Source organism: Hemicordylus capensis, chromosome 1, assembly GCF_027244095.1.
Source record: "Hemicordylus capensis ecotype Gifberg chromosome 1, rHemCap1.1.pri, whole genome shotgun sequence".
Lineage (NCBI taxonomy): Eukaryota > Metazoa > Chordata > Lepidosauria > Squamata > Cordylidae > Hemicordylus > Hemicordylus capensis.
In genome coordinates this window covers 138,850,292-138,908,928 of record NC_069657.1, presented here as the reverse complement: position 1 = coordinate 138,908,928, position 58,637 = coordinate 138,850,292, and the positions used below count along the sequence as shown (strand labels likewise).

General features: G+C 44.5%; 1 protein-coding gene across 1 annotated transcript; it reads right to left on the bottom strand.

The window, feature by feature from the left end:
• Nucleotides 1-16,250: 16,250 nt before the first annotated feature.
• Nucleotides 16,251-58,175, bottom strand: LOC128324944 (acyl-CoA (8-3)-desaturase-like). Its single transcript, XM_053250210.1, has 12 exons — nt 57,954-58,175; nt 54,917-55,027; nt 53,066-53,263; nt 39,324-39,425; nt 36,054-36,182; nt 32,452-32,509; nt 28,513-28,589; nt 26,871-26,968; nt 25,238-25,334; nt 23,170-23,249; nt 22,535-22,660; nt 16,251-16,332 (listed from the first exon to the last, which is right to left on the bottom strand). Exons 1-12 carry the CDS (start codon nt 58,173-58,175, stop codon nt 16,251-16,253), a joined length of 1,380 nt encoding a protein of 459 aa, XP_053106185.1.
• Nucleotides 58,176-58,637: the final 462 nt, after the last annotated feature.

Below are 58,637 nucleotides of genomic sequence, written 5' to 3'. Positions count from 1 at the left end.
CACCATCTTGGATCAGTGTGGATGACGTAATCACATACTGCTCCGTTGAAGTGTCTCTATTTGTCCGTACAACTGTTCCTGATTTGGTTCATGTTGGTCCAGGCATTGTGACCTTGATGGTTGGGGGACACACACGGACACACACACACACACACACACACACACACACACACACACACAGAAAGCTGGGTGATCTCATAAGCCTACTGTAAAGTAGATTAAAAATAGGTTGGTTTTGCCCCTTTCCCACACAATTCTATAGCGGTGAGAAGACAGCAAGCCAGCCATGTTTCAATGCAGAACTTCTTAGGACTACAAGTGAATGAATCAGATTACATTCCTGCAAGGAAAAGGAGATTTGCAATGAAAAGCCTTGTGAGAGCCACGGTGTATGCCAGAGACGTAAGTTTTGGGTGGTATAAAAATATGTTAATAAATAAAATAAATAAATAAAATTTATAAACACACCCTTAGGGGTTAGACGCATGATTCCTGTGTATCGTTCAAGCCAGGGGACAAAACTCTCATGAATGTGTCAACTGGACTGAAAGAAATATTTCCAGATTTATTAGAATATTGTCTTCAAAGATGTGCATGAAATCAGTGCTACACATAATAACTATAACTGGTTATAGTCTGAAAAAGCTAATGCAGACTAGTGAAACAGTGGACCAGGCTCTAAATCTAATCACAGATGTTAAGGATGCATGCAAGCCACAAGAGGTGTTAGGAAAGAGCCCACATGAAAAAGTTTCAAGAATGCTTGTGTGTTGTCAACTGTGTGCTTGAAAAGAGAGAAGATAAAACATTACGGAAACAGGCACCAACAGTATAAATTCCCTCACAAAATTGATTGATTGATTGGTTGGTTGGTTGGTTGGTTGATTTAGTCATTCATTCATTTGATTTGATTTATATACCGCCCTTCCAAAAATGGCTCAGGGTGGTTTACATATAAATGTAGTATTTACATTGCTGCCATCTTGTGGTGTTTTTCATCATACATTGTATCTATGCAGAAGGATTCCTAAATTGCTTAGGAACCAGATGAAATAATATCATCAAGCATCCCTGCAAAGGAATAAACTCTCTTCACCATAAAAGTGAACCACACTGTTTTTAGCAAACTTTCCAGTAGGCTTATCATATCACCAGGCATTCTCTGTGTGTGTCCGTGTGTCACACACCCCATCAAATTTTAGGAGGGCAAGTTTCTCTTTACACGGTTAGACATGTTGACCTGCAGAGAGGCAAGCTTCAATATATCAGATTCCCTTAAAGACATCCCCCTTAGTAACTGACCTGTGATTTTTTTCATGATATACACCATGGGCCAATCTGGAGGGGAAAGACCACTTCAGAGCCTGTAGGTTTCAGTGGTTGTGGGGTTTAAATCTACAATCAAATAACCATATGCCTTGTGAGTGGCATCATTGTATGCCTCCATGAAATATCTGACATTTCTGGGAAAATCTGACAGGCCAAGGTGGCAATCTGTAATTTATCCCTAGGATTTTTAAAGAGTACATTTAGCATTAAGGCTTATGGTGCATGCAGATTTTCCTTTGCAGAATACATTCTGTGTAATCAAAAAAATATGCAAGTTCCTGTGATGAACATACTCTGTGAATATCTTCTCTGTTTCAGAGTTTTCACATGAAGCTTTCATGAGATCACCAAACGTACATATTCCTTTAAGGCCCTCTAGAGCACAGTTTCTCAACCACCGGTCCCTGGACCGCTGCCGGTCCCCGAAGGGTTGAGTGCTGGTCCCTGACTACTGGGAGTCAACCCCCGCAAACAACTGCAATCAAGGCACTCACTTCCTCAATTGTGCACATGGCACAGAAGAGGGAGAGGAGGAGTATCATGGAGGCACGGGACCCTGCTTCCGCCTTGCCTCCACATGCTGCTGAGATCTTCCTACAGCTATCTTTATCTTTATAACTTCAAACTGTATGTGGCGTGGGGGCATCGAGGAAAAGGTATGGCAGTGGGCGCCACTTGAAGGGCTGCTGGTTCTTGCATGCTCATTATTTGCAGCCAAAGGTTGATTGATTGAAACCCAGCTGTCTGTTGCGGCTGAGGCACCTTGAGAGGAAACCCTGTTTCCCTCTTGCATCGGTGGGGTGTTGTGGTCCCTCGGCCCCCTGTAACCACGTGGTCTGTGGTCCCCTTTGTGACCTCACCAGGGGGTGGAACCTCTGGCTGGGATCATGCCGTGGTGAGGGCTAAGCGATGGAGGGAGGGAGGAGGGCCGCCTTGGCTCGGGCTTTACAGAAAGGGAGTGCAAGAGGACCTTCCTCGGGGAGGGGGAGCAAGCACACGTACCAAGGAGGGCTAAGTGGTGGAGGGAGGCGGCGTGGTGTGGGGAAGAGGCAAGAGACCATTTTGTGCATTCATTCAAAAGGGTCATTGGATGAATGGCACTGGAATGAAGTTATCCTGGGGATTTGATGCCCAGCGCGGTTCGTGTCTGATCCCAACCGATTTAAAACCAGCTGCCTGTTGCAGCCAAGGCACCTTGAGAGGGAATGCCGTTTCCCTCTTGCATTGGTGGGGCATTGTGGTCCCTCGGCCCTGGTCTGCACTGCCAGTGGAAGACGGCAGTCCCCTTTATGACCTCGCCGGGCGGGGAGGGGGGACAACTTCTGGCCGGGATCACGCCGCGGTGAGGGCTAAGCAGTGGAGGAAGGGAGGAGGGCTGCCTTCGCTTGCCTCGCAGCGACGCACAGGCAGCATGTGGGGCCACTTGAGCTGCATGGCCCCAAAGGCAGGCTGGTGTGATTGGCGCATGCAGGGAAGTTGGGAGGGGGCACAGAAGCATGTGCTGTGAGAGAGAATGGGGGAACACCTGCTACACTCTTGTGCGCAAGCACAGCGGCAGCAGCTCTTGGACCCAGGCGACCTTCCGAGCACGGTCCAGTGCACTATTGCCTTGCCCACCCTGAACAGTGCCTCGTCTCCCCAGTGAGGAAGATGAGCCATCCACCACTACAACACCCCGTGCCCCCCGCCATCTCAGAATTGCCCCCTTCCCTTTAACACCAGGTCCCCACTGCTCTTCTTCATGTTTTCTTTCACCATTTAAAAAAAAAAAACATTTCCAGTGCCTGCCACGAACTGTTTTTAAGGAGTTTGGGAGGAGCTGCGCGGGTTTCATTAGGTCCGCCTCACAAAGTGGCACAATTAAGAGCAGGATCCAGATCAAGCCCGGTGATCATGACCAAGCAGTATTGACACAAATAAGAGATGACTAAATTAATTTCAGTGGGTGTTCCTGACTAACGTGGTCTGGATCTGGCCCTGCAACTACACAACTCTGGCTACAACTCCACCTCCATCAAGAGAGGGTTAAACTGTAGACTTCGGGCTCTACTGACAAGTTGCCCAGCTCTCCTCTCCTCACCTCCTTTTTGCTTTGCTTGACATCCAGCCAGATGAAGAGTTTTGGGGAATTCAAAAGCTTGCTTGTATGTTGGTTTCATAGTTTCTGAATTTTTCTAATGGCCCAACATCCCCTCTCCATTGAGTAATCACAAGCACCCCCACCCCGCACATACTGAAGACATACTGGAGACGTATTTGTTCACCCAGGCTTTTAGATTCAGGGGTTCTCAACCTTGGGTCTCCAGATGTTGGTGGACTTCAACTCCCATAATCCCCAGCCATAATGGCCAAATGCCATTGTGGTTGGGGGTTATGGGAGTTTAAGTCCACCAACATCTGGGGACCCAAGGTTGAGAACCCCTAATATTCCATGTTTGCAAAAGATTCCAAATTTAATTATTTTAATGCTTTTATTATTTTAATTGTAAACTGCCCAGAGATACAAGATTTGGGCAGTATAGAAGTCTGATAGATAGATAGATAGATAGATAGATAGATAGATAGATAGATAGATAGATAGATAGATTTAAACTTGAAACCCCTTTACTAACTGCTGGTCTGGGAAACTGCTCATGAAGAATGTAGCGGTCCTTGAAACTCTGCACAAGGAATTTAGCGTTCCTTGACTCCCAAAAGGTTGAGAAACACTGCCTAGAGGTGCTTTATTACTCTATAAAAATCATGACAAGATCAACACGCCTGTGTGTTTTGAAAACTATTTGGGTAATGTCTGGGATTGGGAATGCATTTTTTTAAACATACTTCTCAACCATTTGGTCATTTCTTTCTAAATCCTCAGAAAACAATTCTTGAACCTGCTTAAATGTTATTCCCCTACCCCTCTGCTGTAGAAAGAACACAACGCAGTAGCCACAGGTCACAGAGTCAGGAACTGGAGGGATTTAAAGAGTGTCTTTGCGGCATTTTTTTCTTTTAAAAGTCATTATAGTTTTTGGGAACCAGGGGTGGTTTGGAGGGTGTCCATAAGAATTAAAAAACTCTGCCTGGATATCTTCTGTCAAGTAGATGGCTAACTGGGGGGTGGGGGGGGCGTGTTAACTACAAGCCCCACAGGTCTTTGCAGCAACCTCTTTCTAGGCAGCCAGTCACTAGGAAAAACTCCAAAGAAAGTCTTTTGGCTGCAGGAGTTTGCTGACAGCACACGTGTTAGCTGTACACTATCCATGTCACATATAGTCAAACAGGGCATTACTCCTGTGGTTTATCTTGATGAGGTTGTCAAATACCGCATACACAATCATATTGATGGTTATTTGAAGGGGTCTGGCAAATGTATTTCAGTCCTCAGGTTCACTGTTTTAATCATGGAATAGTGACCCCCACATTCTTGGTCTGGAGTCAGATCAAATGCAAAGAGTATGTAGGCAAATAGTGCAAACAGTGTGTAGGCTTTCCCATATTCTTCCCTATTAATGAGCAGAGCCATGAGTATATGGGCCTGGTATATGGGCCATCTGTCTTCTAGGAGGAGGAGAGCAATTAAGCCAAGGACTCTAAATCAGCCAGCAGGCAATGAGCAAACTGCTGGAAGCAATGCATTGGTTGAGTTTGCTGCATCTCCAGCCTTCTGTTACCGGGAATCCCCCAGCTTTGTGATCAGACTCCTGAGTGTCTGTTAGGGCAGTCAGCAGTGGCACCTCAACATATATGCTTCTCTCAATACTGGTTTGTGTTGGGGCAATTTGGATTTCATGCACTCTTCAGAGCTGCAGTGTATAAAAGCCATTATGCCTTAAAAGATGTTACCAGCAACGCACTTCCTCTTCCCCTTAGGATGCCTTTTACGCTTCTAAGGCTTTTTCTGGCTCACATCTTTTCTTCTAAGAGGGCAAGGAGGTCCTGATAGAGGTATACATGATTTTGTTTTGTTTTGTTTTCTTTTGATATATATCAAGCCTGAACCACCTTATGAGGAAGAGGCAGGATCCATCTTATTCAGAAAAGCTTGGGAGGTGTGGCCCACCATGTCTTTAGCAGTGCATTGTGCTTCTGTTTTAATGTGTGGCTTAATGATTTACAACCCCCATCTCAAAAGAGGTACATCTTTCCAGAAAAGGCTCCAGAATATACCACTGATTCCAGCCCCGTACATGACAGGGGCATCAATGTAGCCAGGAAGGATACTTCCTGCCTGGACCCTGTAATAGTTCTTGTAAAGGGTGGGGTCACCATACTTTTTTCAGAATTGACATTTTTGTTGCTTTTTCTTAAAGTTGGTGACCTCTCCTGGGATGAAAGTGTAGTTTCACAATCACCTTGCCAAAACAGAATGGCACATTTTTATTCTGGTCCGTCTTTATCTTCACAGTGATGATGTCAGGGTGGTGCTTGCTCACAGGGATTTAGTGTGATTTGTCATAAACGATGTTAACACACTTAGTGTTCTGGCCCTTCACTGTAATATTTCACAAAAGGGGAACATGATTATATCCCACTATCTGATAATCTACAATATGTGTATAAACAAATAGAGTGTCGAACCCCCTGGTAATGAATGCAGGGAAAGGGAATCCTCTGCTGGGTGTATCAAGAACAGTGAGTGAGTTTTGAACCCACCACTATGTTTGAAGGGTAAGGCAATGCTTTGGGGTGTGTGGCAGGAAGGAGCCTTTATATGTAGGCTGGTTCAGCTCCTGCGGAAAAAGTGAAAGCATTGTTAGGACTCATGAACTGAATATTTCTAGCAACTGGGTCGTAAAGCAAGGATGTCTCTTCTAAACAGCTCAGGCTGCTTGTGATTTCATTAATATCATGCAGCAATTCTGTAAAGGTGGAGTAATAGCCCTTTTTAAAGTAAAAGGTCCATGTCTTTAAACCCTTGGCATATTGAAAGGGAGTATCCACTGTGGTGGTGTCCCAGGTGTGCAGGTACTATGTCTCAGCCAGCCCCACTTCCCGGGAAGATCCAGTGACCTGGCTAATTGGATGGTGAAGAACTAGTGTTCTGTGGGGAAGCTTTTTTGCTGGCATTATTGGGAAGGGTAATATAAAATCTTCTGTCACCCATTGCAGAGGTCTGAAGCCAGCACTCAGCTATTGAACTTATCAGACCAAACTAGCCACTTCACTAAAATTTGTTTTACTTTACTATGAACTTTCATAGCTAAATAATTTTCACCCCTGTACATCTTGTCCTCTTCTGCTTTAACTTTTTATAATTCTTCAGGATAGAAGCTGCCAAGAACTGGCTCACCCATGTAATCTTTTAGCAGTTAGACCAGCCTTTCAGCTCTTCTGATGACTTGGTCCACTATAAACAGCTCTGTGGTATAGTTCTGTTCATATCCTTTCTCAAAAACTCCTTTAATTTTAGAACTTCTAAAGTGATATCCTTTTCTTAACACAGGAGCCTTGACTTCTTTATGGGTAGTGCTACCATAGACTGTTTTCCAAACAGCCAGATCATTGCAGGAGCTAACATACACCAGACTGGCTTGTATGGTTCTGTGAAAGCTGTGGTTATAGCTCTTTAGGAGTTCAGGCATGGCATCATGAACATGGCATCATGAACATGGCATCATGAACATTGTGAGTGGTAAAATACCTCCACATCAGAGTTTTTCATGTCCAGTTCAACCAATCCACAAGGTCTGCTTTGAAATCATTGTTGGTGACAAAGTGGTGAATCCCATGCTCCTTCAACAGTGCACCTACAGGTTTATTTTAAAACTCATTCCATCAGTCTGGAGCTAATTATTTCCAAATTAGGGTGTTGCGATGGGGAGTTCTTTAGCCCCTAGTGTGGCAAATCTGTTCATGTCCTATTTTGAAGACCTATTCATTTGGAATGAGGTAGTTAATCCATTTTTCTCTGATATTCTCATCTATAAACGTTTTATTGATGATATCTTAGTAATATTTCCTGATGCTACACATTTCCAATCATTTGTGGTGTGGATTAATGAGCTTCATGCCAATATTAAATTTACCAGTAATTTCGGTCATCATAGAGTTCCATTTTTGGATACCAACATTTGGGTGAATAAAGAGAATAAGTTGAGTTTCTTTATATATAGAAAGTCCACAGATAGAAACACACTTCTCCATTATGATTCTTGGCACCCTGGGCATTTGAAAGACAATCTGCCTATTGGACAGTTCTTACAAGTCAAAAGGAATTCAGCTGAAAAAACGCATTATCACAGTGAAGCTGATTTTTTATCTTCACAGCTGATTCAGAGGGGATATCCGAAAGAAGTGATACATAGAGCTAAGACCAAAGCAGATATCACTAGATGGAGTGAGTTACTCCAGGATGCCCCTAGTAAACAACTGGACCGTTTGATCTGGTCCATGGACTACACTCCATTATCCTTTCAGATAAAAAAGGTTATCCTGAGACATTGGCATCTGGTTTTGGATATACCTGGTTGCAACAACCCCCCTGTAGTGGCTGGAGGCTCTCCATCTACAGTTTCCATGGCAGATGCAGGGTTGGTGTTACAGCACCCACAATCACATTCTAGTTTATCATCATCAGCCTGGATTGCTGTGAAGTAAGTTTCTGGAACTGGAACCTCACCAGCAATAAGGTTGGCCATCTGGTGGGTTTTCAAACCTGTAGGAGGGTGGGACAGACTCTTTGATGTCATAGGCCTAATGTCCAAAGGTGTCTGTCGAAAAGATAGTTCCACAGGACACAGTGGAGTCCTGCATCAGTCATGGTATCTGTACAACAGTACAATGGCAACCTCTAAACACACAACCACTTGCTCTGTACTTAGAGGGGTCACATAAGACTCCTCTCTGACCATTTCCTGTGATGTAAGCCCCTCCTTTGACCATTTCCTTCAACGTAAGGACCTTCTGACAGCTCCGCACCCACGTGGTCACCATGAAATCATTCCTCAGCCATAGTGCTTCAGCCATGTGCTTCTGTTCAGCTCGGGATAGCCCAGCAGGGGAAGGTTGGCCTTCAGGAAGAACATCTGCTCCACCAAGTCAGCATCCATGTGTGTGTGATGGTATGCCACCGTGTCACTGGCCGTGGAGAATATCCTCTCACTCTGGAAGCTGCTTAGTGGGACAAGAGGAACCGTCCGGCAACTGTTGCCAAGTCCAACCAGACTTGGTAATGTGTCGCTCAAAACTGGCTCAGTTTCATCTGCCGACCTGCCCCCATCTCCTGCGGGTACTGCAGAACACACTGCTCGGCACTGCTACAGGGCTCAATGGGCTCCTTGCATACCACTGGCAAGGCACCAAAGAACCCCTCCATGAACCACCAGGTGAAATGTGGAGACAGAACTGCTGGCTCACTTGGCCCTGCCAGGGACACCATGCTGCTGGACTGGCAAGCAGTGCTGATAGCAGTACTGCTGCTAGGGGTGGGCTGCACACTAGCAGTAGGTGCTCCAGCACCCTCCTCCTGGTTGCACCCCAGCCTCCTCTCCTCTGCTTGCCTAACCTCTTTAATGAGGAGGTTCCTCCACCGGGCAGTTGGTCAGGGGCAACCGCTTTGCCCTTCATCCTTAGGTCACATAGGCAGGACTAAACATGCTCTGCTGATGCACTCAAGGGTGTCCTGAGCTGATGCACCACTCCAGTCCTCAGCTGACCTGCCAAGACAACTCCTACCTCAGTGGTCAGTGTGGTCTGGAGCTCACCCATCATCTTCTCAAGGAAATCAGTGGGATGGAGTAAGGATGTGCATGAACTGGAGGTGTGTGTGGGGGTCTTTAAGGGGCAGGGAGGGTGCCCTTTCCTGCCCTGCTGCTTTGCCGGCACTCTCACCCAAAGTGAACATCACCATGCAAATGGCTGACGTGCGTGTGCATGGCACGCATGTTGGCCATTTGCATGGTGACTTTCACTGGAACTGCAAGGAGGTACACTGCAGCCTCGAACCACAGCTTTTGGGGGCAGCATCGGGGAGAAAGCAGCGGTAGAGAAAGCAGCGGGGCAGGTTAGGGCACCCTCCCTGCCCCTTCAAGGACCCCCCCCCCCCGCCATCTCTGAGCTGGTTCAAACAGCAGACTTCCAAACCAGTTTGGTGCTCAAATTCAAATACCTGACATGAAAGGCAAACTGGCACCTCTTCCCGGCTCTTTTGATTTGGTTTTTTAATGTCATGCAGAAATGGAAGTTAGAGAGAGTGAAATGTTGTGTGCCTCATCTCTCTGAAATGTGCCATCCACAACCACTGTTCTGCCTTAATTAATCCTCACTGGCTATCGCAGGGTATTTCTGTGTCCCTTGAGGCTCAACAAATTAATTAATAGTTGGTTCTTGATTCTAAAATTTTGTCTATTTAGGACATTGTCAGTGATACCCCAGGGAACAAAGGTCATTACCATAAATGGTTTTCCCTCCATGATTTTTTTAAAAAAGCCGCTGGGGTACAAGTGTGCCCCATTAGGGGTACAGTCATACCCCTGAGTTAGCTGACTTGCAAAGCACCCACTGGGGCTATTCCCACGATCAGGCAAAATCGGGCTGGGGGAGCCTAGCCTGATTTTGCCTGATCGTGGGAGCCACCAAGCTCACAGGAGAGCCCGGTGGCTCCCAGGTGGTTAACCCGCCTAAGTACCCCTCCCCTAAAACCAGGTTTGCGGAGTGAGCGCTCCGCAAACCCGTTTTTAAAAATCGTGAGTGGCCGCTCCATGCCACGGCTCCACACCGCGGCTACTCACACCCTGCGTGCTCACGCAGGGCATGCTGGAGTGTCCGGTGGCCGATCGGCCCCCACTCCTCCCAGCCCCTGCTGGCTCCATCACGGAGCCAGCAATTGTGTGGGTGGCCAATCCGGCTTAGCCCACTCTCCCCGCGCTCTCTCCAAAACCGGTTCTCGCTGATCGTGAGACCCGGCTCACTGTCTTCGTGAAATATAGAGGCTGTTCTCATGAGCAGACCAGAGCGGGCTAAGGCAGCCAAGCCTGCTCTTGGCTGCTCATGAGAAGCAGCAGGAGGCAAGCAGCTGCGGGTAACATGGTGGCAGCAAACCTGCCTGTGAAGCCTGCAGCTTAAATGTGGTTAATGAGGCAAGCACAGCCCTTAGCAGATCACAGTCTATTTTGTGCATGTGCGGCAGCCTCCAAAATGGCCACCGCAACTACACAGAGGTCCAGAATGGGCAATAAAACCACCTGAACTTGGCCGTTATGACACGGGTGGAGGTCAGTGGGGGCAGGGCGGGGGAACCTCCAGAGGTTCCTTTTCACAGCTGCAGCAGCACCCCCGGAGGTAGTGAGTTTGTTTTTTAAAAATGGCTCAAACTTAAACCAAACCAGGGGGTATTCAGGGGTGCACAAAACTGAACATGTCCAGTCTGGTTTGAGTCCAGTTTGAACTCAAACTGAACTGGGCAAAATGGGTTTTGTGCACTGGGTGACCCCTTTTAAGAGCAGTCCACCAAAGACACAGTTCTGTAAGCAACTCCTTCAGCAGAGAGAGAGAGAGAGAGAGAGAGAGAGAGAGAGAGAGAGAGAGTTGGGGGCACAGCTGACATCTCCATCTCTGCTCCAGTGTACAGCTGCCTCTCCAAGACATGCCAGCCACCTGCAAGTTTGCCCTCAAGCAACACTCACAAAACACCAGCCATGCACCTGACCTTACGCTGAGATCTGCCTTCAACTGCCTACCTGGCTTTCCTCATCTCCACCCAATCCTCCCCCCCCCCCATCTCCAGCTTGCACAAATCACTTCCCTTTCCCCCCTCTCTCCAAGCTATCCCACTCCTTCCTCTCCTCCCTCCCTTCCCTCCAGGAATGTTAAAATGTTTTAACTTGTTGACAGCTGTAGTATTGACTACAGCTAGTATGCATCCAACACATAGCTAGCTATGATTCAACGCACACTGAGACTGCTTGAAGTATGGTTTGCCTTATGTTACTATTTAGTTCAATAAAGCTTTAAAAACCTTTATAAAGTCACCATTCTGGAATTGTTATGCCTTTCTGCCAGTCTAATCTGTGATTCCTATACAAAGAACAAATGAGCCACTAGGTGGCAGTGCTGCTAAACACCTCTTCACTCTGATGTATACTTGATGAACATACACAGTGTGCAAAAGTGACTTTGGTGCACAACAAATTGGTGTTTCTGCCTGGTTTCGAACCAGGGACCTTTCGTGTGTCAGGAGAAAATTCTGCCACTGAATCACCTATGACCACCAACAGCACATTCACCATGTGGTCTGTGTCCAGTGGCTCCACATGCAGCACAGCCCACCTGCGCTTCACTGCATGGGATGTGCTGACCACAGCAGATGAGGTCCCCTCCCTCTCCTGCCCCCAACAAGTAAATTCTTTTTACTTGTTTTTGGAAAATTGTCTGCTAGCTGATTGATAAGTCATTTCTCCAAGTATTCATAAAAACATTGCTTTAAGAGAAACCTGGGCCAAACCATGATTCTCTGTTTTGTTTGCAGAGCTGATATGTTTTAGTATATTTGCTATGTATTGTGAGCAATTTGACAGAAAATGGATCAAGGTTTCCTGCCCTCAGTTACTGCAATAAGGTGTTGCATTAAATATAAGAGATATAAATACAGACTGATAATATATTCAACCTCTTTTCAGGACTGGGTGAATTGATCCCTACCTTGAATCAATTACAGACTTCAGTTTCATAGCTATTTCAAGAGACACAAGGAAGCAAGAGCAGTAGGGCTGGAATCCAAAAGAGTATGACCATGTTCAAGGACTATAAACAATAAATCAAAAATACACCCTACATTCTGCTTCATTCTGGAAACAATTTGGCTAGAACCATTTTTAGAGTCTGCCAATAACTTGAGAGTCATTGCCAGATTCTGAAGAGGAATTCAGAAGGAGCCCAGAATAGGAATGCTGGACTTCGTGTGGCATATATGTGGAGTCCTCTGGCATGTTGTCAAGTTGAGGACATAATTGACTCTATTGCACAAGAAGTTTCTGAGCATGAACAGCAAGATACTGTGCAAGTGGGTGGTATCTCCAGGCAGTGCTAAGCCTGGTTGGGGTTGCACAGGAGGCCTCTGCTCTGCTCCTATGTCACATAATGATGCCATTGCAGGGCCCTTGTTACAGGGTCCTGAAACTGGACTGGCTGTACACTCTCTTGGCACTTATACAACAGTGCCTATTCTGACTTGGCCTGTGTTTGAGAGAGAAAGTCCAGGGAAGGAGACAGTGTTGTAAACCGAAGCTAAGGGTAGCTTAGGGAGTCAAGGAAGGAAGGAGGCCTCATTCTATTCTCATAAGAGTCTGTAAAGGGCTTCCCCGACACCCTGAACCAGACTCTTCCAATAGCCCCAAAACATGTTCTCTCTGAGACTCCAAACCAGGCTGCATGACTCTTGTTTTTCTGCAAGTCTTCATTTTTGCATCTAGGTGGTAAAACCACACAGTTCTTTAGGGATCTGAACTGGACTGGCATTAAAAAAAAAAAGCCAATCCAATTTCGAACCAGACCAGGCCTGATCTGATACGGACTGGTTCACATGTGTGGAAGCCAGAATCGGGCTACTGCCAGTCTGCACTGCTAGCGGAGAGCTCTGCTGGGGTTTAGAGGAGCCACCACCTGTCAATGGCACCACCGTGCCACCTCTGTCACCGCAGCCGATAAAGTATCCTATCATCACCACCCCGACCACCTATAGAAGACTTTAAAAGGATTCCCCTACCCATTTGCTCAAAGAGGGGGAAACAAAGTGAGATTCCCCTTTACAAGCATAGCCCTTGAACTGGGTCAAACCAGTTTTGGAACGGTTTGGTAGAAATTCGAACTGAACCACCAAACCCGGGTCCATGCACAAACCTACAGTTCTTCTTTCTGGATCTGTCTATGCCTTAGAGCAAATAAGCCTTTCTGATCTGTTAATTCAACATTTGCCTCCCTAGGTAATCCCATTAGGCAGTCTGTATCCATTATTCCATTGTTTTCCATTGATGACCATTCCCATTAATGTTTAACCAGGAAAAGGACTGTTTCAATGTCTTTTTACCCAATAAAATACCTGGTTAGAGACCCCCAGTTTGGATAGTCTTTGGGACCCTTTCTAAAGAATGTTAGTTCCTCTGCTTGTCACCACTGCATCCAATTTTTCTCTGCTGAGACTCCAGCTTCTTTTTCTTCACATCAGACAGGTAAATATAGGGAGTACTCCTTCCCTTCCTCCCACTCCTGAGAATTTTCTATTTTTTGTTTCCAGTTATAGCTTCCCATCCTGTGTGTTTGAATGTGCAAAGTACCAACTAACAGTAGTAGAAGGTTTTAGATCTACTTTTTCACTAAGAAAGCTAGGAAAGTTGTACATCCCCTTCCCTGTAGGGAGGGTAGTCAATTTTTCCCCAGAATAAAAAGACAATCCCCAAACCCTCAGCCCAAAGGTTAGCCCACAAGACCTCAGTCTCATGGTCAGATTATAGGAAGGCATAGATTCCTTTGTCAAGAATGTCTTCTGCTTCCTCCTATGGACCACTCTCTCAGGAGTGTGTAGACTGCATTCAGAATAACTTCTTAGATTTAAATGCCTGGGTTGGAATGGATTTTAGTCTCTTTTCCCCCTGACAAAGGTATTGCTCTGGTATCCCTCATAATTCATGTGACTCTAGCCATACGGACCCCTACACAGTTGTTTAGTTCCAATACCTTCATTCCTTTCCCCATAGGTGGCCCCTGGCAACACAGAGAGTGTCATCTCCTTTAATCCCATCTCCCAGTATGCAACAGACCCCCTTCATTTCCATGTCTCTGCCCCGATATTTGCTCCATAGCCTTCCCATCCTAGCATGTTCCTGATTCTCACTGTTCTTTTTTTAACACCAGGTTCCTCTGTCTCTCCATTCTGCTTCCCTCTCCAGATCTCTGGATGGGCTCACCTTACTCTCTCTACCCAGACTTGTTTGTATTTGTTTACTCATTTTCTCACTCCCTTCTTTGGTTCCTCGGACCCAACTAAACTGCTCTTCCTCCTTGCTTTTCTCCATATCTATTTGACTCTGTCCTCCACTCGCCCTCCCCTCCAGTCCTTCAGACTGACCCTAATTGTTTTCTCTCCCTGAATTTGGTTGGCCTCTCTCTGCTTTCCCTCCACACTTCTAGTGATGTGCACGGTCCGGAGAAGTCCGGACCGGCACCGAAGGGGGGCCTTGTTTCTAGGGCGGGGAGGGCTTGCTTAGCCCTCCCACCTCCTTGCCCCCGCCAGCGCCCGTATTGAACAGTATAGGGGCGCTGGAAACCAGCCGCCCCCCCCCGCCGCCGCTGCTGCGGCGAAATAATCCCCAAGGTCAGCCAGCCCTCCCTCCCTCCCAGCTAGCTGCCCTTTCCGGCGGGAAAGGGCCGGGTAGACCGGGCCTCCGATCGCTGGGTAGACCGGGCCTCCGGCGATCGGAGGCCCGGTCTACTCAGCGATCGGAGGCCCGGTCTACCCGGCCCTTTCCCGGTGGGTAGACCGGGCCTCCGGAGAACGGCGTGCTTTGCGGTGCGCGCATGCGCGCGCGCGCAAGCCACCATTTTTCAGGAGGCCTTCCGAACGAGAGGAGCTCTGTGCCGGAGCTCCTCTCGTTTTTTATACAGTGTTCGAGCGGGTGGGTGGGAGGGCAGCTAGCTGGGAGGGAGGGAGGGCTGGCTGACCTTGGGGATTATTTCGCTGCGGTGGCGGCGGCGGGAGGGGGGGCGGCTGGTTTCCAGCGCCCCTATACTGTTCAATACGGGCGCTGGCGGGGGCAAGGAGGCGGGAGGGCTAAGCAAGCCCTCCCGCCCTTAAAGGCATACCCCCCACCCGGACCCGGACCAGGCAGGGCCGGACCGGTCCGGCAGTTCGGCCATTCTTTGGAATGGCCGCCGGACTGGTTCGGGCACACTGCTACACACTTCCTCTAGTCTGTCAGACCAACTCAAGTGGACTTTGCATCCCTGAATTTGTTCAGGTTTCTCTCAGCTTTTCTCGGTTTCTCTCCTGGGTCTCCTGATTGGTTCAATTAACTTAGGATCTACCTCAGTCCCTTTCTCTGCTATAACATCCTCCACCCTCTTCCCTTCCTTCCCTCACTTCTCAGTATAGTACACACAATTAAGTAGACATTATAACTTATAGTAGATGCTGCATCTTAGTGCCAAGACATGTGTCTATTTTGTGTGTTCTCTGTCTATAGGAATGCCCCGCATGTTCTATTTTACCAACACTTCACTCTGTATTCAATACAATATATTTTATTTGGATTGTGATTTTCTTGGAAAACAGCCTGCTTTATAACCATGCCTTGAGGGTCCCAGGAGAGACACAATAGCACCCCTTCGTAACAGCATTTTCCAACATGCAGAGTGAAGCCTGCAAGCTTCTAGTTGGAACCAAATCCAAAAATCCAGGAACCTTCCAATCTAACAACAATTATTTCCCACATTCTTGCCCATATCCCATACATAGAGATTGCTTTCCCCTAGGCCTTAGTATTCTTTTTCTCTGCCTGATTCATTCCTAAGACTTCAAATATCAGGCATCAGCAGATGATGCTCCACTGAAAGTGTGTGAAGCTGAAGGGGAAAATACTTCATATTGTAATTTGGGTTTCCCAATGCTCAACAAGGCCAACATACATTTTCGGGATTGGGGTTTGACGTTGAGACCAGTTTGTATAATTGTGGTAATTATGTTTGAATCATGATTACAACGTGGTATGGGGTTGATTTATTTCTGTTGATCTCCGATTTACTTTTTCTGCCTTACTTTGACTCTTGTTTCAAGTGTTGTAACTATGCTCTGTCTGCTTTTGATTTAATAAATAAAAATGGTTTAATTTTAAAAAAATGGGTTTCCCATACTCAAAGTCAGTGCCATCTTTTTCCCCAAATGAATCTTCTTCCTGTTGAACCTCTGTCACAGCAGCAGCAGCAGCAGCAGCAGCAGCATTAAAAACTTATCTGTCTTGAGCATCTGACTTTTTTTCTGATGTGTTTAGATAGGCTTCAAGCCAATGCTCCCCTGAATCCTTTAGAGAGCTGTAACAGGAAGAAGAGTCATATTAATCACAGGTGACAAACAATCTCTCTTGTCCTACTTCTGTTCACTCTCTACATACTTCCTCTTGGCCATTCTCTCTCTCTCTCTCTCTCTCTCTCTCTCTCACAATAACTCTGTATCTAAAGATATCCAGCTTTCTTTCTGTTCCTTACTTCTCTCTTCTGTTCTTACTAATATTTCCAATGGTCTCACAGCTGTGTCTAGGTGGATGTCAGTACATTATCTCAAATTTAATAAGCAAAAGAGAGAATTGTGTTTTTCCCTACGCCTGCACACTTCCCCTCTTTCAGTTGGCATGCAACATCCCCTTTCAGTCTTCTCAACAAGTTAAGAGACTGGCCACTCTTTGATGCTTCTTTGTTCTTCTTAGGTTTCTGTTCTATCAATTTACATCTCTCCCCAATATTTCCAAAATGCATCCTTTTTCTATTGACTCTAGGCAAACTCTTATTCAGATCCTCATTATGTCTCATGTTGACAACTATAATGTGATGCTGCTGTAGAGCAAGGTAGAGCCAATACAAAATCTGAAGTCTTGAAACTGGAGGGGATCTCATGTCACAAACTTGATGCATCCATTAGGTGACTATCTAAACCACCAAATCAAATTCCTGCCAAGTACTGGCCAACATCTAGACTATGACTGTGCTTGTGCAATGAACAAAGTTGAGCTAGTGCAAGAAAGTCACATATCTGTGCAAAGGTGCAGGGATGTGCATAGTTGCACTGTTGTGCAAAAGTTCTTTTCTTTTCTTTTAAATTTAATTTATTTAAGGCTATTTACATACCACTGCTCATCCAAAAGTGCTATAGCAGCAGTAGTTCACAAATCAAAACAAATTAAAAATATCCATAAAGTAATACAAAGCAATAAAATTAAAACCAAACAATGAAGCAGGGCAGCACAACAGGGCATAGTAGCCAGTCAAGACTTCGACTAACAATTTTCAAGACTTTCTGAAGATTTTAAGCATTTTCAAAAAGATAACAAGGAGGAGATGATATGGATCTCATTTGGAAAAGAGTTCCAGAACTCAGGCTGCTACCAAAAAGATCCTACTCCCAATGGAAGATAATCTAGCCTACACATGAGATGAAATTCAGAACCATAGGCGTAACTATGGGGGGGGGCACGTGCCCCGGGCGCCACTTGGCAGGGGGCGCCAAAAAGTCCCCCTGCCGATTTGCTGGGGATTTTTTTTTTTTTTTTTGCAGAGCAGTCCCCCTCCCCCGGTCCCAGCACCCCCCCCCCATTGGCATTGCTCATCCAGCACTGGGCGCCGCGGCATCTTCGTAGTCCATGTCTCTGACTTTCACTCCCCGGTGCGCCCCGCCGCCCCGCCACCAGTCGCGCATGCGTCGAGAGGAGGACACACACCAGAGCAAACTTCCTGAACAACTCCCTCTTCTGAACAACTTCCTGAACGCCCGAACCAGTTCCCCTTTTTGCTCATTCAAGTCCTTCCTCCCCTATAATCTAACCACCTTTTAACTGAAAAAGCTCAGGGAGGGGGAGATGGGGGGGGATGTGGAACCTTGGGTTCCACATCCCCCCATCTCTCCCTTCCTGGACTTTTTCACTATGTAATGCAAGCTAATTTAATTATAAGTCATCATCAAAATGGATTAGCTGTTTCAGCCCATCAGGAAAGTCTAAACCTCCACCGATTTAATTAACCAGACTGAAAATCAGATGAACAGAGAATGTTTTAATGAAAGGTGGTATATAAATTTAACAATAAGTAAGACTATCATTAGGAGCAATTAGCGATTACTTAAACATTGGTGCTGCCAAGCAATTTGTAAATAAAACTTGAAGCCCTTTGAAAATAAGCTGGAATTAATTGTAGGTTGGGCAGGGGGTGAAAGTATATACTTCTAAACATTTATTGTTAAATTTATATACCACCTTTCATTAAAAACAACCCCAAAGTGGTTTGGTTTTAGTCATGGATTTTATTTTTAATTGCTCTTTTTGTCAATGTGATGAAGATTAGTTAAATCTGAGTGGTCTTAGGCAACCAATGTTGCATCTGAAATGCCATTTCATTTTTTATTGTCATAAATACTCTCCAACCAATTTAAATAGCAAAGGTGTATATTATCGCTTTATTCAATTGCAGGGAATCTCAAAAAAGCAGGATTTGCAACTAAGGCAGTGCATATCTTCTCTAAAATGGCCCTTTTATAGTTTTTCTAACTTTGAAATCGTAACATAAAACAAAGCATAAATACATAAATGCTTCCCCCTCCATTTGAAACCTTTTCTGGTGAAAATAGCGCGCGGTTTTGGAAAAGGGGAGTCTTTCTTTAACAGCGGGAGAATAAGGAGTCTTTAGCACTATCACCCTAGTCCCTCGAATTACTTTGGAGTCCTTGGTTTTCGTTTTATTAAAATACAGTCACTCACAAGGGAAAGTCAGGAACAGAACCAGGGTGTGAGGGAGGGGCATCATAATCATAATAATCATCATTGCATCATAATTCTGATGTTTGAGATACAAGCCAACTTCACAGGGTTGTTGTGAGGAAAAACCTAAGTATGTAGTGCATTTTGAAATTTTTGGTAATTTTTGTAATTTTTTAAATTTTTAAAATAAAAGTTTTCTGAAACATGTGTGTCAGTCAGATGTATGTTGGGGGCGGCGGCGGGGGGGGACACGGTGGGGGGGACACGGCGGGGGGGCGCAATTTCAGTGCTTGCCCCAGGCGCCGTTTTCCCTAGTTACGCCTCTGTTCAGAACCGGTCCTGTTAGAAGATCTTAACAACCTGGGAGTACATATCTATGGTTGTTATTCTTGTTTGTTTGCTTGTTTGTTTGTTTGTTTAAAATATTTCTATACTGCCCAAAATTTGCATCTCTGGGCGGTGTACAATGAAAGTAATTAAAAACATCAAATCAATTAACAATTAAAATGTGTCTTCAGTGCCTTTTTAAAAATTGCCAAAGATCAGGAGGCTCTTCTTTCAACAGGGAGCGCGTTCCAAAGTCCAGGAGCAGCAGTGGAGAGGGCCCATTCCCGAGTAGCTGCCTGATGACTTGGCAGCACCCGCAGACAAACCTCTCCAGATGATCTTAACAGGTGGTGGGGTTCATGGCGAAGAAGACATTCTCTTAAATACCCAGGGCCTAAGCTGTTTAGGGCTTTATAGGTAATGACCAGCAGCTTGTATTTTGCCTGGAAACGTACTGGCAGCCAGTGTAGTTCTTTCAACACAGGAGTGATATGGTCTCTCCGAGATGCCCAGAGACCAACCTGGTCATCGCATTCTGGAACAACTGCAGTTTCCGGACTACATACAAAGGCAGCCCCACATAGAGTGTGTTGCAGTAATCCAGCCTAGGGGTTACCAGCATACGTATTACTGTCTTGAGGTCATTCATCTCAAGAAACAGACGCAGCTGACATATCAGCCAAAGCTGATAAAAAGCACCTCTGGCCACCACCTCAGCCTGAGACACCAGGGAGAGGTTCAGATCCAGAAGTACCCCCAGACTGCGTCCCTGTTCCTTTTGGGGGAGCATGACAACATCCAGAACCGGCTGATCAAAATAATCTCCTGAGTTCCGACCCTGCACAATAAGTACCTTCCTTGAATTATTCTAAGAATAATCCAAGCAAGTTGCCCCAAATTTCTGACCATTAATCTGGACTTTTGAGGGCCCATTTTTCATGTGCTACTAACTCAAGCAGGTTGTGCACTCATTCCTCAATCCTAGGAGGAGTGGGAGATTTCCATTGCTGCAGTATTAATCTCTTAGCTACCAGGAAGCCTCTCCATAGCCATTGTTTAGAACTTGATTTTAGACTCCAGTCAGCTGGGATATACCCCAGAACTGTGTTCAGGTCCTTCAGTGCAAGAGATGAATCCATCACTAAATTAATATGCATAATAACCTCGCTTTAGAAGCCATGCACTGTGGAACCATCCCAGAACATATGCATTAAGTTGGAGTAAGGATTATCGCATCTCCAGCAGTTATTATTTGAGGCCAATTTTAATCGTTTAAGATGTAGGCCAATAGGCCCTGAAATGAATTTTCTGTTGGATGAGGCATAATTTAAGATTCACTGAGATGCATTTAATTCTACCCAAAATATCTTGCCATTGTGCTGGTGAGAATTTATGTGTGAGTTCCAGGTTCCATTTGTCCCTAAGTATATCCAAGCCAAAGCCACCTAATGGTGCAGTGGGGAAATGACTTGATTAGCAAGCTAGAGGTTGCCGGTTCATATCCCCACTGGTATGTTTCCCAGACCATGGAAAACACCTATATCGGGCAGCAGCAATATAGGAAGAATATAGGCATCATCTCATACTGCACGGGAAATGGCAATGGAAAACCCCTCCTAAATTTTGCCAAAAACAACCGCAGGGCTCTGCGGTTGCCAGGAGTCGACACCGACTCAACGGCACACTTTACCTTTACTTTTATATCCAAGCCAGAGTCCATGTCTTAATGCACAAAGGCATATAGGTATTTATTTAGTTTTGGGAGAGAAGAAAATTTAATTCAGAGTTGCCGGAGGGTGTCTGGTCCGATTTGAACAGATATTGTATGTTTCAATTACATATTCTGCCAGGCACATGACACAGGTAAGTGGAACTCCTCTTGCAGGGTTGCAAAGGATTTGTAATTACCATCTTCATTTGTCAGCTGTGATAGCTGACTGATTCTTTTTTCTACCCACTGTTCCATAAAATTGGCTGTTTACCTATCAATATGTATGGATTTCCCCACAGTATCATGTCCATGTGGACATAGGAGTCAAAGTTCAGGTGTCTTGCCAGTTCCTTCCAGACATGTTGAGCTGCTTGTATTGTAGGGGATGGGTAATGGGGATGTTTAAGGTAACTGGAGCCCAGTGCTTCCCAGCCTTCTAAGAGTTTCAGTTCTGCTAGCTCCACTGGTGTCCGTTCTGGCCTTTCCCCTTCTGCGCTGGCTCGCCAATGTTTAGTTTGTGCAATTGAAAAACATTTATGATAAAATCTGAGGTTCACCAGATTGAAGTCCAGATGAAGCCCCCATGTATTTGCAGCTAGTGGGAGTTTAGTGTAAGCAATACAAGGCCTTCTCTTTCCCTAGAGAAACTTCCTCACAGCTCTCTTGATTTCTCTGAAGTATCTTTAAGGAATAAGCAGGGGAAGTCCTCTTAAAGTATAAATATATCTGGGCACAACATTCCTCTTTATAACATTTATCTTGCCCCACAAACTCAGGGGGAGATCAGCCCGATCTATCTTAATCTGTGTAAGTAAGTATCTTATCTAAATTAGTCTTGGCTCTCAGATTAGGTTCTTTAGACATCAGAATTCCTAGGTATTTGAGGGAGTATGTTTTTCATGTAATGGGCCAGGGCATTTCCCTGCTAGAGAGAGGTAATTTCCCTAAGGACATAGCCTCAGATTTGCACCAGTTAATGTTGTATCCAGATAGTCCCCAAATTGGTGTAGTAATTTCATTAGCAACAGATTCCTGTGGTTTTGTAAGAAACAGAGGGCTTTTCTTACAAAAAGGTGCAAATGCAATTGTAAGTTCTTGTCCATCCACTTCAATCCCCTTCATACCTCCATCTTGCCTCACTGCACAGGCCAAGGGCTTGAGGGCCATGTAAAAAAGCAATGGAGATAAGGGGCCGCTGCCCTGTCTTATCCCACACTTTAGAGAAATGGGTCCTTTACAAACATGAAAGGGAGAGATTTCATAGCAGAAGGTACACCAACTTATTGTACAAGCACAAACATATTTGCAAAATGGAACACAAGTTTCTAACTTAGTCATCTGTTAGGTCCTTGAGCTAGCACATCATGATTGTGTAAGCACAGCTTTGTCTAGATGTTGGCCACTGTCTTGTTACAACAGCCTTGAAAGAGTTTCAAGTTTATCCTTCAGTTCAGAGTATCTGTCACAAACTTGAAAGGCAGATATGATTATGTATCATCCCTGTCTGTCTAGGTGTTCAACACCAAAAGGACCAAAACTGTTATTTGGTATATTTCCACATCCCACTTTCCGTTATTCTCTCTCCCTGCTTTACACAAACACCACCACCACCACCTCTACAGCCCCCTCCTCCTCTCCATCCTCTTTCCCCCCCACCACCACCTCCTCCTCCACTTCCCACTAAAGACATTTGTTTCTTCCTTACCTCTGTTTCTTGTCAATGGATACTTACCATAAAATGTCTGCAAAGGCTGTGAGCAGAGGCTTGCACTGGTAATTAAGGCCATGCTTGGCACAGAGGGATTTCACCAGGGGGGCTACCTTCCAGTAGTTGTGTCGAGGCATCGTTGGGAAAAGGCTGTGGGAGGAGAAAGCAGAGGGCCCAAGAAATGTTTGCTGTTATGTCACTGCATTCCGCATTCTCTTGCCCCTGCTTCACTCACTGCTGCTCACAGGGAGTGAGCAAATATTAAGTGCGCTGAACAGATGAGGCTGTCTCATATTGATGAATGAGCCAGACCACCAGTCCACCTATTCTAGTAAGGCCTACTTTCAGTGGCAGAGTTCTCCAGGGTCTCAGCCAGAGATATCTCCCCTCACTGGCTACATGCTCCTTTAACTGGAGGAATGCCTAAAATTTAACCAGAGACTTTGTGCTCTTTCACTGTGCAATTTTCAAGTCTTTTTTTTTTTTAAACCAGGTATTCCCAAGGAGACACATGAGGGGAGGACAAGGGTTAGCAGCAGCCTAAGTTGTAGTGAGGTCCTTAGATTGCCTCCAGAGCAGGAGATTTATGTGCATGAAGACCTCTCCCACACTTCTACCCGTGCGGACCATCCCCACTTTCTTTCCTCTACTGTACTCACTGATGTTCAATCTGAAAATTCAGGTGTCCAGTAAACCAGTCATTGAACAGAGATGGTTCGACATTACATGTTGCTGTCATCTAAGGGAGAAAGAGAGAAATGCAGCTGGAACAACTGTTCAGCAGAGTGGTTCATTTCCAAGCTCCAACATTCCCTGCCTCTTTCCTTCTGTCCTTCCTCCCTTCTACCCTCCCACAGCATTGTAAGACTCCTTCACTGGGGAGAGCTCCAAGGGATCATCACTCTTTGAAAGGTACATAGTGCCCATCCCGGGAGCTTAACCATGTCCAGTTTCAATGTAAGGACTCCCTAATCCAGTGATCTTCACTGTTTTTCAAGTTGGGGCTACTTTGGCAATAAACCTTCAATGAGAGAGCCATTTCCCACTGTGCTGTTCTCTGCATAGTACTGCTTTTTCTCTCACTCAGTGCTGAGAGGCTCTATAAGAGAGATAAATAGTCCTCTCTTACAGGGGCATTGGTTGGTTGGTTGGATTGGATTGGATTGGATTGGATTGGATTGGATTGGATTGGATTGATTGCCATCAAGTTGACTCTTAGCGACCACATAGATAGATTCTTTCCAGGGTGATCTGTCTTCAACTTGGCCTTTAAGGTCTCTCAGTGGTGCATTCATTGCTGTCGTAATCGAGTCCATCCACCTTGCTGCTGGTCATCCTCTTCTCTTTCCTTCAACTTTTCCCAGCATTATGGACTTCTCAAGGGAACTAGGTCTTCACCAAATGTGTCCAAAGTACAATAGTTTGAGCCTGGTAATTTGTGCCTTGAGTGAAAATTCTGGATTGATTTGTTCTATGGTCCATCTATTTGTTTTCCTGGCTGTCCATGGAATCCTCAAAAGTATTCTCCAGCACCAAAGTTCAAAAGCATCAATACTTTTCTATCTTGCTTCTTCAAAGTCCAACTTTTGCATCCATAGAGTAGATGCAAAAGTTGGACTTTGAAGAAGCAAGGGGCATAGACTTCTCAATTTCCTGGGGGTCCTTAAGAGCTCTATAGGGAAAGCTGAGAAGCTGAGTGCTACACTTTCCAGCACTAGGTGCATACCTTCCAGGATGATGCAGGGGCTCAAGGGGGCTCAGTTTCTCTTAAAGGAGCACCCCACCAGAGCTGGGCCAAGCTCAGCACTGCACAATTTTATTTTTGTTTGCTTTTTAAATTTTTTATTGGTTTTTACAATATCTTAACAATCCTGTTACATCTAATTATGTAAATATTGACTTCCCACTCACCAATCTGCGTGATTCATTAACTATACAAGTCAATCATTGTTATAGTAATTAAAAACATATATCTTACACATTGCAAACTTGATTTTACTCTACCCAACATGCTATTATTACTAAATTTCAAACCCTGCTGAAAGGTCCATATTAGAAAAATAGTTCTTTAAGTATAGCAAGAATGGTTTCCAATCTTCTTTAAAACATTCCAAGTTTTCATCCCTTATCAGTACTGTAAGTTTTGCCATCTCAGCATATTCCAAAATTTTTATCAACCAATCTTCTTTATTACAATTAGTGCAGTGGCCATCTCATGATGCCAGAGGGACTGTGCAGAGTATTCAGCTTTGACCAAAGCTGAATCACACTGACCCAATAAAGATAAGTCAGGGGGAGGCACTCCAAGTTGATAGGGGTAACCACTGGCCCCTGGCCTTACTGTGAAGAACACTGCCCTAATCAGTGTTAGTACAAGATCGCAAACACTGTAATGAAGGAGAGATTCCCACAGATAGTCCTAGCCTTTTATGAACTGGGGTTCATGATACCTTTTTTACTCAGGTAAACATAACCATGTATACCCAGGTATAAAATACACATGACCCAGTCTGGTTAGAAGAGCTTGCACTTGGCACATACATCTCTTATTTAAAAAAATCTGAAGTGATGCACTGATCTTTCATACATGAGAGGGTGTGCATGTATTATACTCAGGTACAGATACTGAGTATGATTATACTCAGGTACACATACCTAAGTAAACACGAGACTCAGTCTTCTGACTGATGCATAGGCTGCCCCAGTTTGATGTTAAAGAGATGGTACCTGAGCAGAAACCCAGTCCAAATTCTTATCGTAGTCGATATTCATTGGGATGTGGTTCATTTGTGTGACCCACATGAACCAACAAGCTTGCAGGAACCTGTGGAGATAAAAAACTGGCTTGTACAGATGTAGTACACTGACGGTTGAGCTGTACCACTTCATAATGCAAATAGAGGCTTCACTTGATTGAATGCTCTGAATGCATACAAAGCAAAAATCCTATCAGCAAAGAAAACTAGCATGGCAGTGAGGAGGCTAAGCTAGAACACTTTCCCCTGACATCTAGTATTTTACATAGGTGGGATTTGTTATACAGAGAAGCAGACAGCCCGGTAGGGCTGTGCATTTGTTTCATAACAAATGCAAAGGTGAAAAGAATGTGGTGTATTTGTTTCATTCTTTACTAGTAGAGAAACAAATACCAGAGTTCTAAAAGAGTTCTGAATGTCACAGGGGCATAACTATAATTGAGCAGATGGGTTCAAAGAACCAGGGGGCCCCATCTCCTGAGGGCCCTCCAGCTCCACCCCTCACTATTTTTCTCATTATCCTGTTCACTCCAAGGGGCTGTCAGGGAGAGGGGCGAATAGAGGCCTCCTCTCCCCAAGCTACGCCTCCTGGAATGTCATATATTTAACCAATTGGTTTTCTGGAACTCATTCAGAGCTATTAAAGCTTTTTTTTTTTAAAAATCCACCGGTAGGGATATTCACGAACCACGGTTCGAACTGTAGTTCTAGCACTTTTAGGGAAATTAGACCTGGAACTTTAAGAAAAAAGGTAAGGGCAGCTCCTTACCTGCTCTCCGCATCCCATGCAGCTTCCTGCTGGGGTGGTGCATATCCCAATAACCCCCCATGCGGCATCAGGACACACATGGCATCTGCGGGTGCCATTTGCAAGGTCTGCATGGTGTTGCTGACCACGCAGATGCTGCCCACGCATGCCCTGATGCTACGTGCATGCTGATGCCATGCCGGGGGTTATTGGGATGCATGCCACCCCAGAAGACAGCTGCATGGGGTGCAGAGAAGTGGTAAGGAGCTGCCCTCCTTTTTCTTAAAGTTCCAGGTCCAATTTCCCTAAAAGTGCTAGAAATGCAGTTTGTATACATCCCTAACCACTAGCGTCATGTCCCCAGGAGCAGAGCTCCCACAACCAGGAGGCAAGGTGGAAGACTCAAGGGACAAAAGAGATTGGGAAACTCCTACATCCCAGATAATCCTACTTTGCTGGAATCCCCTGCACCAGGATAACCCTGCTGATTCAACTTTCTCTCCAGCTCTGTCCTACTCCTCTTCTGATGAGGATCCAGCAATTGAATCAGAGGTTTCCAAAAGTCACAGAGAGTTCCTCCAGGGAAAGACCGGGGCCAACCATTCTGATTAGCCAACAACCTACATAATTTTTAAGGACCTTTATTGGGACAACCTATATGCCTACTCTGATGGTTGGATCATCAAACATCCTGACCCCCCCCCCCCTTAGAGCTGTCCAAGGTAGTGGCATCCTTGCCTGACTCCTGTTTTCCCTTAGTGCTGTCTGAGGTCTGGAGGATCCCTTCCTGAGAATCTATACATCTATGGGTTTCAAACACAGCTGCCAGAAGGGCATTATTCCCAATGAACATTACCTGCCCAGCCAGTAGTACGCCATGAAACTCTTAAATCCCATTACAGGAATATACATGAAGCAGATACGGGCATTGTAGAGCAGAACCATAACTAATTCCTGCCAAAGGAAGTAGATGGGGTGGGGAAAATAGTTAATAAAAAAAAAAAGCTCTTGCACCATTTCAGCCCACCCTTTATCAACCACAAGGAAGCTTACAGATTTTTATTGAGAGCCAGCATGGTGTTGTACTGGAGTATGGTTAATAGAGCAGGTCTATGTTCCCAACTCAAAGTACCAAAGTAGACAATTCAGAAAGAAGACAGGACCAAAGTACACAATCCACAGATTGTGTTATGGGGCATGTGGGCTTCTTTCTAAAAATATAAATAACAGCATGCAGAGCCCTGATTTGGATTAGGACTGCAGCAAGGGGGCTTGAACCATTTGCCAGCTGTAGTCCAGATGTTGGACTTCCTCCCCTCTGCCTGCTGTGCATGCTACTTGCCCCAGAAGAAAAAACCCCATGACAGTGACCTGTGTGTGTATCTATGTCTATGAGTGAGTGAAAGAGAAAATAAGCACCTAGCCTAGCCTAGCCTAGCCTGTTCTATAGCCTATGCATGTTTACTTGGAAGTAAGTTCCACTCGTTTCAGCGGGACTTAAATCCAGATAAATCTGCATAGAATTACAGTCTGAAAGAGTGTTATGTTGGTCACATTTGGTATATGACTGAAAAAGTGTTAGTGCATCTTTCTAGGTGAGAGATGTGCAATGGGCAAAAAGAAAAGAAAAGAAAAGAAAAATATATTCTAACTGGGTTCGAAACAGGAGGGGGAGGTTCGATTTTGGTTTTGCTCGGACCCCCCTCCCCCGGTTTGGTTCGAATTCAAACTGGTTTGAACCTCCCAAAGTGGGTGTAAAGGTAGTTGGCACCTATGGGTGCCTACCACCCAACCCCCAAAGCAATCAGACACTCGCACGATTAAAAATATTTCAAAAATTCATAAAAAATCATAGGAGTGTGAGTAAATGTTTTCTGGAGTGCTTAATTCCTTAATACACTGCATATATGTGTTTTATACATAATCTATAGCCTCTAACTGGCCTCAGCTCTTGGAATTATGCACTTTAATTTTCACATTCTGCTTGTGATGACATACAGGTAGTTGGAGCATTTATTGTACTTGATTGATCTGTGTCAGTCTAGTAGCACAACTAGATATATTGCTTGGTGGCCAGGAGTTCCTGAAGTATGTGCAATGCATGTACTCATCAGATGAAGAGTGTCCCAACACTTAACACTGGCCTGTGCTCCTGAGTGAACAACCACCAGGTTCTAACCCTTGCCTCCCCCCCACAGTCTTTGCCCCAAGGTACTGCTTAGGTACCAGAACATTGTCTTTCAAAGGACTGGCAACTGTACCTGCCAGCATTTAGGCAAAGAGGAGCAGAGAACTCACACCAGGGTGTGTATGTTAAGGAGCTATTGCTTCTGACTTGGCTTCTGTAGATCAAAAGACAGAGCCAATGTTACTGGCTATTGATCCATTGCTCAGATCAAAATATGGCCTCTTAAAAATCAGCTGCTAGCCAAAGTCACTCAGTCACATTTAGCAACAATCTGTTTGTGTGGGAGCTGAGTAATATTGAGACCACTTACCAACCACTTTTTCCTTGTGTAAGTGAAGTAGAATATAACCGTCAGAAACAAAGGAACAATCATACCTGGAGCAACAACTAGAAGGAGAAATAAGAACAAGAAGGATGCTTTCATTACAGAGGAGAGGTACTGTGCTATAGTTGGATATTATGTTGCATGTGTGTTGTGTGCAGGCATCTGTAGATGTACAGTTTTTTATGTGAATGACCATAAATGTCTTTCAAGGTGAACCTCAAATGCAAGGTATAGATAGGAAGTGTGCTACAGCATGTGCATTTAATATAACTCTATGTGTCTACAAATCTATACAAGCATATACCAATTGCCCATGTATTGAACACAGCATGTGAAGAAGACTAGACTGGACTAGACTACAAATCAGGATGTCTCTCATTCAAATCTCTCTCTGTCATGAATTTGGTCTGTGGTCCCATCCTCAATATAGCAATAAAAATGCTGACCTAACCTGCAAGGGTTGCCAGGGCAAAAGTGCTTGCTGTATGGGTACATGAGCTGCGTGGCCCAGGACCACCCAGGACCATGCCAGATCGTCTGGCGGGGCAGGGAGAGAGGTGCTATTTTGCCTTCCCCCCTCCCACCCTCTCTGGCCCTTTCGAAGGTCATGTGAATGACCTCATGTTCAGATATCTCAAGGTGGTGAGCTATTTTGGCCTGCAGGTGCAAACATTCATTTTGAGTATATGTATGTTGCTGTGGCCTCTAGCTATTAGGTTCTCCAGTACTTTAAAAACTGCAAAACCTGTTTGGCGGTGGGCAAATGAAAGTGCATGGCAGAGGAAATGATCGCTTCTCCAGACAGCTGTCAAGCAACTGAAAACATATCACCCATACGCAGCCTTTGTCCTGAACCCTGTTATCCACTTATCCTGGGACAGGGATGGTGGTCTCTCAACCCTAAGAATACATTTAGAATCAATAAGTGGGGGGGCATCTTGTTCAACCCCCTGCTAAGTGAAGGAAATCCAGAACTATAGAATGGTGGTCCAGCCTCTGCTTGAACATCGTCAGCAAGTGAGAGCCCACCGTCTCTATTAGGTAATTGGCTCCATGATTGAATTGCTCCTAATGTTAAAAACTTCCTCCTATTCGTCACTCAAACTCTTCCCTTTAACTTAAGCCCTTTAGCTCTAATTCTTTGCCCTCTTCTGTGTGAATAGCCCTACAGGTATTTGAAAAGTGCTAACATGTCTTCCCTTTTCATACTTCTCTTCTTCAGGGCAGACATACGCAATACCTTGAACCTTTCCCCATCAGGTTTTGGGCTTGTTTTCAAGATCCCTGACCATTTTTATTGCCCTCCTTCAATCCATTTTAATTTGCCTAAAAGTGAAGTGTGCCATCGAGTCGGTGTCGACTCCTGGTGACCACAGAGCCCTGTGGTTGTCTTTGGTAGAATACAGGAGGGGTTTACCATTAACATCTCCCGTGCAGTATGCAGAGGCGTATCTAGGGAAAATAGTGCCTAGGGCAAGCACTGAAATTGCGCCCCCTGTCCAAACATCTGACACCCATCTGATTCTCTGTACATAGTGCCAAACTGAATATGTGTACAGTGACTTATATTATATTAATTAAAAAAAAAATTAAAAAAAAATTACCTGTAGCCCCTTCGGGGGGCTTCCTAAAGGCTGTGGGGGGGGTCTGAAAAGGTTTCCCCTCCCCTCTCTGGCCTCTAGGGCCTCGTAAGGACCATTTCAGCATGTGTGGTGGCCATTTTTAAAAAAACAATATTTTTTTTAAATGGCCACTGAAAACAAAATGGCAACTGTGCATGCTCAAATGGCCTCTGTGAGGCCTGGCATGGCCTAGCGCCTCACAGAGGCCATTTGAGCATGCACGGTGGCCATTTTGTTTTCAGCAGCCATTTTAATTTTTTTTTTAATTTTAGAAAAATTGCGTCCCCCTTCAAGTGGCGCCCGGGGCACGTGCCCTGCCTGCCCTACCCCTAGATACACCCCTGGCAGTATGAGATGATGTCTTTCAGCATCTTCCTATATCACTGCTACCCATTGTATTATTTATTTATTTGAAATATTTCTATGCCGCCCAAAACTAGCATCTCTGGGCAGTTTACAATTAAAATCATTTAAAACATCAAATCAATTAACCATTAAAACAATTAAAAACATTTAAAACATTTAAAACCCAGTATTAATTTTTTTTAAACTATAAATCTAATTAAAAGCCTGGGTGAATAAATGTCTCTTCAGTGCCTTTTTGAAAGTTGCCAGAGATGCAGAGGCTCTTATTTCAACAGGGAGTGCATTCCAAAGTCCAGGGGCAGCAATGGAGAAGGTCCGTTCCCGAGTAGACGCCAGATGAGTTGGCGGCAACTGCAGATGAACCTCTCCCGATGATCTTAACAGGCAGTGGGACTCATGGCAAAGAAGAATTTCTCTTAAATACCCAGGGCCTAAGCTCTTTAGGGCTTTATAGGTTATAATCAAGACTTCGTATTTTGCCCTCTCCCCCAGAGACCAACCTGGCTACTGCATTCTGGACAAACTGCAATTTCCGGACTAAATAAAAAAGGTGGCCCCATATAGATCAAATTGCAGTAATCAAGCCTAGGGGTTAGCAGCATATGTACCACCATTTTGAGGTTTCCCATATAGATGTTTCCCATAGTCTGGGAAACATGCCAGTTGGGATTTGAACCGTCAATCTATGGCTTGCTAGTCAAGTCATTTCTCTGAATCCTTATTAAAAGTGTTTCTCCTTTTCAGAGAAGTGTGTTTCCATTCTCTATAGCAGTTTTGCACATGAAAAGAAGTAATGATGTGATTCCTGGTGGGCTTGGAGGTTATACAACAGTGAGGGCATTGCCCCCTCATGTAGTCTGTGATTCCCTACATAGTCTAAGTGGAGAAGTGCAAAGAAATCATAGAACTTTCAGGGGCTAGACTCTTATTCAGGTATTCAAGCAATAGCCTCAGTGTCCGTAGAAGTGCATCTCCAAGACCCGCAGCTGTGCTGACATGCTTTAATAGAGCTAACTCTAACAGTCCCAGGCTGTTCTTCAGGAGGCCGGTGGAGGTTTGGAGGAGCCACCACCAATGTGCCACCTCCACTGCCACAGCCACCATCCCTGCCACCTGCATAAAGAGGTAAGTACCCTTTCTCTCACCGCCTACATTAATATAGGGAATGCCCCTATACTTATAAAAAGAAATCCCTGCTGGGTTACCCTTTACAAGTATATCCCCTGAACCGGCCCATGAACCAGTTCGGGCCTGTTCAGTAGCTGAACCAGACCAGACCCTGTTTGGCTGGCCCTGGAACCAGACTGGGCCAGGTCGGTTCGCATTTGGGCCAAATTTGAAACAAACTGGCCAAACTGGTTCTGTGTACAACCCTAGCACTGAACCCCATCCCACGCTCACCATAAGGACAGCATTTATCTGAAGAGAAAACACCATGTTCAGGTAGAGTGTAGGTGGGGTTTCAACATGTGGGATGGAGATTAAGGTGGTCTTGTGGTAGTGAGCATGGACTGTCTAATTTGCTAAGAAGGGCTCACTTTAGTTTGCATTTGCATGGGTGACTACATGTGAGCACTGTCTTCTCCGTGGCTCAGTGGTGGAGCATCTGCTTACCTGCAGAAGGTCCCAGGTTCAGCCCCTGGCATCTCCAGGAAGGACTGGGAGAGACTCCTGCCTGAAACCTTGGAGAGCCACTGCCAGTCAGTGTAGACAGTATTGAGCTAGATGGACCAATGGCCTGACTCAGTAGCTTCCAATGTCCCTATGGCTTACAGATATGCTCTTTTGGACATTGAACCAGGATACAGCATCCACGAGTCTTGAACATAGGAATAGGGCATGGATGTACAGAATGTCACAAAGAACCATTTAGAAATGTCTAACTGAGGTTCATAGTTGGAATACTTGGTTTCTAGAAGATGGTAGAGCAACTCACAGCTGAAGTATTTGTGCTGGTAATTGTAAGGCAAGTATTTCTTCTTCTTCTTTCCGAGCTATAAAAGGAGAATGCAACAGGTAAGCCAAGTAGTACAGAAGCTGATGCGAACAGGTGGGTGGACCCCTTTTTAGAACCAGGGCCTGCTCTGAGACCCCCCAAAAGCCAAAAGAGCTAGATTGAGGCCTGTGTCTGGATTACCATTCTGGCAGGAACTTAAAGCATGACTTTGATTTTTTTTTTTTAAGCCAATCCAGTGAACTGAAATGCTTATTCTTGAGGTCTGAGAAAGGAGGGGAATTTTCCCTCATTCTCTTAGCCTTGAAGCTGTTTGCTGCCTTGCCAAGAGCCTTGGGCTGTTTGTTGCTTTGCTAAAAACCAGTCATGAGAACTAGTTTGACATGTCAAGCTTAATCTTATCTAGCTGATTTAGGAAATTATAAGAAACCACATATAAGATAATAACACCTACGCTGTGCTATGGGGGCTAACACATTCATATAACACTGAAACCCCTTCTTGCTTATGCAACATTTTCTGTCCTTCTAACATATTTTTCTGGGCTGAAGAACATCAACAAAGATCTGAAATGGCTACAAGCCAGGGCCAGCTGGACATTAAAAAAAGTGTCTTTATCTTGAATTTAATCAGACAAAGAGCCAGGCCAGGCTCCTGATTGACTCCTCCTTGAAGGGTGAGAGAGGAATTCTGGGAGCTGGGCCAGAGTTTGTTTATCAAAGAGAAGACATTCTGAGGTGATTGTTTTGACTTTGGGGGTTGGCAAAAAGGTATAAAAAGCTGCAGACAGACATTCATGGGGGAAGGGTATGAATGGGCTTCTTCATGGAAGAGGCACCATCTAGCCCCTCCCTGTATCCTCAGAGCCAGTCACCGTCCCACCAGATAAGCCAGTGGAGATTTCGTTCCAGCTCACCTGGAAACTGGTAAATATTGCCCAGAGCCATGCTTTCACAAACCAACCACTTCTGACTAACACACCTTCCCCCACCCCACCCCACTTCCTCTTTTCCCCTCTATCCCTGGATCTGGATCTTCTCTCTTACCTATCCTGAGCTCCAGCAAGGTGCCTGCCACAGCCATCATTTCCCAGGTGGCAGGAAACAGTATCTGTCTCCCCATCTCCTCCTCCCTTCTTCCTAAGCTGCCTTAATGGGCATTCCTCTTGCTGGTCTCCCTCCCTCCCTCCCTCCTTGAAAACTGTACTTTAGCTTTAAACTGAAGAGACTGGAAAAAACTCAAGGAAGCTTTTAGGCTTCCACCTGCTTGGAGGAACATTGAGTGTTACTATGGTTTGAGCTTGCATATCAATTGAGACTGATGAGACGTGCTCCTGAAGAAGTATTCAGTGAAACAGCTAGTTATCCTGGGGCAGCTGTGGTGCCTTTTCCAGTCTTGTGCTTTTTCCAGTCTCTTCAGTCAGCATTCAGCAGACTACACAGCATGTACTGTCTTCCTGTTATCAACTTTTGAAACCTTGAGTACAACTGATTACATCCCCAGTCATCGCTCCCAACTATCAGACTACAAGATACAGTGAGGAAAATAAGTATTTGATCCCCTGCTGATTTTGTCCGTTTGCCCTCTGACACAGAAATGACCAGGCTATAATTGGAATGGTAGGTTTATTGTAGCTGTGAGAGACAGAATAATAACAAACAAACCCTCAAAAGCCCAGTGCCCAAAAGTCAGCGATGGATTTGCATTGCAGTGAGGGAAATAAGTATTTGATCCCCTATCAACCAGAAAGATTTCAGCTTCCCAGGTGTCCTTTCACTATATGCAGGTAATGAGCTGAGATGAGGAACACCCTCTGTAAGGGAGTGCTCCTAATCCCAGCTTGTTACAGTACCTGTATAAAAGACACCTGTCCATAGAAGCAAGCAATCACTCAGCTTCCAAACTCACCACCATGCCCAAGACCAAAGAGCTGTCGAAGGATGTCAGGGACAAGGTTGTAGACCTGCAAAAGGCTGGACTGGGCTACAAGACTATCGCCAAGCAGCTTGGTGAGAAGGTGACTACAGTTGGCACGATAGCTCGCAAATGGAAGAAACACAAAATAACTGTCAATCTCCCTCGGTCTGGGGCTCCATGCAAGATCTCACCTCATGGAGTTGCAATAATCATGAGAACAGTGACAAAGCAGCCCAGAACTACACGGGGGGAACTTGTCAATGATCTCAGGGCAGCTGGAACCATAGTCACCAAGAAAACAATTGGTAACACACTACGCCATGAAGGACTGAAATCTTGCAGTGCCCACAAGGTCCCCCTACTCAAGGCAGCACATGTACAGGCCCGTCTGCAGTTTGCCAATGCTCATCTGAATGATCCAGAGGAGAACTGGGCAAAAGTGTTGTGATCAGATGAGGCCAAAATCGAGCTCTTTGGCATCAACTCAATTCGCCGTGTGTGGAGGAGGAGGAATGCTGCTTATGAGCCCAAGAACACCATCCCCACCGTCAAACATGGAGGTGGACACATTATGCTTTGGGGGTGTTTTTCTGCTAAGGGGACAGGACACTTTCACCGCATTGAAGGGACGATGGACGGGACCATGTACTGTCAGATCTTGGGTGAGCACCTCCTTCCCTCAGCCAGGGCATTGAGAATGGGTCGTGGATGGGTATTCCAGCATGACAATGACCCAAAACACACAGCCAAGGCAACAAAGGAGTGGCTCAAGAAGAAGCACATGAAGGTCCTGGAGTGGCCCAGCCAGTCTCCAGACCTTAATCCCATAGAAAATCTGTGGAGGGAGCTGAAGGTTTGGGTTGCCAAACATCAGCCTCGAAACCTTTCTGACTTGGAGAGGATCTGCAAAGAGGAGTGGGACAACATCCCTCCTGGGTTGTGTGCAAACCTGGTGGCCAACTACAAGATACATCTGACCTCTGTGATTGCCAACAAGGGTTTTGCCACCAAGTACTAAGACATCTTTTGTGAAGGGATCGAATACTTATTTCCCTCACTGCAATGCAAATCCATCGCTGACTTTTGGGCACTGAGCTTTTGAGGGTTTGTTTGTTGTTATTCTGTCTCTCACAGCTACAATAAACCTACCATTCCAATTATAGCCTGGTCATTTCTGTGTCAGAGGGCAAACGGACAAAATCAGCAGGGGATCAAATACTTATTTCCCTCACTGTAACTACAAGAGCTGTTATTGTGAACATAAGCAAATTTGGAGCCACATATTGATGCCAATTTCTGGCTGTTAGGTTCTTTTGCTTCCACCCAACTCTGGGCTCCTAGTGGGAGTTCACAAGTTACTATCTGTTTATGTGCATTGTATTCATTCATTCATATATGCTGTTTGTAGATGTTTACCTGACTGGTTTTGTATAGTATATTTCAGTCATATGCTTTCTGTACGTATACTGGTTTTTGGTATATCTTATATTACGTTTAGTATGTTATTTGATTAAATCCCATTCCTATTTAATTGTTTATAAGATTAATTGTCCATGGTCTGTTTTTTGTTTTTCTCCTTGGGATATTGTGGATCCCTCCTCTTTTTCCCTGCTACAAATTAATTCGCTGCAATTTTAATTATATAGTGCCACCGTGTCCACACTCACCTCCACAGAGAGCGTCTTCCCCAGGCTGAACGGCAGAGGATGCAAGTCTATATCAGGGTCCTTGCGGAAGCAGTTGGGTTTGGCATGGTGCTGGTTGTGCCTATGGTTCCACCAGCTGGCTGACCCACCCTGCAGAAAGATTCATGAACATGCAATCCAATCCTTGCAATGCCAAACATAAATCAACCTTATTACTATTTTTCCTTTGCTGTGGCTGAGCTGCAACCTTTCTTCCCTCCCCACTGCTCACAACCAAAGTGATTCTCTTTTTACACAGTAGCAGATTGATAAACCTAAGTAGACCAGACTTTGGTTGCCACTGAATTCCAGCCTGTGGGCTTCTGCTAAGGCTCAACAGAATAGTGTGAGGGGTCCCAGCATCATCTCTCCTCCAGCTTTCCTCAGACATTTGAGCTTGGAGACAAAGATGCCACTGAATGCCATTGGAAGAAGCAAATCAGGACACAGGACTCAGCTGAAACCAACTTCTTTACTCTTTTTACTCTTTCAGGCCAGCCATCCAGAGGTGAGGGGTATTTTGTGGGTGGCTAGGCAGGTGGGAAGTGGGAAGAGGAAAGGGAGGTGAAATGAGTTAATGACTCTACTTGTGCCATAACAGGACTCCCAAAAAACATAATTCCTCATCTGGCTAGCGTCTGAAAGTGGGTTGTTTAAAGGTTTTATTTGAAGAGTTCTGTGCAACACCAAAGCTTACTTCCACTGCTGTAAGCATTTGGAGTGAATGATGTTTAAAAGCAGTGGCATAACTATGAGGAGGTAGTGATAGCCCCTTGCCTAAGAGTACCAAATTGCTCAAGTTTCTTGCATTTGTAAGGGAAATTCTTAATTTTGCATACTAGTGATACCCCAGGTCTAGAAATCTAGGGGGTGCTGAAAATATGCTACGTACCCCACTCAACAGAGGGATCATAACTCAGTTGTAGAGCACATACTTTGCATGCAGAGTCGCAAGGGCTGAAAAAGACCCCTGCCTTGACAGCTACTGCCCACCAGAGTAGACAATACTGGGCTGAATGATGTGACTCAATGGCTGCATTCACACATAATGCCAAACCGGAGTTAAATGTGGCCAAGGTTGGAATTCCAGTATGCCCAAAGGCATGAAGCCTCAGTTAAGGGCCAAAAGGGACCTCTGGTTTGCCTCACCAAACTCCACATTGAACTAGGGATGTGCACAAAAACACTTGCCCCAGTTCAATTCAAACCAAACTCAAACCACATCGGGCCAAATTGGTATTGACCCCCTTTGAACCCCTCACCTTCTCCAAGGTCGTGGGGCCTCCATGGAGGTTCCCCCTCCTCCTGCAGGCCTTCCTTCCTTTAAATTCACCTGGTTCGGGCATCTTCAGCCCTTTCTGGGCCTATTCCCTAGTTTTTGGAGATTTTGGACGCCATTGCGCCTATGCAGTGGGACCCTGCATGGCCTGGGCTGGTGGGGGGAGGGGGAAGCTCCACAGATCCTCCCCCCACCTGCCATCTTAGAGAAGCCCCATGGAGGGGATAAGTTTAAAAAAAGTTAAAGGGCTCGTCGTACCCCCAAACTAGGGGGGAATTCGCTTTGGGGTTGAGCCAAACCAGCAGGATTTGGCTCGACCCCGAACCTTTGAACTGAACCAGTTCAACATCAAACCGGTTCATTTTCGAGTTCTATGTACACTCCTACATTGAACCTTCAGTTATCTCTAAGATTTCCCGCTGGCGCCGAAACCAGAGGTTTGGCCACTGAGGCCAGGAAGATCCAAAAATAGGCCAAAACAGCCCTTAGAAGACTGGGGGTGAGGCCAGCATGGGCAGGGGGGACTGCTGGAGACCCCCCTGCGTGGTTGCAGAAGCACCCCTCAAGACCACCGAAACTGGCAGCAAGGTTAAAAAAAATTTCAACTGTAGAACTCCTAAACCAGCTTCGAGCCAGCTCAGGGGTTCAGCTCAACTTCAAGCCAAACCAGTTCAATGTCATGGTAGGTTCTCAGAATCCCAACAAGGCTAACAAAATAAGAAATCAGTGATTAACACATCATGTGCATACCCAATTTCTGATTGTAAGAACCTGGAAATTTTCTTCGATGTCAGGGTCCCAGTGTGCCAAGCCAACATATAACGGAAATAATTAAACTAATATTTGAGCTATTGTCATCAATCTCTATTAAATGTACTGAGCCAACATCAATGAAAATTTCCAGGTTCTTTCCAACCAGAAATTGGGAGTGTGTGCTTTTCATAAATCTCAGATTTACCATTTAGCCACCATTTCGGGGGTCATGAGAACCCGTTTAATGTAACCATGCATGACCCAGCAATGTGATTTCCACAGGAGGTTTTGGATGCAGCCTTGAGTTGTTGTATTCACACCAGTGCAGTCTCATCTGCCGTGGTAAAGTGTAGAGAAGGTGCGAATCTATCTGTTGCGGCCCTATGACTCTCACAAATGAATGAACAGCATACGTGCCAACCAAGAAACAATCTTAACATAAGAACATAAAGACATGGATTGGGCCCAAGGCCTGTCTAGTCCAGTGTCCTGTTTCACACAGTAGCCCACCAGATGTTTCTGGGAAGCCCGCAGGCAAGAGATGAAGGTGTGCCTTCTCTTCTGCTGTTGACCCCCCTGCAACTGGTATTCAGAGATATCTTGCCTCTGAGGCTGCAAGTGGCCTATAGCCTCAGATTAGTAACCAATTACTAAACTGACCTCCATTAATTTGTCCAAGCCCCTCTTAAAGCCATCCTGTCTGGTGGCTGTCACCACATCCTGTGGCAGAAAATTCCATAGGTTAATTATGTGCTGTGTGGAAAAAACACTTCCTTTTGTTGGTCCTAAATTTCCTATCAGTCAGTTTCATGGGATGACCTCCAGTTCTAGAGGAAGCAAAATGTCTCTCTGTCAAATGTCTCCACACCATGCATAATTTTATACACCTCTATCATGTTTTCCCTCAGTCTTCTTTTGTTTCTAAGAAGGAAAGATTCCTGAGGAGTTGTAGCCTTGTCTCATCAGGAAGGTGCTCATGGCCCCTGATCATCTTCATTGCCTCCTTCTGTACCTTTTCCAGTTCTAGAATACCCTTTTTGAGATATGGTGGCAGTACTCCAAATGTGGCTGCACCATAGATTTGTATAAGGGCATTATGATATTAGCAGTTCTATTTTCAATCCCTTTCTTGATGATTCCGAGCATGGAATTGGCCTGTTTCACAGTGCCGCACACTGAGTTGACACTTTCAATGAGTTTCATTGGCATTTGGTACTTGCCTGAAGCATGCCCATCATAATTGCCTGGAAAAGGTGGTTCCATTTGGGTGTCTGGAAAATTGAAATATGCCCCAAATCATGTTGGAACCATCCATACTGGGTCTGGAAGGCAAAACAAGTTGATAATTATAAACAAGGCAAGGGAGCGATGCAAACATTTTCATGTTGACTTAAAGAATGAAAGTTCAAGACATCTCTCTTCTCTACACTTAATGGAGCACTTAGGATAACAAGAGTTCTTAAATGCTCCATCACCAGTCATGAAGGATAAACTACATCAACCATGATGTTGTGCAACTCTGAGAACGATCATCCTTGTACCAAAGCCCAGTGATCAATTACAGCAAAAAGAATAATAAGAATCAGAGCTGAAAAATTAGGCTGAGTCGAAACTCCTCTGGCACTTGTGACGCTGTTTCTTTCTTCCTACAGAGAGTCTCACTGAAGAATTTTTGGATAATATTTTTGCTCCCATTTCCTTTATTAATTAAAACTAAAACTTTAATTAAAACTTTATTAATTAAAACTAAATTTTTCAAATGTTACTTAGGATAAAATATCGACAAAGCAATATGTCACAGTAGTGCCCTATGTACAGTCAGACTTGGATTCTATGTACTATACTGGCGGAGCATTGTCTGGATTTGGCTAGAGGAGAACTGGTCTTGTGGTAGCAAGCATGACTTGTCCCCTAAGCTAAGCAAGGCCGCCCTGTTTGCTTTTGAATGGGAGACTAGAAATGTGAGCTCTATAAGAGATTCCCCTCAGGGGATGGAGCCACTCTGGGAAGAGCAGAGGGTTTCAAGTTCCCTCCCTGGCTTCTCCAAGATAGGGCTGAGAGAGATTCCTGTGTGCAACCTTGGAGAAGCCGCTGCTAGTCTGTGAAGACAATACTGAGCTAGATAGACCAATGGTATGACTCAGTATATGGCAGCTTCGTATTTTTCTATGTTCCTATGAGAGTCCATAAGAGCAAATGGCCACATCAGCTGTTAAAATAAGTTAGGCAAAACAGCACTGTGTTATTGTTACTGTATTACTCGATTATGCACTAGGCTTATGCATTTCTATTCGGCAACAAAACATTTTGTGTCCAAAAATGGTATTTTCAGACGTTTTGTGTACAAATCGAAATGAAAAAATTAAAAACAAAATTCTTTGTATACAAATCGAAATGACCCTATTTTGGAGCCGAAAGTTTTGTTCTTCGGAAAACATTTCAGACCTTCATTTCAGCATTTCATGAAATTGACCTTTGGTCTCCTGACTGAAGCCACCAGCTAGGCAGTGAGTGTTTGTCAAAAAGATTAGCAGAAGATAAGAAGATAAGATATGCAAAAAGCCAGCACAGCATCCCTGAGGAAGCTCATTTCCTTGGAATGCTCTGTATTGTAATTCAATTGTGTTGCCAGCTCTAACAAACAATACCCTTAATGTTTCTACTCTGTCTGGGCTCATTGCTTTTAGAATGTGGAAGATGTGGCAAGGGTAGGGGGGAGTTTAGTTCAATTCATTCAACAAGTTAGTTACTCAGTTGCTTCTGCCTTTCTTCCTCATTCAAGAGAGAGAGAGAGAGAACTAGTTTTGCATTGCATGTCTAAACTCAAGTTTCCATGATGCCATGCTTGCCTTGCTGCCAGCCTGAGCCCAGCATGCAAGCCTGCTATGGCTACTGCATCCTACTGCATGTCAGCCTGGGAATGGATTAATCTGCTGCTGCATTGCTTGCTTTTTTGTTCCAGAATTTTTTCCACTCCCTTGAGAGAATCACTTCCTGTCTGTGCCAGCAGCCACCAGTGCCCTGAGTGAGTGGGGAGGCAAGTTGGAGGGAGGTTTGGGGTTGCATCCTGCCTGGATGGTTTGTGTTGTGCTGTATTTTGGGACCTCATTGATGGGCATCCTGCTGGTTCATTCTCTCTCTCCCTCTCTCTCTCTCTCTCTTTCTCTCTCTCTGGACTTCTTTTTGCAATGAAGATTGGGTCATATTATGTTTCTTCTTATGTTATGTTTCTTATGCTTCTTTTATGTTTCTTTTGAGAATGTGAGCCCTTTGGGGACCGGGAGCCATCTTATTTGTTATTTCTCTTTGTAAACCGCCCTGAGCCATTTTTGGAAGGGCAGTATAGAAATTGAATTATTATTATTATTATTATTATATTGTGAATTCTATTCTAGCATCATCATCATTTTTATTCAAACTAGATTGCTTGCATCAAATAGGTTGTGGTGCCACAGGCTCTAATCTGTTTCAGAAAAGTGAAAAATGTGCCCAAGTCTGCCGCCTCTGTGTGATCTTGCCTAATCTGTCTGACTCTGCAGCATCTGTGTGATCTTGCTTTGGAAACCTGGCTCTTTGTAAAGCTCTGCTGTTGATGATGATGTGTTGTTGTTTATGTGTTGAAAAAAAAAATTTGTGGATGAGAACTGCTTGCTTGGTGGAGGAGAGAGGGCAGGACACACTTGATGCTGCTGTTGGCCATAGTTTGCTGCATCTGATGCTTGATTTGGAAACCTGTTTCTTTAAGAAGCTCTGCTAGTCTGCTGTTCTCTGTTGTTGTGTGTGCTGCCTGGCAATGATTTTCTATGAATTGTTGAAGTTTGTGTGTCTTTGTGGCAAATTTGGGGCAGTAACAAACCTGCAAGGCAGCAGAACAGTGGGTTGGGTGGCAGTACCCCAAGGGGTTGCCTGCCAACCATTCAGATTCCAAAAAGATTGGCAAAAGGCCTGATTTTTTATGGATTGTTGACGTTTGCATGTCTTTGTGGCAGATTTGGGGCAGAAAGAGGGTAGAGCAGTGGGTTGGGCATTAGCACCCCAAGAGGTGCCTGCCCACCACCCAGATTGCAAAGGAGTTAGCCAAAGGCCTGATTTTAAATTGATTTCTGAAGTTTACATATCTTTAAGGTTTTAGCCCTTTGGGAACAATGGAGGTTTCAGCCACCCCATAACTGCACTGGGGGGGGGGGGTTTGCTGGGGTGGCCCAGAGTGAGTGGTGGTGTTTTGCACAGAGGGTGCCAACCACCCTCATGGGCTGCTAACCCAAGGGGTACTGGGTTTTCTTGTTTCTGAGGTGTTCTGAGTGTAGATTCTCTGGTAGCACATGAAATTTTCAATGAAAGACCATGAATCCACTCTCATATGCTACCAGAGAATCTACATTCAGAATACCTCAGAAACAACCAAACCCTGTACCCCACAGGCTTGTGGGTATGGGGGTGGTTGGAACCCTGTGTGCACTACACCACCACTCGCTCTGGGCCACCCCAGAGTCCCCCAGCTGAAGTTAAGGAGCTACTGAAACCTCCATTATTCCCTATGGGGGGAAACCTTAAAGATGCATGAACTTTTTTAAAAAAATCACCAAAAATCAGCCCTTTGCCCAATTCCTTGAAAAAATTGTGGTAGATTCCTTTCCCCCACTGGGCACTACCACCCACCCTACTCTGCTCTGGGCCACCCCTTTCACCCCGATGTGAAGCTATACTTTTGCTGAAACCTCCATTATTCCCTATGGGAGAAATCTTAAAATTCAAAAATCAGCCCTTTGCCCAATTCCTCTGAAATTTGAGTGGTAGCTTCCACCCATTGGGCACTACCACCCCCACCCACTAGTTTTGCCCTGGGGCCATTTTTTAAAATAAAAAACATTTCAGATTCAGATTTTGCAATTTTGAACCAAGAACAAAATTGGGGTGTTTGGGATTGGTTGATTTCAAACAAAGAACAAAATGGGGGTGTTTCACATTCGGGCCAAAACAAAACAGGAAAAAAATGCACAACCCTATTGTGCACATACTGTGTTTCTCACCACCTTTTAAAATGACAATTCTCTTCCATTTAGCAATGGGAGAGCACTGGCCCTATTCAGCCCCGGCACAGCATGCCTGCAGTGCTTGTTGCTGGTGTCTATCTTAAGTTTCTTTCTATATTGTGAGTCCTTTGGGGACTGGTAACTCTTTTGTTTATTTCTCTTAATTTATTTCTATGTAAAACCGCTTTGAGAACTTTTGTTGGAAAATGGAACAGAAATATTTATGAATTGTAGTTGTAGTCGTATATGTGTGTGCAATACTGTGTGTGTGTGTGTGTGTGTGTGTGTGTGTGTGTGTGTGTGTGTGTGTTGTGCAGCTATTTATTTTTCATCAAACTTGTAGCGTGTCCCAAACTTCCATCTTATGTGTAAGCTACATGGGAGGGAAAACATAACTGTCAGAGCCTCCGCCATTCTTTAACTCTATTTGTGCCTTCACCCATAACAGCCATGACTATTATATTTCTGACACTATTCCTCCTGGCATGTCACTCTCTCTCACTCCCCCCCTTTCACTGCTCCCAGTTAGTGCATCCATCTGAAGTCGCAAATGCCGTAAGCATGAAGACAGATGCTTCCATGATTGGCAGCGTTTGCCTCTTCAGATGAACTCTATAACTGTGAATGGAATGGAAGGCAGAGTGAGGGGAATTGAGTCATGTATTGGGGTGGGACCTGGTGCGCTGTCCTTTTTACAAAACGACTGAAGAGGGCTTATGCACAAGTGTGATTCTAAAGACGGCATCTAGTTCTTTAAAACATATAGGAAGAAGAGTCCCTCCTCTGTCGTTTGCCTAATCTATAAGAAGAGAAACATTCATTTGTGTAGGGGCTTCACAATTTAGAACTCTTTTTTGCCCAGCAGTGGGCAGTTATGGAAACAGAAAGTATTCCATAGACATAAAATTAAGGTAAGATAAAAATCCTCCTGAAGTTTTTCTCAATCCACTTCACATCCCTCTCTAATATTCACCAAAACAATCCCTTTCAATTATGAAAACACTGCCCAACCAGATTTCATTTCTCTCACAACTCCCTTGCCTTCAGTCAAGTATGGTGTCAAGCCACACTGCTCTCCAAATAACATTGTATATAAAATGGGTTGTGGCCAAACAAATCATACAGCAATTTGACAAGGATGGGAGAAGTATTTCTGCATAAAATTAAGAAAAGGAATTATTTGCCATTATGTGGCAATCAGTGGCATGATCCCCTCCTATTAGAGCTCTGTAGGGATGGGCAGAGCTTTCCAAAGTTGGAATGTTCCAGCTCAAACTGGGCCATTTTGAGTGTTCTGAGCTTGGAACAGAACACTTCAAATGAAGGGCCTTTTCCAAGCTTGGAGTGGAACAAGCCTGTTTTGACTCAGAGTGTTCCGACTGTTCTGAGTGCCATTTTGTCCTCCAAAATGGCACTCTTCTGACCTCCACGCATGTGCGGTGGCCATTTGCATGGTCAGTACTGCCATGCAAATGACCACCACACATGCACAGAGGCCAGAAGAGCACCATTTGGATCCCAAAATGGTGCTTGGAGTTATCTCTGAACGTTTTGAGTGTTCTGAGATCATTCCAATGGACAGGCATACAATTATGAAATCAGGCACACAGGAAATCCACGCAATTTTTTAAAAATGTCCAAAAAAATTGTGAAATTTGGCTTGTTTCAAGCCAGAACTTTACAAAATGTCATGGATCTGAAGCCCCTCCTTGGACCATCATTCCACCCTCATATGGAGGAAAGAGGACATTCCTTTGATTTAATATTAATTGTTTTCTAACCCACTGCAGGAACTGGCAAACCTTTTAAAAAGGACTAATAGGACTTTGCACCTCCTAATCCCTTAATAGCTAGAAGAGAAAGTGAGGAATTCTTTCTAACCACAAAAACAGAAACATTCAAAGTACTTTTACTTTTATTGACTGGGCGCTTCTACAATGGGGAAGATAAAAAGTTATGTAAAATCCAAGGAATATAATTTTTCCTTAACATGGGGGTGAAACAAGCCAGTTTTGTTTTTCTATTGTTATTTTTTGTTTCTTTTCAAAAATCCCCCGCCCAAACCAGAGGAACCTCCAATAACTTGTGAGCCTTGTAATTAACACTGGTTTAGATTATATAGCTTTGATCTAGCTTCTAATTTCTTACTCCAACACATTTTCCGGTGCAAGACACACCCTGCCTGAACTTGAATGCACATTGTGATCCACACAGTTCCTTGCTTATGTATTGCATAGCTGAAATGTCAAGTATTTGCTGTCATAAGACCTCTGTGGAGTGGAAGAACAAAAGGAAGGTAGAGCCTCGAACAGGTTCTAAGAACAAGTATATATGGTACCTGTATGCCCAATACATTTCAGCCTCAGCCTTCATGTTCAAAGCATTTGTTGAATGTGCATACTGCATGGGTTTATTTTAATTAAATCAGAATATTTTAGGGGTTTGCACAGATTAATTTTTGCAATCCGATTCAAGTTTGAATCGAATCACAAAAACTCATATTGATTCATATATCAACATTGAATCATACAAATAGATTTGTGTGAGCTGACCTCCATTTTGAGGCCTGTATTTCTGGGACCTAGCATGTCTGCCAAAATTGGAGGTAGACCAGTCCTCCAAGGTGGGCTGGCATGCCACATCTGGAGCAGAGGGCTGGTCTACCCACCAATCCTAATTGGTAGACCAGATTTCCCCAGGAAAAAGCACCATTTAAGGGCTCTTTTCCCAGCTAAATTGAACTCAAATTTGTGAATTAGCTGCAATTCAACAAAAATTGATTCAAGCCTGAATCAAATTGCACAGCCCTAGATTATATATAGCTTACTGAATATAAATATAGCTTACTGAAATAAATGTAGTACACAAGTTTTTATTTCATTAAGCTATTTGGGGGGGAGCCAGGGTGAATTGTCAAAATTTGCTCCCCTCTGCTGCGTGCCCAAGGTTGAGCAGCTTGAGCGATAGTGGAGAAGTCCTCCCTTGCTTTGGCAGGTCTTCCTGGTGTGCTATTGAAAGGCTGCTCTAGATGTCAGCTACGCTACACAAAATTGTACCAGAGACATATAAGAAGCAGGTAGACATCAGTAATATGCCATCTCACTGAGCACTCCTAATAAGGGTAGCAGATTCAGTATTTTTCATTCAACCCAGTGGAGTGAGCCATTATAATTTTCATTACAGAGATGTAGAAGAGAGGCTGTGCAATGTGAAACAGTATCTTGCCCAAAGGCCAAAGTGGGCTCTAGGCTGAATTGGGATCTGTATCCAAGTCAATTAGAATTTATTCTAATCCTTTGTAGTGCATGTGCTTTTAGTTACTCCATTTGTGGGGGTGGTTCTTTAATGGAGAAGGAAGCTCTTGCATATGGACACAAACCAGTAGCAAGATTTCAATCATCTCTTCCCACAGTTATTTAATTAACAGCAGAGTGCTAAGAAAGTAGAATTAATTGCCACCCTTATTGAAGGGTGTCTGATAGGTTGTTATGAACAGCTCAGTAAGTATTAGCAGTCACGAGTGTCTAAATTGCGATGGGATAGAGTGTTAATGCAGTTGTATTAGAATTGACAGGCCTTTAAATTTATCCTTGAGCTATGTTTGGTTCAGTATTTCTAATGAGACATAAGCTGATATTAGCCTAAGAGGATGTGAGTCTGAAGTATTACGTACTGACATCCTTTCTTCATTCTAAGTGAATCAATTATCAGAACCCGATTCTTCTTGATGACTGTCAGATCCGGCACATTGTGCACTAAATGCCTATCAGTTTGTATTCTAAAATCCCAAAGGAGGAGCAGGAGGAGGAGGAGGAGGAGGAGGAAGATGTTTACACACAGTCTACCAGAAGTTATTGACTGGATTTGGTACGTTAATTACTGGGCCCTTTCCAAGGGTTTAGGACTATTATGACCATTACTACATTTGTTGTTGTTTACACAGTCAGACAGGTGCTCCTGACAGGTTTGTTTTATCCAGACATCGAGTCCTTCCCAAGGACCTGGGATGGCTGAATTTTATTATCAATATTGTTGCTGTTATTATTATAGATATCGTCGCAGAATATAGGCTGTTCCCAGTAATGTTGCTTTTTGTAATTGGCTAATGGTGATTTCTGTGGCCCCTATGGTGTTGAGGTGCTCTTCAAGGTCATTTGGAATTGCACCTAGGGCACCGATTACTACTGGGATTATTTTGGTCTTCTTCTGCCACAGCCTTTCAATTTCAGTTTGTAGATCTTTGTATTCTGTTATTTTTTTCTATTTCTTTTTCTTCTATTCTGCTATCCCCTGATATTGCTATGTTGATTATTTGAACTTGCTTTTCTTTCTTCTCGACTACAGTTATATCTGGTGTATTGTGTGGCAGATGTTTGTCTGTTTGTAGTCGGAAGTCCCATAATATTTTTGCATCTTCATTTTCTACAACGTTTTCAATTTTTATGGTCCCACCAATTTTTGGCTACAGGTAGCTTGTATTTTTTGCAGATGTTCCAGTGTATCATCCCTGCTACCTTGTCATGCCTTTGTTTGTAGTCTGTGCAATCTTTTTACAACAGCTGATTAGGTGGTCCACTGTTTCATCTGCTTCTTTACAAAGGCGGCACTTGCTGTTTGTTGTTGACTTTTCTACTTTTGCTCTTATTGCATTTGTTCTTAGTGCCTGTTCTTGTGCAGCCAGTATTAAACCCTCAGTTTCTTTCTTCAAGTTGCCATTCTTAAGCCATTGCCAGGTCTTGGTGATATTTAATTTTCCAGTTATATTGTACAAATATTGACCATGCAGTGGCTTATTTTTTCCATTTTTCTGCTCAGTTCTTGACTTGTTCTTTCTTGTAGGCCTGCTTTGTTTCATTGGTGTTGAATAGTTTCCCATTATTGACCATTTTAAGTGCATCTTCTTCACTGTCCTTGATATATTCTTCAAGGCCTCTTTTCTCCTCCTCTACTGTTTGATGGACTTGCAGCATTCTTCTTCCACCTGAGCTGCAAGGGAGGTATAGCCTATCTACATCACTGTGGGGGTGCAGAGCATCATTGATGGTCATTGACCATCATTGGTCATTGGCTATTATTATTATTATTATTACATATAGTTCATTGGACTGGAAACATGACATATTAGCCCACAGATGATTAAAATAAGAGACTTTCCATATTGGAAAAGGCATTCATAAGCATCAAGATTCATCTTTCATAAACTATTGTTGATAATGTTGAACCCAGGGGCGTATCTAGAGTAGGGCAGGCAGGTCACATGCCCTGGGCACCACTTGAAGGGGGCACCATTTTTTTAAATAAATAAAAAATTTAATGTCCACCAAAAACAAAATGGCCATCATGCATGCTCAAATGGCCTCTGTGAGGCCCTCGGCCATGCCAGGCCTTGCAGAGGCCATTTGAGCATGCGTGGTGGCCATTTTGTTTTCAGTGGCCTTTTTTTAAAAACAAAATTTATTTTTAAAAATGGCCACCGCACATGCTCAAATGGTCCTTGTGAGTCCCTAGAGGCCAGCGGGGGGAGGGGGAACCTTGCAGACCACTCCCCACAGCCTTTAGGAACCTCCCCAAAGGGGCTACAGGTAAAAAATAAATAAACAAATTTAATATAATATAAGTCACTGTACACATATTTAGTTTGGCACTATGTACAAAGAATCAGGGCTTGTGAATATTCCTGACCTGATGCTTATGAGCAAGGATTGCATTCATTTGCTCTTACTTTGCTTCTTGTGATAAGTTAGTTAAATGTGATGGCTTAATGATATGGCTATTAATGGTGAGTTTGTCTTTAAATCAGTGTGAAATCCTTAGTATTAAGGCCAACTGGGAGTTTCTTGCTCTCTTTCTCTCATTTTAACTGTCTTTCTGAAATACTAGAATATATTCCAAGCAGTGACACAGTTTACTCTGCAAATCTTTTAATTATTTTCAGAGTATCTGGGAAAAGTCAAATTCTCCATTTATTTTTAAAATTTATGTAATAGTGATGCTGCAATGCATAGTAGAGAATTAGACAGGCACTTCTGTTTAGTTTTCCAAGTACACCTCCACATAGTATTTGGGTATTTCATGAGCCCCAGCATGCTGAAATTTGTAGTTTCCCAGCATGTTTTGGTCTGGTTACATCCACTGCTAAACAGTTTTTGAAATATTAAAAGATTACTGAGCGTGACTTTTATTTTTCAGCTGATATTATGGTAAAGTTATCTGAAAGATGGGTGTCAGATGTTTGGACAGGGGGCGCAATTTCAGTGCTTGCCCTAGGCGCTATTTTCCCTAGATGCGCCTCTGATTGAACCAGTTTTATAAATAATGTTTTTAAAAGGTTGTATTAGTATTTTTCTATTGTATGGTTTTCTATGCGCAGGTAAGTGGCATTATTTTCATGTTCATGTTGGATTAGAAGGCACTGATTATTGGACAATATCTGGCTGACCTTATATGCATTGTTTGCTTCCATTATTAGTTTCAACACCCTGTTGGTGTCTTTGCATTTTTCAATCTAACTCATTCATAAGCTTGTTGTATATCATTTCAGTGTCAGTGTTTTACATACTGCACTGATCCAAGTGTGGGGTCAACATGCTGGCTGTGTGCATCCCCAAAGCTGGTTGACACTGCTAGCAACCTCACAGACTCTCTGTCATTCTAACATTTCTGTCTGCTACAGTGACACTGCACAGTATATAAGCCATTGTATGTATGTATGTATGTATGTATGTATGTATTTCTGTAAGCTATATTTTCCATATATTCTAGGGGTGTGCAATTTGATTCAGCCTTGAATCGATTTGGGTTGAATTGCGGCTAATTCGCAAATTCAACCCCTGAATTGAATCACCCTCAAAATAAAAGGCCTGATTCAGGGTTGATGAGAATCACCCCCAATTCTACCCGTACTGATTCAGGTGATTCTAATGCCATTTTGAGGCCCATTTTGCTAGAGGGGGAGGCTCAAATGGTGTTTTTTTCTGGGGAGATCTGGTCTACCAATTGGGATTGGTGGATAGACCAGCCCTCCGCTCCAGACTTGGTGCATCAGTCCACCTCAGAGGACTTGCCTACCTCCAAGTCAGGCAGAGATGCTAAGTCCTAGAAAAATAGGCCTCAAAATGTCAGTTGGATCACAGAAATCTAGTCAAGTGATTTGAGGTTGATTTATGAATTAGAGTTCTTTGTGATTCAATTCAAGCTTAAATCAGATCACAAAAATTTCCTCTTTGCTCAGTTAGCAGCGGGTCCATATATACCATATGTACTTGCTCTGAGTACCTTTTTGAGGCTCTGCCTTCCTTTTGTTCTTCCACTCCACAGAGGTCTTGTGACAATAAACATTTGGCACTTTGGCTAAGCAATACATAAGCAAGAAACTGTGTGAATCACGATGTGCTGTCAAGTTCAGGCAGGGTGTGTCTTGCACCAGAAAATGTATAGGAGTAAGAATCAGAAGCCTGATCAAAGTTATATAAGCTAAACCAGTGTTCATTGCAAAGCCTGGGAGTTAGTGGAATCTCTGGTTTTAGGAGGATTTAAAAAAAGAAAAAGAAAAAGAAAAAGAAAAAAGGGCTAAAAGTTGATTGCTTCAAGCCAGAACCTTACAAAACTTGCCACCCCCCACAATCCATAAAAGTGGAAGTACTTTGAATGTTTCTAGTTTTGTGGGTAGAAAGAATTTCTTGCTTTCCCTTCTACCATTAAGGCATTAAAAGGTGTGAAGCTCTATTAATCCCTTTTAAAAGGTCTAAAAGTCCTGTTCCTGCAATGGGCAAGAAAAAACACACAAATAGAGTTAAAGAATAGTAGAGACTCTGACAGTTGTGTTTTCCCTCCTTAATATGCTTACACATAGGTGTGTACACGGAACCATCTGGCCTGGTTCGGTCCAGCCCCCATCGAAACCCCCCTGGTCCGGTCCGACAGGTCTGCATTTAAAACAAAACAAAACACTGTAGCAGTGCCCAAATTATGAAACAGCTCCATGAAGAAGATTCACCTTGACCCCCTGTTGTGTTCCCCGCCCCTCAGGGGTAGCTGCACCTCGAGACCCATGAGCATGCACAAATTCCATAAACCAATACAAATCAAACTTGCCTTTATCTGGGATAGTATAGGAACAACAGTTAAACTCACTCCACTCCTTTCACCCGTGCTGGCAAGGCTTATTGCCTGATGGCTTTCCCTTAACCACCGGAGACAGGATTCCACATGGACCTTCTGTGGTCCCCCAGTGTGGGTGTGGGCTTGCCCTTTCCACCTATCAGTTGATGGGCAATCTGCTGCAGCAGAAAGCCACTGTATCCCTCCTCTGACCGTAGCACTGGTCTTCTAAAGATGGGGTGGGAGGAAGGACTTGGCCCAGGCTCACCAGGCCAAGGGGAGGCGAGGCCTATGCTTGTGTAGCCCAGAGTGGATTGCCACCCTCTTATGCCTCCCCACTCAATAGCTTTCAGCTGGATGTTCTGCAATGGATGGCTAGAGGGCTCCCCACGACGCCGATCTCTATCTGTGGGTCCTTCCCACCCACCCCCATTTCCTAATTGTCTTCCATCACCAGCTAAGCATTCTGTTCCACCCAGCTTTGTTGGTTTAACTGCTGCTGATTTATCTTTTATGGTTGCCTAGGTGTGTCTTGTCTGTTGCTGCTGTGTGTGTATTTATTTTGTTTTTTATTCTTTTACTGTCTGTAATTAAGTTTTTATTGTTTGATTGTTTTATATGCTGTTAGCTACCTTTTGCATTTGTAGTAAATGAAAAAGTAGGATATAAATACTTATAACCAATAAATATCCAGCATTTGCAAAAAAAAAAAAAAGGAAAGGAAAGAAAGAAAAATAACTACCTGTGGCCCCTTCGGGGGGCTTGCTGTAGGCCATGGGGGGGGGGAGTCCACGAGGGTTCTCCCTCCCCCCGCTGGCCTCCCTCATCACCACTGCAGCTGGGTAAATGTAGCATCTTTGGCCTTTTCGGGCCTCCGTAAAGGCGAGCAGTGGCCATTTTGGCCACCACCGCACATGTGCAAATGCCCTCTGCGAGGCCATAGGCCATGCCAGGCCTCGCAGAGGGCATTTGCGCATGCATGACAGTGGACAAAATGGCCGCCGCTAGCCTTTAGGAAGGCCCAAAAGGGCCAAAAAATACTACATTTACCTGGCCTCGGCAGTGATGAGGGAGGCCGGCGGGGGGAGGGGGATGCTTGCGGACCCTCCCACGGCGTACAGCAAGCCCTCCAAAGGGGTTACAAGCAGTTATTTTTCATTTAATTTTTTTTTTAAAAAATCATGGACCTGTCGGACCGGATCAGCAGTTTGGTTCCGGTCTGGATGGAACCGGCGGGGGTGTGTGTGTGTGTGTGTTTCAGTTCGATCACAAATCCATGAACCCCTGGACCGGACCATCGGACCACGGACTGCCGGACTGGTTATACACATCCCTACTTACACATATTAAACAAGACTCTCAAATTCATCATCAGGCATACACATAACTCACAAGTGCAGTCATGTCAAGCAATTTGGAAAGCCTCAGTATGCTCAACAATAAGCAGTCCTTTACTTTTCCACAAGTTTACCTGGAGAAATCCCACAAACTTCCATTCTCTGCATTTTCCTGAAGTGATCAAATGAATTTTGTTTGATGAACTCAGCAGGTCATAATTAAGGGATTCAAGAGGCCAGGGCCTTTTCTACTACTCCTGATATTAGCTCCATGCCTGTGCCCTCCTTCCTTGATTATCAGAAGCCCTGAGGCATGTGAGAAGAAGACCATGATTCCTTCCCACACTAGCATTGTCCCAGTAGGAATGCTGCATTCTACTAGCCAAACTGAAGGACCACACACAGGAAGCTTTCATGAGGATAACTGAAATTGTAACACAACACTGTTTTAAAGAACTGAAACCAGCTATCTTACATACATAGACATATTACCTGAGCAGTTGTATACATCACCATTCCTATTAGGAAAGAAGCCCAGGAAACTCCAAAGTACCATATAATGAACCAGGAGGAAATATCAATCAGCAAGCAATGCAGGAACAGGAGGAGGAAGAAGAGATAATTGGATTTCATGAGTCCCATCTTTTTGACAGTAGAGAACAGATCACGGAAATCCTTTACCAGCAGATCCTGTGGGAAGAACCAACAGTAAAGCTGTGTGTGTGTTTGTGTGAATAAAAGAAAGAAAGAGTGGTTTATGAATCCAGCATCCAGCCTCAGTAGCCAGCAAGACTGGCCAGTACATATAGGTAACCTAGGCAGTTGCCTAGAACACCAAGTTTTAAGGGGCACCAATGCCCCAGCTCCACTCCCACTCGGCCCCTTCCCTGACAAGGCGGCAGTGGTAGCAGAGGTGAAGACAGGAGACATTGGGAAGGAGGTGGTGGTGGCAGTGCCTGGGGGGGCCATTGAGAGGTGCGCCCCAGTAAAGGCAGCAGCAGCTCTGTGCACCCAGTCATGCCATATGTCAGCTTGATGACTGGCCGCTCGATCCCCTTCAATGCTCAGGTATAAGTGAGCTGCGCACCTGGTGGAGCCTCATACTGACTTCTTGGCACTGAGGGAGTGAGGCGCGGGATGGCTCATGAGAGTGGTGAAGGAGGAAGAGCTCGCCCTCGTGCACTCACGCTGCTCCTGGACACTGGGCATGCTCAGGGCTTCACACTTCTCAGCTGGAGATGGGGATGAAAGTCATACCTGGCCTAGTTTAGGGGTGTGCACAAGACTGGCTGGCCTGGTTCAGTTTGGGTCCGATCTGGACCCAAACTGGACTGGGCCAGTTCAGTCCAGCAGCCCCTCGATCTCCCCCACAGTTTGGTTCCACCCGGGAGGGGGGGTTCATCATACACACACACACACACACACACACCCTCCAGGGGGCTTTTCTGAGGCCACAGGGGGATCTCCGAAGGTTCCCCCTCCCCCCCCCGCAAGTCTCCATTATGCTGCAAATCACCTGGTTCAGGAGGTCTTCAGCCTGTTCCGGGCCTCACCCCCATTGTGGTGGCCATTTTGGAGGCCACCGCACATGCCCAATGAGCCTCTTCATGGTCCTGGTCCAGAACGGGCCAAAGACCACCCAAAGCAGACAATTTGCAGCATAAAGACCGGTGGGGGGGGGGGAATTCTGGAGACCACTCTGCAGGCTTGGAGAAGCCCCCTGGAGGGGCTAAATGCAAAAAATAAAATAATATGAATTTTAAAAAGCTCGAGAACCCCCCATTAAATGGCCGGGGGGGGTCCAATGCCAAACCGAACCAGTGGGGCAAGCCTAACCTGTTCGATATTGAATCTGTTTGCACATCCATAGCCTAGGTGCCAAAAATTCTAGAACTGGCCCTGGTAGCCAGTGAGAGCTATATTGAATCTGGACGATACATATTTCTTACAGGCAATTGTACTGATGCTTTGAGGGACAGCCAAGAGAATAATCCCTTGGCTGTAGCATCACAGGCATTGTTGCTGTTCTGTCCTGCAAACTTCTTCTATTATTATTATTATTATTATTTTGCATTTATATATTTTATATCCCGCTCTTCCTCCAAGAAGTCCAGAGACCGCTCCATACTACATACTTAAGTTTCTCCTCACAACAACCCTGTGAAGTAGGCTGGGTTGAGAGAGAAGTGACTGGCCCAGAGTTACCCAGCTAGTATCATGGTTAAATGGGGATTTGAACTCGGGTCTCCCCAGTCCTAGTCCAGCACTCTAACCACTACACCACGCTGGCTCCTATGGTGTATTATTCTATCACAGCCCAAACTGCCTCACCAGGAGACTCACATTTTTGCTGGGCTCACAACAAGGTTGATCAGGTGCTAGCTCTCCAATCAGCAGTGAATTCAGGTATTTCCTCACCAGAGTTTCATTCTTGTGGAAGGCTGTGAAAGCATCCTGGGAGACACAAAATACATGAAATAAACCCCAATTTACCTTGCATACAATGAATCCCAAATATACACCATGTTCACTGCAATGCTGTATAGCCAGAGTTGCTTGACTGGCCACTAGCCATATGGCCTTAAGGCTTATGAGGCATAAGGTTGTACTTGGCCACTGCCACTGAAGGAGAGTTGCAGAAGAGAAACACCTGCCCCCACACACACATCCTTATGAGAAGGGGACAGCAAAGGCAGGGGGTGGCTCTGTCAGCACAGTGCAGGAACATGGCTATTAAATGGTAATGAGAATTCTGGCTTACCTTCTTTATTAACAAGTTGTTCTCACTTTTAAAATTTTTATTGGTTTTTACAATATCTTAACAATCTCATTACATCCAATTAAACAAATGTTGACTTCCCGCTCGCCAGTCTGTGCGAATCACTAATTATACTATTCAACCATTGCTATAGTAATTCAAAACATATATCCTATACCTTACAAACTCGATTTTACTCTACTATTAACAAGTTGTTCTAGTAAGAACTAATCAGCCTACTTTCCTTCCTCTGTCTCCACAACTGGACTAAATGTGGTTCAAATTGAGGTCCACAAGCTAGATCTCCTGCAGCTCAAATGCTCATGTGTCCACCATCTTGGAGCAGGATAGATGAGGTTGAGGTTTCCCTGTTTGAAATTTCCCATTGAGGTTTCCCTGTTTGTCAATCACTACAACTGTGTCAAATATGGTCCAACTCGGTTACACAGTCATAACCGATTTGGTCCAAATGGGTTTCAAAAACAATTTGCCTAATACAGTTTCAACTTGCCGTAGGCGGGTGATTAGGCCGTTTACGTAGAAATTGAAAAGAGCTGGTGCTAATATGCATCCCTGCCGGACCCCTCTTCCCACGGGGATCTCTCTGGATAATTGGCCATTATGGTCACGTTTTACTCTCAGACTCGTGTTCTCATAGAGTTTATATATTAGAGTTAGCAATCTTTTGTCAATAGAAGAGTTTGCAAGTTTCTCCCAGAGAGCATCCCTGGATATTGAGTCAGAGGCACTCTTAAAGTCTATAAAGGCGACATATAACGGCGCCTTTCTGCCCTCAACGTATTTCTCTATTAAACATTGGAATATCCAAACAATGATCCATCACTGATCTTCCTTTTCTGAACCCTGCTTGTTCTTGTTCTAGAATGTCTTCTTTCTCCATCCAATCCAACAATTTGGAATTTAGATGTTTAGCATATAACTTACCAATTACGCTTAATAGACTTATGGCTCTGTAATTCGATGGGTCATCAGATGGGACTTCTTTGTGAATTGGGACAACAATTGCCTGTCCCCAGCCATTGGGCATATTTGTTGTTAGGGCTATGTAAGTGAACATGGAAGCTAAGAGGAAGAAAAGAACTACTGGAAGAAAAGAACCGCCGCAGACGGGCTGGCTTGTGCCTCTACTGTGGACAGGCTGGTCACTACGCAGCAGCTTGCCCTGAAAAGCAGATCCGCCCCGTGGCTGCGGGAAACGACCAAGCTCGGACCTAATAGAGATCCTACGCCTGGGCAGTAAAGGACTTCTGAGATCCCCTCTTTCCGCACTCCAGGTTCCAGTCATCCTCAGTACTCCAGGGAGACGGCCAGTCCGAGCCATGGCCATGATCGACTTGGGAGCCACGAATTGTTTCATTGATCTAGACTTTGCCAGTGCACACCAAATACAATGGGAACGCCTTGATGTACCAGTGACTGTAGTAACTATTGATTGTTGGCCACTGGTTATGGGACCTGTGACCCAGCAGACAGAGCCACTCCAGTTGGATATCCAAGGTCACGTTGAGATGCTGCACTTCTTGGGAACCAAGGTGGGGCCTTACCCCATGGTTTTGGGGCTAAGTTGGTTAGTCTTCCATGATCCTGAAATCACGTGGTTCCAAGGCAAGGTGGTCTTTACTTCGGACTATTATCAGACGCAGTGTTAGCTGGTTAGCCCACCAGCTAACACTGGCCCTTAAAAAGTCAGGGGGGGGGGCGGGATATAATCTTTACCTGGGGATTTGACTCTCTTTAGCTGTCCAATCAAATCCTCCACTTCTTCAGTGGTAACTGGAGGCCATACAGGCAATTCCTCTGGAGGGATGCTAGGCTGAGATGGAGAGGTTAAGTGTACTTGTGGGGCAGCATAGATTTTAGTGAAATGGTTTACCCATCTTTCCTCCGGGATTGAAATTTGTCTAGGGAACGAATTAACCCCGGAAACTAAGCGCCAGAAACTGGCTTCATCCTTATTATTAAGGGCCGTTATAAGTTCTAACCATCGTCTTTCAGGGCCTCCTTTTTGGCTCTAATCAGAGACTGCAAATGCAGATACTTGTCGCCTAGCCTTTTCATGCCTCACTCTTATTTATTTATTTGTTTGTTTATTTATTTATTTATTCGATTTTTATATCGCCCTTCCAGAATGGCTCAGGGCAGTTTACAATTTTAAAAAAGAAACCATTAAAACCAATAAGAATTAAAACAGAGATATAAATATTAACACCAATTAAAACACTATGCAATCATCAGACCATCATCAGAAATAATTCTCCAGAATCATCAGAAATAATTCACCACTATTTCACTGGCTCCTGATAAGCAAATAAACCTAAACAGATAAACGTGCACCAAATTAGCCAGGGAAAGTGCCTTCCATCTCCCCCTTCCCATGAATGAGTCCCTCCACCCACAAAGACCTAAATACTACTCTTGCACACTCCTCATCTCTGTCTTTGAAATTCCCTGGGAACTGCTCCTTTTTCTTTTTTTTTAAATGAGAACTCTTCCCCAATAGAGGGGTCTCTTGCTGTTCATCTCACCATGCCATGTTATGAAATCTTACACCACTTAGAAGCAAATGACCTGGGCACAAATTCCTCCATCCAGTAATCTCACCGTGGCATCTTGTCCAGAAAAGTGTTTGATAATACGGGATCCTCCTGGATGCTGGTTACAGAAGATACTTATATTGTAAACCTTCCGGTTGATGACCAGCCATCGGTCCTCCTTGGAGTTCTTCCGACCAGAGTGAATTCCAATCTCTTCCCAAGTAAAAAGTTGTGCACCGTCTGAATTAGATTCCGGCTTCCCCAGTGCAGAGGCTGACTGTGGAGGCATCTTGACTTCACAATGCAGACTCCAGAGTGAGCACTTTCCCTTCCCTTCCAGCTGCTAAAGTGCCGGCTAATTACATACTCTCCCAGTTTTGTGTTGTCACAGAGGAGGAGCGTAGGCACCTTCTCTTAAACTTTCATCTTGCACATTAATCCTGCAGCCTCATTCTGTGGTGCTCTTACTCAATTTTTCTAATTTCCATATTGTTTTAATTTAAAATATCAAAACAACCCTTTCATTCAAGATAAGAGTTGAGGCGCTTACAAGTAAGACTATTGATTGACTGATGCCCTAATTAATGCTGTGAAGGGTGCTCCACCAGGCATAGAACATATATTAGGGTGCTCTAAAAGGGTGGCTCTTTGTAAATACAATAGCAACAGCAGCAGTAACGGCAGAACAAGATACTGTGCATACACACTATTATTGGCATACAATTTATGAATATTGCAGGCTGCTGCACAG

Bases quoted from the DNA above. Each gene is read 5' to 3' on its own strand.
- LOC128324944 (XM_053250210.1), bottom strand. From the start codon at position 58,175: ATGCCTCCACAGTCAGCCTCTGCACTGGGGAAGCCGGAATCTAATTCA. The intron at 39,426-53,065 runs GTAATATGTCTA...TTTGCCTTCCAG, and splicing joins TGATGTATACAACTGCTCAG to ACCCAGTATGGATGGTTCCA. The intron at 36,183-39,323 runs GCAAGTACCAAA...ATCTTTCTGCAG, and splicing joins TTATGATGGGCATGCTTCAG to GGTGGGTCAGCCAGCTGGTG.